Below are 72089 nucleotides of genomic sequence, written 5' to 3'. Positions count from 1 at the left end.
TAACGACCAATAAGCGCGTTAATATGATCAATTAAGGTGTAAAAGACATGGGGAATCATAAAATCGACTTTGAATTGAAGTTTTCACGGCTGAAACTTGGCTGGGCCGAAGAAAAACGAGCAGGGGGGTCCAGGTCCGACGGCTGCAAATAGGTTTAGGGTTTGAGTTTTCTTTTGTTTTATGATATAAAATAGTTACATCCAAGTCCTTCCAAATTGAAGTATGTAGCAACTTGGGTGGAAAGTTAAGTGAGAACGTTTACGAGGTTTGCAAGGAGCTCCCGAGAGAATGCCAGGTCAAGCCCGAAAGGTGTACATAACACTACAAGATTAAACCTTTAGTCGGAAATTAACGGACGTTACAATTTTCTAGTACTAAATCTTTGTAAATGACTAACCGAACAAAGAAATCTTAATTTGAGTTTTTAACTAACTAAACTAGCATACAATGAAAACAAAGCCAGTAAAAATACAAGAAACAATCAATTCAACAAAACTACCTAGACACGTATCCACTCTACTAATGTGATAAAATAGCAATGATATGGTAAACATCATAAATCTAAACATAAATACTAGATTACAATCAAGCAACCTAATACTAACAAATAATCATCATGATGGGCTTCCAATCAAGAATTAAACATAAACTAACTTGTTTGTCAAAACAACAAAGTCTCATAATCACAGGAAAGCTAGCATGAACAACATTCTAACCACCTAAGATTACACTAAATTAGCTAAACTCATGAATTAAACATCAACTTATGAAACTTTAACTAACAAGTCATCACCAAGTCAAGAATCATAACAACACTTATTAATTTTCCAATATCAAGTGTAGGGTTTCATGCTCATCAATAATATTATAACCAAACTAATCTTTACTAGTCATTCCTAACTTAGCAATGTAAACAAAGAAAACATGAACATTCAAAGTTTACAAACAAACATCTAGAACATAGTTTTCTAACATGAATGCCTAAACATTTGTAAGACTAACAAGGTATGTAATTCTAACAAGAATGAACACCATCAATATCAACTCACAACTTCAACATTTCCTTGAAAGAAAAACCAAATTACCATAACCATACATAGATAAAAATCACAATAGTAAAAGCTTCAACAATGTCTAGATAGTAAAGGTCTTAGCCCATAAGGCTTAATACAGCTACAATCAATCTAAAAATAAGCTTACAAAACATGCTCTTAAACATAGAAATGCAAACCAAAATCAAGCAAGGATTGAAGGATGGAATGATGAATCTTATGTTGGTGGAAGCCTCCAAGAATCCCCTAAAAATGTTGCACTTGGTTGAGAGAAAATCCCCAAGACTCCACACCACAAAATGAGAATAATGGGGGTGTATTTAAGCTTTCTGGACATCGTGCACGGGCATGCACGGTCGTGCACCAATTTGTAAAGTCAACTCCTTGCTTTAATCTGACCAAAAATTCAGATTTCTCTGTTTGGGCACGGGCTGGCACGGGCGTGCACGGTCGTGCACTAGCAAGTGCACTGGCTGGCATGGACGTGCAGGTCTGGCACTGGCTGGTAGAATGCTGATTTTTGTCCACGAAACACCCTCTTTTCATGTTTTCTTTGTTGGGCGGGCGCCCGGACCTGCAAATTTACAAATAACTCAAATAAGTACCTAAAACATCGAATTTGCATAGAGTTCGGCATAGATATGAGGATAATTCAATGCAATAAAATGTACACTTTGTGTTACTTCAGTAGTCCAAGTCAATTGTCTCCTGTTCTAGTCTCTTAGGTACATTGGGTTACGGGTTACTCTGAATAGTCAGACTTTATTCGTTAGTCGTTAAGAAAATTTAAATAACCTTTTAGTTTTTTTTAATCGTATGGTATAGTCAAAATACATTAAACAAATTGCACCTAGACAACACTTAAATGTTTCGCTTATAATTCTAATGCTTAATGTAATTATCAAAATTATCATTTGATGGGTGGTAAGATGGTTTTGATATAAAATTGGAGGTCAAGCATTTAATCCCTATAATGTATAACTAGACGGGTATCCGCGCCATGCAGCGGGAAACGCAGACCTTGGTAATTATGTAATAAGTTTATGTGTGTTCATTGTTAGGTTTGAAACTGTTCAAATCGGTCATCGGTTTGATTTCACGGTTGATTTTTTTCTTTAATTTTTGGCAAGTCGTTTTCAATTTTCAAAGGTTTTGTCTTGGTTTTCGACGACAAAAAACCGTTGCTAACGGTTTGGCTCATGGTTTAGTTTAAAATCAATTTTTAATTGAAAAAAAACAATAACGATATCAAACTCAAATTAAAAATAAAAATATGCTTGTTTTTATGGTGTAATTTTTTAAAAAAAATATTAAAGTACAAAAAAGTTATTTACATTTAAAAATCAAGAAGGGGAATTGGGTTAAAAGTGAAAATTAAAATAAGATATAGATAAAAGATTATTGATTATAATTGTAATTATTCTTGAAATTTAATTATAGTTGAGTTGTTAATATTGTAACTATATTAAATAAACGTGAGTTTTAATGTGAGAAAGACTATTTTGCCATCATTCAAGGTTGTACCATTTGCAATAGTGCTTGTAAATCGCTTAATGTAATGCTTCTTAATTTTCTCATCTTTGATGTATTATATGTAGTATAGTATAGATAATTAGCTGTTTAAAAAAATAAAAATAATTCTAATACTTAATGCATAGAAACTAGTGCTATATTATATAGTAAGCAATAGGTTGAAATATAAAGTAAACAAAAAATGAAAAATGTGAGAAGTAATATAGTTCATTGATTTTAAAATTAAATGGTTGTGATTAATTTGAGAATAATAAAATGATAGAAAGAGCATATATGAAATTGTCCATAATTCTACATTTTCTCTCTCCACATGAAATGCACATGTCAATTCCCCCATCATTTTAAAGTGTTTACAATTTTTTTATACGACGTTTTTTTAAATTGTAACATTCATTACTTTTCAAACCCGAAAACCCGATCCGTTTCAAATTTTTGAATTTTCAGTTTTTGTATACACACACACACATACATATATTAATCTCAAGTTTTCGTTTCATGTGGAATTCGGTAATGATTACTGGAATTGGGGATTTTGCACTTATTCGTTAAACCGACCAGTTTTGTCGTTTCTTTTTACTCATGTTCAACATTCACCGTTAAAATAATATTCACAAAAATTTACGTTTATCATTCGCTTTCTTTTATTAAACAGTTAACAAATCTCCAATATTTAACGATTATTTTGGGTTAAACAACTTCTAAACCAATCGGGTATAACACTAAAGACATAAAAGTTTACATGTTTATTTATATACATTCCAAAAGTATAGGGTTCCCTTGGTAATTCATATTTAATTTCAGTTTTTAATAAAATTGAAACTTCAAGGGCCTGAACTGAAAATATAATTCAAAATAATAATAATAATAATATATTATAACTCAACCCCACCTAGCCGTCCACCCCCTCCTTCCCCTGTTTTTCCAACCGGCGGCACCGGAGGTCCCAAACACCCCTTAAATCTCGATCTTTGACCCGTAAAATTTGTTTAACGCGTTATGTCGGCCATTAACATTGATTACTAATATTTTAATTATGCAATAACAACCAATAACGACCTAATCAATCTCGTATTGGAATCCAGAATTTTAGGAAATCAATTAACCAAATTAACGCGTATACGCTCCAAATTGTTAGTATAAATACCACCCTCTCCTCAATCTAAACTCGCTCACACCTTTCTTTATCTCTAATTTCCTCTAACTTGGCCGTAATCAAGCCCAAAGACATCAACTCCGGCGAGCCCTTGTTCTCCGTCAATTCAACACGTATTAAGATATTTGTTATATGCATTTGATTAGTTTTGATCCAATAAACAAAAACCCTAAACTAATTTAAACACACATGGAACAGAAACTGAGATTTAATTCTTATGGTTTTGAGATGATGAAGATGAAATAACAAGTTTTTATATATAACTTTTCTTATGTCCAAACTGAATTGTTCTCATGGTTCAATTGGTTAAGCTTGTTATGTCATACCATGAGACCCAGGTTCGAAACCCGGGTCATGCGCGTTTTGTTTTTGTATGAACCGGTTTATTGTTATTATTATTATTATTAATAAAATCCATATGAAACTATTATTATATTTAAATATTAAGAACCAAGACATAAACGAATTCAAAGCCTAGATCAACTGGTTAGCACACGAGGTTTACAACTTAAGGACCCAGGTTCGAAACCCGGGTCAGACACATTTTTTTATATTATTTATTTAATACCATTTTATTAATAATTAATTAATCATTTTAATCAATTAAAAATCAAAATAAATTTATAAAAACCTTTTTAAATTAAATAAAAATTATATAAATTAACTATAAAATATATCTTACCTTTTACACTTAAAAACCAAAATTTCCGTTTTCGTAACCGTAATTAAAAATCATTTGTTAATGATAAAAGTAAACTTTAATTCTTTAAAAATCATTTTGCTTAAACAATAAGTTTAATACCAACTTATAATCCTTAGTTCAAGTAATTCGAACATGCAAACCTCGTACCTTGGTCGTTTAAACATATATACCATAATATTAATCAAGTGCCGTTAAAACATAAATAATAATATTATAATTGAAAGATATAAAATATTAACAAAATTCCCAATATAAGTTTACACCGTAAATAACCCGTAATATTAGCGAATAAGTATCGTATTTCTTTATCATAGTTAGTGCGGATCGCTCATCTAGGAGTTCGTGACGCGTTCGGTTCTTTTGTCGTTATTAACCTTATCAACGCTTTCGGACACCCTTTTTTACCTCATTGATAAGGTGAGTTTTGCACCACACCTTTTTAATGTTTTATTGTTTTGGGGTAGCATATGTATCCGTATTAAAAATTCAAGTGTTGTTACTTCTATTACAAAACTACAATTTGTATATGGACTTGTGTGTTACTTGTATACTTGCACGAATATTACTTGCACGTTGGGAAGCCTCATTAAGTATGATCATACGCTCCCCTTTGCACTTCGGTCCATTTGTACTGAGTGGAAAAGGGTCTCATTATCCAAGTACGTTGGTGGTTACAAATTGAAAATGACCTTACTTGCGCGAATACCCAAGTATAGGCCTGTAAATGAACCGAACGTTCGGTGAACTATCGTGAACCGTTCAGCGGCGAGTTTGTTTATGTTCGTTTATTTAATAAACGAACGAACATGAAGAAAAAATGTTTGTTCGTTTAATAAACGAACGAACATGAACACATGTTCAGTTCGTTCATTTATGTTCATAAACGTTCATTTATTTATGTTCGTTTATGTATTAATAGAAAATAACTAAATATTATCTAGACAGTTCATCTGCTTAAAGGTTTTATATTTGTTAATTTGTGTTTATTTAAGTGTTTTCATTTAAGTTCGTTTATGTTTGTTTGTGTTCATTTACATTTATTCATGTGTGTTCGTTTATCTTTGTTCAGTTATGTTCGTTTAGATTTTAAACAAACGAACATATGTCCCTTTTTAAATAAACGAACATAAATGTCCCTTTTTAAATAAACGAACATGAACATAAATATTTGTTTGATTAAGTGTCCGTGTTCTTTTAAAGTTAAATGAACGAACACGAACATGCCTTTGATTGTGTTCATTCGATTCGTTTACAAGCTTTCATTATTCACATTGATGAATACATTAGTCTCAATCTCTAGGCTTCACCGATTTTATTTGTTTTCGTGAACCGTTCATGAACACATTAATTTCCTTAATAAACGAACACGAACATAAAAATCTCGTTCGGTAAGTGTTCGTGAACCGTTCGTGAACACATTATTTTCTTAATGAACGAACATGAACAAGGCATTGTTCGTGTTCATTCGGTTCGTTTACAGCCCTACCCAAGTACGTTGGTTGATACCAACTGGAAAGGGCTTTACTTGCTCATTTATCACTTGTCTATGAATTGTACGATTTTTATGTATGTATATAAAACTGTGGGAACTCACCAGCTATATTCATAGCTGACTTTATTTTATACATATGTTACAGGTGTAAAGATATGAGGATGAAAGTTAAAAGACACATAGCATGCTTATAGGATATTCAAAGAACAACTTATCATTTATTTATTTATTGTTTCAACTTGTATTATTTGATAAACTTGTGTTACATGATGATTTAAATGAAATAATGTTATTATGGTCACCTAATAGTGTCACGTGTGTTTGAGCAATCTGTACGTCACACTCAGGCGTTTTCGCTTTAGCCGGGGTGTTACATAAATCACCATAATAAAAGCAGTTTTTATCTTTAATATGAGTACCATATTAATGCATAAAAAAACAATGGGCTTTTATACATTGTGTTATTGGTTTTTCATTGTGTTTTTTTTAATTGAGTTTTCTACATCGTGTTATAGGTTACGGTCATTGTGCTTTTCAATCGTTACACATAATAAAGATAAATTTTAAAACAAAACGTACGTTATTGTGTCTTTTGTTCGTCATTCTGTCTTTATGCTCATCATTTGGTCTCTTGTTCGTCATTGTGCATTTCTACTCATCATTTGTTTTTAGTCATTATGTACTATGCTCATTGTGTATTAAGTTCAGGTCATTGTGTATTATGTAATTACCATTATGTTTTACGTTTCAGATCATTGTCTAATATGTATTCACGATTTTGTTTTATCTTTTATGTTATTGTGTAATATGCATTAATCATTATGTTTTTTACTTTTATGTATTATATATAATTGTTATTTATAATCATATTTACATATTAAAATTACGCAATGGTGTTATTTCACTATTACAATTTTAAGATTTCATCACTTGAAAAAACACAATGACAAGAATAAAGGCACAATGATAAATACAGAGACACAATGATGAACATAAGATACAGTGACAAACAGTAAGATGCAATGACATATTTTTTTATTTTTATAAAACAAATTCATACTCATATTAAAGATAAAAAACACTTGTTATTATGGTGAACTTTTTTTAAAAGAAAAATGTTGAACGAAAATGTTATAAACGTTTTAAAATGATAGGTGAATTGACATGTGCCTTGCATGCGACTAGAAAAAGTTATATGTTTTTCTTTTTATGTCTTTCCTCATTTGGTCCCCACTTGACAGATGATAATATATTATGGCTTCTCATCCTTCTTATTTTTGTCACCTCTTTGTAGTATAACTCAACCCTATATAATAAAAATAATAATAATAATTAGTTATAAGGCATTTAATAATAATAATAATAATTTATGAGACATTTTAGTTGGTTTTGCTTTAAAAATGTTTATAGATAGTGAAAAGAATGCTTGTCAAAAAAAGGAAAGATAAAAGAGTGGCAAGGAGAGGACGAAAATGATAATGAGTTGGTTATTTGTTTGTCCAGCTAAATATAGTTAAAAGAAGCCGCCTCATGTAGCCCCCTTTTGCCTTTTGGGCTTTATTAATGTCAAATTACTCTTCTATCCTCATCGTGCCTATCGTCTTTCAAGTGCCATTACTTTTATAGTTGGAATGTTCAAAATATTAATAATATATTATAGGTATGTTGGTTTTTAATGATCCCAACTTTTATCTTTTGGTCACTGCTGATCCCAACTAATAAATTAGCTACTAATGGTCATAACTTTTAAAGTATTTGTTTCTAACGGTCCGCGACTAACAAAATCCTAACGTCGTTAGTTTTAGGTCGCCGGAAAAACGGTTTTGGCCGGAAAACTCAATTTTTTTTTCTGAAAACTCAACATTTTCGTCCCAAACATCTTGGTAACTTCGTATCGGACCTTTAGGAACCTTTTTCTAGTAAAAGCCCCAATTATTGAGGTCGCCGGAAACTTTAGAACCATCGTCGGAATCGGTTGATGGTGCTCAAGTGGTGGTAGTTGGTTAGCGGTGAGTTAATTGACGGTGGTTGTGGTGTTCAGGTGGTGCTTTCCGGCAACAAATTTGAATTTTCCGGCCAAAAACGTTAGACCTAAAACTAACGACGTTAGGATTCTTTTAGTCGCGGACCATTAGGAACAAATATTTTAAAAGTTGGAACCATCAATAGCCAATTCATTAGTAACAAAAGGTATTATTGTAAGTATTTTGGTAATTTAACCACCACTTAACATAATGAACTAGTAGATTTTATGAATCAAACCAAAATAACAAGAAAATAAAACCATAAGCACGAAAATGCTAAAAAACACATATTGGTTGAAAATGATAAAATTGAGCAAATCATAAAGACAAAATTGATAATTTACTTCAAATTTTATAATCTTTCTTTATGTTCCCGCCAAGAAAATGTTAAAAAAAAATATGTTAATTTTTCCATAATATCCATTATGATACATTACCAGAGGTAGAAACGAGATATCAAATCAGTGCGTACATAAGTTTTTGGTTAGAAAATTTTTCGATGAAAGCCAAAAACTAAATTCAACTTCAGTTTTATTTTTAGTTTGACGGAATAGCACTTATTTATCACTGAATTGATTTGGATTAAATTAATTTGAGCTAAATTGATTTCACTTAAATAACAAAACTTAGTTTAAAAAAAACACGTTAGATGTATAATTTAATGCATTATTATTATAGATCTATATGACGCAATAAGTGGAAAAAAAACATTTTAGTTTTTGAACTGTATTATTCTATCAATTTATCTGGATATTTGTTCAAAAGAGTCCAATTTAGAGGAGCAAAAAGGTCAAAAACGAAAGTACGGAGAAATACGCATACAAACAAGACATAATGGGCATATCACGACTTTAATTTTTGGGTGTGCTCTTTTGGTAGCGATACTGTGATGAAGTAAACCAGTAACAACCAAATGTCTGGCCAGAGCACGAGGAAATCCAATTAGATACTGTTATTTTATTAAGAGGGTCCATATTTGTTTAAAGATTTTCAAGATCAGATGGTTCGTAAGTGTGCGCTAGGATGAGGCGAGGAAGATCTTACGACACCAAGCGGACTTCCAGAAATACCTCGAACGGTGTCATAACCTGTTAATTAAAATTAAACCAAAAACATACTAATTACTTGTGACTCAAATTATCAAAACATATAAGCAATACTTCTTACAAATAACCCTTAATTTAAAATCATTAAGAGGTATCCTCTTAATAACTAGTTAGAAGCTATCAAATAACCCTTAATCATGCGCTCCGATATGTTGCCACATATGTATTGAATACTTAATTTTGATTTTATTTTATAATTAAGAGTGTATTATTATATATTTTTTATTTATAAGGTAATAATACACATGTGACTTAGAATTGAAATGTTTTCTACTTATAATATTGATAAAAAAAAAAACTTATGCCACTCTTAAAAAAGAAATATGTTCTGGGATATCTTATCTTATCTTATTTTAATATACTAATAAAAGAAAATGTAGGTTGTCACATGTCAGTCTCATCAATGGCGAAGCTTAGCTAAGGCGGAGCCCCCCCCCCCCCCCCCCCCCCTTCGCCGGTTTTTTCGCGTAGTAGTGTAAATTTATCCATTTTCGTCCGAAATTTTTTATGCGCAGTGTAAATTTAGGCGTTTTCGGCCGAAAATTTGAGTCCGGCCCCCCATCGTTTGTGAATTTTTTTATACATTTTGAGTCTTCCCCCCCACGGTGTCTTAGGCCAAGCTTCGCCACTGAGTCCTATATTGATTCTTAATCATTTTTTCTTTTCTGAATTCTAATCTCCAATCTACTTAATTCTAGATATCTATAAGTTAAAATAATTTGTTATTTGTAAAATATATTTAAAATGGTTAATATTTTAATAGGTTATCAAATATAGGTTATTATTTTAGTAAGCGTTATCAAAAATAATTTTAAAAAGTAATGATATTAATGTTTGACAATTTAAGATTGTTATTTATTTAAAAAAAACTATTAAAATACAAAACCGAATATAAAGGGTTTTAAATTTTTACGTATCATACACCAATCGTATAAAACAAAATTGGGAATCACTACAAATAGTCAAACACAAAACTTTAATTAAATTAATAAAAACTCCATCTATTGTGTTTAATTATGCGTATATATAAGGTAATCAAAATAATTAACTGAGTAGAAATATTCATAAGCAAGAAAAAAGTTTATATTCTTTATTTTTTATATTTACATTCTGTTTACAAATATATAAAATACTCTATTATAGATAAATTTCTTATGTTTGCTAATGCTTGTTCTAAAATGACCTTAGAATTATATCGAAAGTAAGAGATTTTTGAAACCCACTAATTTCTTTCTCGTCAACAAATTTACATTTTCGTCTAAGTAAAACAAAAGAAATAAAGAAATTCATCTAAATAAAAAATACAACAAAATTTCCTATAATCATTAGGTAATTTCAATGTCATTTTGAACGAGAAAGAAGATTTGTAACTTAATAATGGAACTAATTTATTAAAAAAATCATCTTGATGATGAATTTGATTTGCTGTCGTTAAATAAGGTGGTGGCCGATTTTGTAAGCTTGCTTAAATTAAATTTGTAAATCAATAAAAAAAATTTATAAATCATGCTTAAAATTTGAGTTCATACCAAAATTATCCATCAATTAGTATTAGTTAACTTCAATCAATGATTTCATCACTGGTTCAATGCAAATTTTGGATCCGGATACATTACATCCATACATCTATTTAACACAATCCATATTCATTTGTTTATCTTCACAAATTAGTTAATACAAAAATTATATGTAAGAAATCTTCTTGAATTTGTAAATTTTATATTCTAAACTTTTTAGTTTTTGTAACATATATTAGATTTATCATTTACCTTTACTTAATTTTGTTTCTTTCTTTCAAATAACTCATCTTATTAATTTTAAAATTTGAGAAATCCCGTGTATTACTCGGGGTCTAAAGCTAACACATGTGTGTGTGTGTGTGTGGAACAGCGACTTTCTTTTTTGTGTTTTATGACACTGTACTCTTCAAATTTAGATAGCTTCGTTGGCTCACTCTCATAAGACTATGCTATCTTAATCGGTCCCATATTGGCTTCATAGTTTGGATTGGGCGTTCCCCCCAAAAACCATGCCGCCGGCTGCCATTTGACAGTCATTGTGCCGCCATAAGAACAAATCTCTCTAGCGTAGCACGCGGTAGGATAAAAACCCGAGTGGCCTCGAAATTCGAAATGACAACTTCACAAGAGTTTAGCTGAAATTCGTCATTGATATAATCCACAAAAAATGACACAAGTAAATATAAAACTTAAATCTTCACCGGAAAACCTAAACCTTTCTACCACTAGGCCACAAGTTGTAAATTGGTTGTCGAGGGGTAACAATGATGTGCTTATTTTTTCCTTAAAAAAAAACGAAAAACTAATTTGTGCACTTTATAGGAATGACATAACGACTTGTTTGGAATATTGAAGAAGCACATAATCGAATTGGATAGTCCGAATCTACGTTTCCCCAAGTGTGAGTCTACCGATTGTTGATGAGGTCAGATTCCAGCTAATTACCTGCAAAACCGAACACCGTGAGGCTCGTCACGGGAAGGACATGATGGGGGAGGGGGTCTTCCCGTAAGGCCGTAACCACCCTCCGACGTGAGAATAAGTACTGTACTGATCGGAAATAAGTACGAATACATGTAATTGCTCTGAACGTGTGGGAATGAATGAATACCTCATGGAGATGATTCGAGTATTTACAACCGAAGGTGGAGGGAAGGTGATTGGTGGAGTTGTCACTATCAAGATATTCCATATCTGCCTGAATGGACACGTGCCGAGCGCTTATAGGATGTGACAGCCTGGCCACGTTTGGGGACGGTTATCAGGTGCCCAGGTGTCATCTTTCCATTGGCTGATGTCGCTATCAGGGAATGTTGGGAAAATCTTCTAGAAGTAGTTTGTTACAACTGCTCTTCCATATTATGTGAAAACCTTGCACGCGTGGGGTCCTTTATTTGGCCCGCGGGTTCCTTTCGCGGATGCTCAATGGTGATCCGCGAGTTGTCTTACTACCCTACATCTATAAATATGTTTTTTTATTTCTTTCTTTTTTAATTTAAAACTTACTATTACACATTTATCATTTATGCCACTAACATGCACCAATAACGCTGGCTATTATTTATTTATTTGTTTCTGTTTCTTTATTTATTGTAACTTATAACTACTACCCTCTCATGTCCTCAAAAGTCATACCAATTGGGTAAAACAAACGTTGTCATTTTCTTTGTAATAATTGAAACTGCATTTATTATTATGAATTATCAAAGTTGTAATAATATTGCCTTGCTCGGGTTAACCGTCAAGAACTCAAGATAGTGGTTATAGTGTCGTTTTTTTTTATTGTTTACACAATATTCGTATACTTTTCAACAAAAAGGTTTCCAAAACTAAACTTACAACACAACACATATTTTCAGAATCAGGCAGGATTGTTTTATTGGGTCGCTGGTCGGACTAGACTTAAGAACTAGGTAACACCAATAATAATCATATAAAAATTAAATATTTATAGGCGCTGAATTTAAATTTTACTTCGTTTATGATTTACAATTTAACATGTGAAACAAAAATGCTGCTAGCCCCATTACAAGGTTTAGATGATTGGATCTCGCGGTCAAGTTTCAAAGAGATAGTAAGGTAACGTTTCTACAGAGAGAAAGAACGAAGTACTAGTTCAATTTTGACTGGTTACATTTTCTTTTGGAAAAAAAGTATCCAAAGGAAAATGGTTTGATCACTGTTTCAGATACCGTTCACTATTTGATACATTATTGTAGCAACCTGGAGTGCCTCGTTGAATGGCTTGCTGTGTCATAACGCATTTAAGGCATGTGATGATCATCAATTATGAAAGCTCTGGACATATTGTCATTCATATGTTGTTCTTCATGGAGATGAAGCATCATTGGTCTGGAAGACAACAATTTCACCATGTGAGCTCCTGATACCATGCTTTTCTAGGCTTGTTTGTTTTGGTTTCTTATTAATGAAGACTAAGATCGGTATGGATGATTATTACAACACCAAGTTTTCCTTGTCTAGCATGTCTCTTTTTAGGTACAAGTCTAATACCATACCTGTTTTGTCGGCGACCAGACTGAAGGGTACCAAAAACAAAAACATTAAAAAGAAATACCGGTAATAACGATGATGTTTTGGTTGGTACCGGTTTGGCACAGCACCCGACCGGTATTGGTTTCATACCCGCTGACAGTAAAAATAAAAAATAAATAAATAAAGATGTCCATCCCTATCACCTATCATCTAGCATATTATCGGTCAGTGGTATAAAATTCCTCCTCTCTTTGCATTATCGGTTAGAGACATACCGGAACATCATAAAAATTTATCTACGGACTAAACCGAAGAGAAAATTGGAGCAAGCGATCGTTTTAACATGTTGGTGCCTATGGAGTCATGTAGAGGTCGTAATAACAAAGTCTTATATAACAAAAACATCTCAGTTTCCCGGTTAATGGAGATAAAGACTGTTGGCTACTTGTGGTAAAAATGGACCAAAATCTCAATTGTTAAATGTCTCAATGATGTGATTTTAAATTTTGTTTCATTTCTAGTAGTTAATTAGTCTACACCACAAGAAAAGCCTGTAATATAAAAGTCACAATGATTTTCACCATTTCATTAACTACTTTAATGATGGTGTTCAAATTGTATATTTGATATTCCATTAATATTTGACCAAACTCAAAACTGTTGACAAGTATAAGGTTGCTCTAAGTCTCTTTACATATCAACTTTTCTATCAAATCAACCACTCATAATTATATTATGATGGTGCTTCAAGCTACTCAAAAACCTATCAAGATACCAATAAGCCACTTCATTATTATGTTATGATGCGCTTCAACTACTCAAAAGACCTACCAACGATGCAAAAACTCGCATATTCCCGACAACAAACTGTCACACACAAACTGAAGTCAGTAATCAGTAATTAACAGATGACGCTAACACGACACAATTCATACTTCAATTACACAACGATCACCTAACCAACACCAAAAAACGGAAAACAAAATAAGTTATTTTAACCATCTTTTTATTTTCTAATCGGAACCTTATTGATTAAGATCTGCAGACATCTCCTTACGCTTCAACTCCAACGCCATTTGATCATTCTCCATCTTCATCCTCTCATTTTCCATTCTCATCATCTCCAACTCGTTATCTTTCTTCCTTTGAAACCGTTGCCACTTAAACCGCTCTTTCTCTAACTCCAACATTTGAGCTTGAATCTGTATCTTCTGTTCTTCTAACTGTATCAACCGATTGTTCACCCATTGATCCTGCAACATACTCGATATCCCACCTTCTTGATTCACATCCGGCTGCACGTTTTTCACCTGAAAATCATCACTTTGTTTCACCCTCTTTGAAGATCCGTCACCATGGTGATGATGATGATCATAATATTCATCATGGTCATCCAAGTACAGATCTTGATCATCTTCATCATCTTCAAGATTCTCGTGATCATCTCGAGCTCTAAGAGCTAACCTTAACGAGTGTTGTAGTTCAGGATCCGGAGGAAGATGTAACCGATTCCCGTTATGATACGAACACATTTCTTCATAATGCAAATGCTTAGAGCTTAATATCTTTCTAACTTCTTCTTTCAACTTATCGGGAACATGATCCATTACTTCAAGAAGTGCAGGGTTTTCAACAACCTCACAAGACGTACCCCTTCCTAGAATCTCGTTCAACCGCTTGTACCGTTTATTCAAATCGTTAAACTTGTCTTCACACTGCTGAGGCGACACAAAGTGACCCCGTTCGGCCATAACTTTAGAAATCGATTTCCACTTACCCTTTTTCTGTAAATTCGAATACTTCCTTCGCGACCCGCCACCAAACTCAACCGAAGCCTCTTCACCTATATAAGAAACCGCAGTTATCAAAAGCCGAACCATCGGATCGTTCCACTTGACCCGGTGCCACTGTGAGTTATTCACATTCACATTTATATTCACGTTCTTGGCTCGGGTTTCGCCATCATGCTCATGATCATCCTCATCACTCACAACACCCGTTCTCCTTTCGCCTTTATTAAACTCCGCTAACGAAATCGTTTGATTATGGCGATTACAGTCTTGGATCGTCTGTATTCGACGAGGGAAAGCCTCGTGACCCGAAGAAAGCATCATGGATTGTTCTCTAGTTAACTGAAGGTTCGGGTTCGGGTTCGGGTTCGGGTTAGGGCTCTGATTATGATGATGAAGATTCAAAGGGTCGTTTTGTAATTGATGATGAACTCTCATGGAGCTTTGTAAATCGAAAGCTCCCGCGGAACCCGAAATCATATTACCGGATGATAAATTACCCTCCATTAACAGATCAATCCAAATTTATAAAAAAAAAAACCCTAATTTTGTTCTTCAAACATGCAATCAAATTCAAACCCAAAACCTAAAATTGAAGTTAACATCGATGAATCGATCAAAATCCATGAAAACCCACAAATTAATTGAACAGCTGATCGAGCTTATTGAACGAATTAAGCAAAATCAAAGGCTAATTGAAGACAATAGAGCAATTGGAGTAATTGGGTACACAGGAATCATATACATGTAGAAGGACTTCCGATTATTAATTAAATGATGATGATGAAGATTGTGATGGAGAGAACAAGAGATCTGTGAATGATGATGATGAATATGAAATTGGGGTTTTGATTTTGAAGGTTCAATGAATTAGGGGTGGGTGGTGGGACCAGAAATATAGCTCCAAGAAAGAAGCGTAAAAGGGTGAACAAAGCCAAAAAGGAGTATTGAGTATATGACAAATGAGAATAGCAACAATTTCATGTGACCCGGGATCCGAAGCCGAAACCGAAACCAAATTATTTGGAATACTGGTTTACTGGTTGGAACTTTGAGTAGAATAAGATGACGTTATGATTGTTTTAAATAGTATGTTTGCGTAACTGGATGTAATTCATTACATTTGTTGTCCATTCCGTACGATGAGGATGTTTATGACGATCGAAAAAGACGGTGTATGTGGTTTTATTAACATCATGTTGGTGGAAATGCGTTCAAAATAGAAAAGTCTTAAAGGGGTGATCCGATTATCGTGGAGGTTCATTGTAAATGGGTACATTGATTAGCCATTGTTGTTTCCATTTGTGTTTTCGTTTTTTGTTTTACGCTATAGCAATTTGTTAAGAGTCGATTTAGTGCATCAATTTTTCTAAAAGAAATAAAATCTCACATGTAGTAAAATTATTGTTAGGGTATATAGAAGATAGGGTATAAACAAATTATATATTTATCCCAAATGATGAAGATGCTTCTTATAAGACCCTCGACTTCAGAATCATACCTAAAGATTAAAAATGTTTCTTTGTGGAATCTAAATAGAAGGAAACAAAAGTAATTAAAATGGAGAATAAAACATAAAGAACCGGTAGCAGCTCCTCCGTAATTATGTGAGAAGAATCTTTAAATTTTTTGAGAGAGTTGTAAATGGTTGTAAGTGAAAAAGAGAAAATTTTAAAGATGTGAGTAAATTTAGAGGACTATTCATTCTTTATTTATTTTTTAATATATTTGAAAGTGGTTGTGAATTGAGAAGAGAGAAAATATTATGATAAAGATGTAAAAAATTATTATTTAATTGTATATGAAAGAGAAAATGTAGTATGTTTTAGTGTAATTATAGAGATAGAGAAGCTGTCGGGAATGATCTAAGCTACTAATATTAATAAAGATTGTCAAATAATATAATAATAACAAATAAACTTTATAGAGAAACGTAAATAAGGGGAAAAAAGGCATGCGAAGGTCACCTTATGGGAAAAGTGCTTATATTTAAAAGATCATAAAAACATTGTTTTTCACAAGTAGGAAAAGAAAATTAGTAAAGAGATTTCTTGAGAGAATTGTATAGAGTGAATTATGTTTTCGTGTATGTGATTTGGTTAAATTTTCAATTTAATTTATTATTTTTCTTTTTGAGCAAACGTTGCTTTGTTTTTTGTCATTTTGGTCTACATTTCTAACATCATGTACAACTTAATTTTCAACTCAAGTTAGGCCTCTCATCAGCAGAACAGAGTCGCTGATAAGTGTTTTAGTGGGTTGAAGATTAAGGAAATACTAAAAAAAAAGAACAAATTGACACAAAGGATATCAAATATGGGAAGACAGTTTCTTAGGCAAGGAATCCTATTGATGACTCGACTATTCCCGGGATTAACCAATCAACTGGCACCAAACCTAAAGATACAACTAACTCGGGAAACACTCAGATTGCTAGATCTCCTCCGGACTCACTAACCCACCTACACAAGCCTAAGGGTCGTGTAAAGTACACCGGGATAATGGAGTGGATCACCTTTCGGTCTCAGCAGTCATAAAATGTTAAGGTACCATAATGTTGTATCACCTCTTAGTCTCAACAACACATGTTTCTCAAAGAACTGGTACTAGCAATTCCCGGGATTAAGGGATCATTGCTTCTAACCAATGTTGTAAAAGTCGTTAGGCGGTCCTAGGTGGTCGACTGGGGAGTTGCGAGTACTCGGGAGTAGTCGGGGATTACTCGGAAAATACCTAAGGAGTACTCGGCCGAGGTAGGGAGTACTCGATCTAGGCGGGGAGTAATCAGGGAGTACTCGGCCGCCTACTCGGGAGTTTTACAACATTGCTTCTAACACAATCTAATACACAAAATCACTATAATTAAGGATGAATATGTAAAGCTCACTCGTGTGCAACCCTATCCTAATCAAACAATGAGCATGATGAAATTGACAATCTATCACCTCCCTGTCTCAAGATTGGTAGCACACTGAATTAGACCAATTGACAAGTTGTTTCCTATGGCTTCTTATTCCTAGCTCAACTATATTTAGATTAAAGTCACAAAGTAGATTATCTAAACTAACAATTCTACTCGATAAACTCTAAATTAATCAAATAGAATAATAAGAACAAACATATAACTTTATCACATAAACAAAATTTATATACACCAATGATCATGATTAAACAGAAACTCTTAATAATAACATTCAAGCCTAAAGATTAATAAAACCGTATAGTCAAAGTCATTCAATAATCATCCAAACCTAGGTAATTTAATAAGTTTAGCAACTCACACTCAAGAACGAAACAAAAACACAAACAAAGTTACGATTCGTCGAAAAAGAAACAAAAATAGTTTAGCTACAAGCGTACTAGCTTAAATTGATTGACGAGCTAGTCTGCTTGCTTCTTTATTTTCGAACCGTTGATTTACTAAGGCGTGTGCTTGGATGCTTGAGGTGCTAGGCTACTTGCTTGATTCTCCTTTTGTTCTAAGCAGCGAAAGCCGTCGCCCAAATTTCACAAAGCACCAACCTTTTCTTTCTTTTTTAATTTTAGGTTAAAAAATCATAATTAACTTGACAGCCGTCAAACTCACGTGTTTTCCTTGTGGGCCTTTGCTGTTTTCATTTTTAACTTATTAAATCCTTTTTGATCTCCATTATTTCCTGTGACAAAACCATTGAAAATCATTCGGTTGTAATGGGTCCATCCTAGTTTTAAAGAGTTAATTTTATGTCCTACTTTATCAACTTAGAAACTGATGTTTCGAGACTGAAATCATCCATCTCTTTTAATCGCTTGCTTTAATTCACTTAGAAAAGGTTGAGAATAATAACGATGTATAAGACCACCTTCAATAGTTTTTGGAACAAATCAGACGCATCACGCATCACTGCCACATCAGTTTTCTTAAAAACCATATTTTTTACATCAACAATACACCTTCTCAAACTATGTTTACGTTTCCAAATCATCACTTACTTTTACATTTACTTTGAAATAATAATTTCACAATGCTATAAAATATTTAATTTTTATAATTTTTTTTAAATAAATAGCAATATAATAAAAATTTAGTAAAAAATAGATTAACTAAAATATAACAAATAGATAAAAAAAATAAATTATATAATTTAAAATGACAATTATTCTAACAAAATGAAATATAGGTAATTTAAAACTTTTGCCTAATAATAAAACCTATGAATTATTATTATTCTTAACCGTCCACAAATGTTTCATTAAATCATTCCGAAGTACATGATGAACTTCATTGTTATGTAAATCCCTGAACCGTTCCATGTATGCTTGGAAATCAGATGCCGGTCCATGAAATGGCGGTTTTAGGTGGTTCATCTTCATCAAACAAAAAAAAAATACATAATTTTTGAAATAAATATAAAAAATATGTGTATATGTATAATATTTTTAATATATTTTATAAAGATAAATATGGGTATATATGTGGGTCCTACTAGGGACACCCCCCCCCAATAATACGCCGCGTATAGGGCTATACGTGGCGTATTAGGGACGATTATTGAATTTATTAAAATATTATTATTATTATTAAAATAATACTACTCTAAACATATAATTATGTTATTATTTTAATATTATGATTATTATTAAAATATTAATTTTTATATTATTATTAGTATTAAAAATATTATTATTATTAGGTACCTGATGTACGCCAGAGATTCAGATGCGGGTGTCAGGCGCCGACACAACACGTTCGAAGGTATGTTCTTAAAGTGTATTGTATAATATAATATAATATAATATAATAATATAATAATAACATAATATAATAATATTATGTTATTATTATATTATTATATTATATTATATTATATTATATCATATCAAACGGATGCTGGTTATGTTAGTGAATATTATGTTATTATTATATTATTATATTATATTATATTATATTATATCATATCAAACGGATGCTGGTTATGTTAGTGAGTTTTTCTAGAAAAACCCACAAGTTTTGTCTTATTATGTTTTTTTCTTTTTTTTCTTTCTTTTATTTTCTTTTGTTATTATTATTGTTATTTATGATGATGATTATTATTATTATTATTATTATTATTATTATTTATCAATAATATATTATTATTCGGAATTCGACAAATGGCGTTCGGTTGCATGGCTAATTTGGGAAAATTGACAGTGCGAAACGAACTTTCAATTTATTGGCTGGTTTCATTATGGGCATCTTGAATCAGTTACAGGGACTTACTTGGGAAAACTTGCATTTCCAAACGAACTTTCAATTTCTTGGCCGCTTTCATTATCGACATCTCAAATCTGGTTCTTTGATTTCTTCAAACTCCAACTGTCTTGACCGTCGGCCACCACCACCAACCGTAGTTGTCTTCACTTCAACACATATCCGTCGTCACTAAGTTTAAAAAGCTTAAGCTTATTATTATTTTTATGTTTAGTTAGGGGTATTGTAAGTTGATCATCTTGTTTATATTAAAGAATTATCGGATTATATATATAATACACACACACATATATACATATACAAAGTAGATGTGCAGTATAAGAATTCATTGCCCAACATAACCAGCACCAGATCGAGATATTAGTTTGATGAGTTTGAATCTCTCGGATCCGAGGTATCCGCTAACGGTAGCGATACTGGAGTCCGTAATTAGAACAGTGAAATGGAAATTTGGTCATTGCTCCAACATAACAAGCACCAAATTGAGATATTAGTTAGGACTTACCTAAACCGGTTGACACGTTTCCTGACGCGGATTTAGGTTCGGTGTTGACGCTGATATTAACACGTTTGCTTACAGCTTTCATTATCACCGTATAATACACAAAGAAAGCATAAACTCAAACAACAATCCATACAATGGCAATTCTCTTCGTTCCTTTTCTCTTCTTCATGTTTAATACTCTCTTGAGTGAAAGAAGAGAAAAAGAATGAAGAGAATCGCTATTGTATGGATTGTTGTTTGAGTTTGTCCTTTCATTGTGTATTATGCCGGTGATAATGAAAGCTGTAAGCAAACATGTTAATATCAGCGTCAAAACCGAACCTAAATCCACGACAGTATACGTGTCAAACGGTTCAGGTAAGTCCGGATATCTGAATCTGGTGCTCGTTATGTTGGAGCAATGACCGAATTTCCATTTATCTGTTCAAATTATGGACTCTCGTTATCGCTGCCATTAGCAGATACCGCGGATTCGAGAGATTCAAACTCATCAAACTAATATCTCGATCTGGTGCTGGTTATGTTGGAGCAATGAATTCTTATACCGCACATCTACTATGTGTGTGTGTGTGTGTGTATGTATATATAAGCCGATAATTCTTTATTATACACAAGATGATCAACTTACAATACCCCCATCTAAACATAAAAATAATAATAAGCTTAAGCTTAAGCTTAAGTTTAGTGACGACGGATATGTGTTGACGTGAAGACAACTACGGTTCGTGGTGGTGGCCGACGGTCAGGACAGTTGGAGTTTGAAGAAATCGAAGAGCCAGATTTGAGATGCCGATACCGAAAGCATCAAAGAAAGGGTTCGTTAGGCACCGTCAGTTTTTCCCAAGGTAATCACTGTACGTAATTGATTCAAGTTGTCAATAACGACAGTAGCCAATAAATTGAAAGGTCGTTTCGCAATGTCAATTTTCCTATATAAGCCCTGCTACTGAACGCCCTTTGCCGAATTCGGAATAATAATATATTATTCATAAATAAAATAATATTAATAATAATTATTATAAACTATAAATAACAAAAACAAAGAAAAAAAAACAAAAAAACATAATAAGACAAATTGGTGGGTTTTTTCTAAAAATCCAACTAATACGCCGTGTATAACTCTATACGCGGCGTATTAGTCGGTTTTTTAGCAATTTAAAGGGTGGCTGTAGAAAATCCGATATATGTGTGTGTGTGGTGAAGGATTTGATGTTTGGGGCCCATAATGGGTGGTTTTTGATGGTTTGAAAAATCAAACCTCAAACATTGGTTTTTGGTTAAAACCAAGCACCCCAATAATTTAATTGGTTTTTGGGTTAGTTTGAACCAAGCAAAAACCACCTATGGAGATGGTCTAATAGCATGATGAAGTTAGTTCGGTCTATCGATCTCAACTTCTTAATTCATACCAATAAAATTTTTCTTTTTAACTCGTTGTCTTTTGAAACATTTAAACTTCAAATACGAGCCAATTTAAAATAGTATTAAATAAAAAATAATTAAAAATGTATGAAATATTTATAAATTATATAAATATTAATTTGAAAGTTCATTGTCACTCTCATTTTGATACTGTTCTACTGCTACCAGTTTTCATGCCTGTTGTACAATTGCTTACTGCGTGCTGATGTTGCCACCTGTTGTGCCGCGTGGCCTTCCTCCGTCGTTTATTCATGCTATAGCAGGCCAACTTCACATGTGTCTTCTTCTGTGTTATACATGCAACTCAGGTCTCGGGCTTCGTTGACGTGTCAATCGGTTAGTACAGAGCCCCATCTTGGTTACTTGATCCTTCTTTAATTTAGGGCTTCTTCATGGCCGATTGAATATGATTTCCTCTGTCTGGCCGCCGGTCATATAGCCGCTGTGCAGTTTCCTGTGGTGACATGAGAGTTGTTGCCGGGAACTACCGTTTACGGTGGCAGTTTCTCGTGGTGACATGAGAGTTGTTACCGGGAACTACCGTTTACGGTGTCGAGGAGATTTTCAATTGGGGATGAGTGTTTTAACACTGACTATTAAACTAGGGTTTGAAATTGACGATTCTGGACATTTATATTGAATCGGGTGATCTGGTAGATGCTCGCAAGGTGTTTAATGAAATGCCTGAAAGAAATTAACTTTCTGCGTTGGTTTGGGGGTTATCAAATTCATTCACTCTCATTTTGGTATTGTCCTACTCTAACCAGTTCTTATGCGTGTCTTATAATCGATGATGATGAGTGTACATTCATCTAAGATCTGTGATTGGTTGCAATAGATTCCCTTTTTTAACTTCATTGTGTAAAACTATAAACTGATTTGGGGTTAACTTGAGGTCTAATAGTCCGACGATGATGATGGTATTCTTGGCATGTCAACTAATGTGGCTTGAAAAAAGCAACCAGATGCAGCCATGACTTTGAGTCGTTTGGTATGTTATTATATAACATCCCTTGCAAACTCATAACCCGAATTCAATTTTTATGTTGGTTCAATGATGATGAGAATATAGTCATCTGAGATCTATTCCACTTTGATATTGATTTGTTGACATTGTGTCTGGTTTTTATATCGGTTCGATGACGATGATGAGTTTACACTCATTTGAGATATGCTTTGTTGCAATAGATGATGCCCTAAATCGATGATGGGATCGGCTGCCCCATCACCCGATTGAACCGATAAATCCATAATGACAAAAAGACCATGGAAGCTTCTGCTCAGACTGATCTTTCCGGGAATGCATCTAAAGACCTGCTATTGATGTGTAGGGTAATAAATTTACTTCATTATTATACGTCTTTTTGTAATTTATCCTTTTAATTATTATTTGTGATTTGTGGTTCAAGAATACTTCTCATTGCTGTATTTGAAGATGATCCACATAATTGTATATTGATTTCAGTAGGTATGGATATTGCTACTTTAATATCATTGTTTTTTATATTTCAAGATGTTAGTGATTAATTCATGTTTTGATTTGTAAGATCAAAAAAATAAAATGGGTGTAAAACATGTACTAGAAACTATTGTCAACCATGTACATAGGTTGTGCACGAATATGTATTGTTATAATACTACAACAGCAATGTAGATGGCCATGTACAATAGCAATGTATAAAATAAAAATTGTATTTTGATGTTTTAACATGAATCCTTGGTGTGAATGATTTGAGGTTTAATTTATATATTTGTATAAACTCACTCAAGCAATGCCAATGGTGTTTAAATGCTACTTTCAAGTAATTCACTCAACAGCTTTCCAAATCAAGAGTCATGGTATGACATTTGGGATGGGACGTTACTATTGTATCATAATAAACGTGGTTATTTAGTATGTAATAGGGCATTTAGGATGGGACATAACTTCAAACCCGCCGTTATTGTATCATAATAAATGGGGTTATTTAGTATGTAATAACTCTTTTAACTTATTATAAGGTTTCGTAAACTTCGGCCGTTTTGAATTTGTTATCGGTTTGTAATACTGTAAAAGAAACTACAAATGTGCATTGATTCAACCCAGTCGTGTTTTCGTCGCAACGCGCGTGGTAAAAGACCTAGTTTATATATAATTTAGATCATATCAATTCGGGTTTCATTGGCATTATTATTAAAGATATAAGAAGGCTTTGGGGTTTATGGTAGTGGTGGTGATTGGTGTGGAAAAGAAAATTCTGAAAAGGGATGGAGTTTATTTTTAGTAATTTATTTGTCAAAGTTTCTTGGTTAACCAGTTTTGTCTACGTACGTATGTATGAGAAAGTAAGAGTTAATATTTATTATATAGTAACATTATTTCATCAATTTATAAAAAAAATTAAGAGAGAGAGAGAGAGAGGAGGTGACAAAAAAACGTAATTTAAACGAATATTTAGTTTAGCTACCCATAAGAACATTTGTAATGGGCCATTATAAGACGGATAAAGCCCCTACACTACCCCAGTAAGTATAGGGACGTGAAAGGGCACACACATTTCTATAATAACGTCATATGCGGCTTGAATTGGTAATGTTAAGTGTAACCATTACACATATTTTTTTTATTAAAAAGAGTAATGATGTAGCGAAAAATACCCCTTAAAAACATTAATCATTACGTATGATCTAATTTATTATGGCATCATTTTTTTAGGGGGGGCTTTAAATATACCAAAAGTTTTTATTTGGTATACCAAGTCAACCCTATTAATCTACTACTAATCATTCAATCAACTACTAATCATATCAATCATCATTTTTATTCTATTTTATTTAAATATAACTACTAATCATTACATAATAATTATTTAAACTACTAATATCTATTTTTTAATTAGGTTTTTTTAAAGACTATTGTAATTAGTTTTTTGCAATACTAGTATTAATAATAGTATATTAAATATTTTATTATACAATTATGAATATTACTAGTCTTCTAAAAAGTACTCAAATATATAAATACGAAAATACAAGTTCATTATGAATGTAAAAACACTAAAATAATTAATCACTTAAATCCACAAACCCACTTTTAGGACGATAAAGTTGGCTGTACAGTTCTAGACGCGACTTATACATTGTTTCCCACCTAACTGCAAACCGGCTAATATTGTTAAGATTCCAATAAGGCGTGATAACAGGCATTGGGGATTCTCCTTGTAACTCTACCATGACATAATGGGTCTCACCAAATACTAAAGCAATTATAAGAGCTCTGTGATGTTGACTTTCTTCTGGACCACTCCAAAATGGGAAAATAGTGGTACTGCCTGACATGCTTAAAGAATGGATGATAACACCAAACCTATTGGCAATCAGAACACCTGCCTCAGGCATTTTCATCCAGTGTTCTTCTGGACAAGGTGACCCAAAAAAACACAAGTCATGATACAATGAATTTACATCACTGAAAAACATATCTTTATAAATATCGTATCGATTTTGTAACTCTTCTCTCATTTGCTGTCGAATGTACTCATAAGATTTTTCTTCATCAAGTCCGAGGCAAACAGCTATTGCTCGAAATCCACAGTTTCCATCGCCTTTAACATTCTGTATATCTGTTATATATGGATGAAATACTTTTGAAATATCGCTCATTATATTGGAATCATTCAACTGTGGCATTACATTTAAGTCTATCATGTATGAACGCTCAAAACATTCACGTGGGACTTCATTCAAGTCTATCAACGGTTCACTGTTCAGGTCAAATTCGAATGAACTATGTCTGGCTGGCTCCTTAATCGGATCAACAAAATTGGGCACATTTGAGCAACTATATCTAGCTGAACAAAATTCAGCACGCCTTTTCTGTTGTGATTTTTTCAAGCTTGGCCGTCCACGAGTATTTTTCTGAACTCGAGGTTCCTGAATATCAGTTGTACCTTGACCGACACGTCTTTTTTGTTGTGATTTCTTCAAATTTGGTCTTCCACGAGTATTTTTCTGAATTTGAGGTTCTTGAATATCTGTTGTACCGAGACCTATTATGTCCTTCAGCTTTCTTAACCAACTTTTTTTCCCAGCTTTGGATTGCTTGTTGAAGTTTTCTTTAAAATGTTTTAGTTCATTCTCGCGACTAACATCGTCATCTTGGACAGTTGTTGAAGGTACAAAATCTAGCTTCCTCCAAAAGATATCAATCGAATCCAAGGAAATACATTGACCTATGTTAAAATATAAATAAGTAATATATTAACAATTTTATAGAATCATTATTAAAAAAATCTGAACTAATATTAAAATAATCAATCAGATTATACTTACCTGAACTAATATACATTGAAAGTTCGCAAGCACATGGTAACCCACAGCTGTTGCGAAGTCGACAACCACAATTTGAAGAGTCTACTTGAAGATTCTTCCAGCTTTCATGGTCCGCAAGAATTATATCGAGAGCTTCATTTGAAACAAAACCGCGCAATAGTTTAAAACATCGTATATTGTGTTGATGTGTGCGAACAACTCTGCTTTTCTCAAAACTTTCTTTGATTGATGTATGTTGCGACTGCACGAGACGATTAATACAACCCACAAATTTATCCAAACAACATTTTGAAGATTTCAAATATTTTTTCAATACCGCATGCTGGCTTTCTACTCTATTGGTTGTGTTATTTCCAAAATTGAGATGTTGATCAATCCAGACAGACACAAACATCTCCTTGTATTTGTTCAACCAATTTTCATTTACATATTTTAAAACACCTGAAAAAGTAATTAAACTTATAAGAGATATATAAAAAGAAAAAAATATATCGGGGCGTAGAAAACATACGTGGATATTTTATCAAGAATGACTGAAGTTGCTTGTAATTGTCTGTGTAAGAAACCAAAGTTGTAGAATCTTCTAGTAACTCCCATAATTTTAGAAAGTTGTCCCAATCACGCGCTGACCTGATAGATTGCCTACAGTTCTTGAATATGTTGCGACTAATGTGCCATCTACAAAGTAATTGAGTAGCATTCGGGAAACTTCTTTGCATGCATTCACTAAAGCCAACTCCCTGTCTGTAAGTATAACACGTGGGTGCATACACTTGTCTAATGTTAACTTTAGACAGTTTAAGACCCATGTATAGCTTTCTATCTTTTCATTTTGCATGAAGGCAAAAGCTATGGAAAATGTCTTGTTGGTCGAAGTTACACCAACAATCTGAACAAAAGGCATATTATAGCTGTTTGTTTTGTACGTGGCATCTATAATCAACACGTGTGGGAATGCACGCCAAATATCGAATGATATTGGATGAACGAAAAATAAATTTTCTAACTCGTTTGAACCAGTTGTAGTAAATTCATAAACATAACCATTAGAATGTAAAATAGACATGAGAACCTGCATCGGAGAATTGCCTGCTTGCTCACTCATGCGAATTTTAGTGCGTGCATTGTAAATCGTACTGATTGTAGATGCATTACTTATGTTCCTCTCCTTCAGTATCGATAGAATATCATGTGGTGCCACATTCATCCTTGTCAATTCTGCAACCAAACTAAATTCATCATCAGTTAACCGCTTAGCATATGGATGGCCTTCCATATGCTGTACAGGCGGATGGTTATGTTCATCACATATCATCGTTAACGTCCAGGAATTATATTCTATTGAATATTTCCCTTCTAATTCGAATGGGCAGTCAGTTTTTTTGTGCCAGAAACTTTACTTGAATCCTTAACTTTATATTTTCCGCCACGATCACACATGATTACAACTTTATACACGAACCCATTAGGATATTTGTTCGATCTTTTAGTGACGACGACAACACCAAGAGAGCGTGCCAAGTTTTGTACCCAATTCATCAATTCTTCGTGGGACCCGAACACCTAAAAATTAATAAAAAGTTAATAAAAAGAATAGACAATACACTTAATAATAAAAAGTTAATAAAAAATGTGTATATATAAGTTAATAAAAAAGAATAAATGATACACCTAATAATAAAAAAGTTAATAAAAACATGTATATATAATTTAATAATAAAAAGTTAATAAAAACATGTGTACATAAGTTAATAATAATAAGAATAAATTATGCACCTAATAATAAAAAGTTAATAAAAAACTTAATAATAAAAAGTTAATAATATATTAGTTAATAAAAAAATAAATAATACACTTAATAATTAAAAGTTAATAATGTATATATAAATTAATAATAAAAATAAATAATACACTTAATAATAAAAATTTAATTATATACATATATATATATATATATGTAAAAGTTAATAAAAGATGTAACAAATGAAAGTTAATAAAAAACATTTTTATATATAAGTTAATAAAAGAGGTAAAAAAACTAGTAAAAATAAGTATAAGTTATGAAAGTTGGATTCTTTATTTATTAAACTAGAAATAGTTAAAGGATTGTAATGTTAATAAAACCCCTTCGCCGCCGTCGCCGCCGTCTCCACCGTCGCCACCATCTCCGCACCGCAGGATACCCGCGCCATCGTCTCCTTTCTTCGCCGTCTCTGTATTTCGCTACCACCACCGAGCTCTCCGTCGTCTCTTCTTCTCCACCACCATGGGTTTTGGTCACGGCGTCGTTTCTGTTTGCGACCGTCTCCGTCGTCTCCGTCTTCACCGCCACCACACCTAGCCCTATCTTCGTCGTCGTTCTTTGCTATCGGACGCCTAACCCTTCCCCGTCATGGCCGCCGCCGTCGCCGCCGTCTCCACCGTCGCCGCCATCTCCACACCTAGCCTTTCTTCTTCAAAACCTCTTCTCTGTCGTCTCCTTTTCTCCACCACCGTGGGTTTTGGTCACACCACCACACCTAGCCCTATCTTCGTCGCCGTCTCCGTTCTTCGCTACCACCGCCGGCGATATCGAAACCCTAACCACCGTCTACCACCACGATTTTGAAAGAAAACCTAACCCAACACTGATTATACCTGATGAGTGAAAAATTGTGGTGTAGTCATGACAAATTCGTTATCTGCCATGGTAAGAAATCGGAATATTAGTTTAGTTTAATCCTAAGAATTTTGTTATTGTTATTGTTATTGTTAAATAATATTGAATCTGTTCATAAATTTTCAACTGTGTTTTTTGTTTTGTTATGGTATAAATTTTCAACTGTATTTTGGGTTATGTAAAGATTTAAATTTTCATTGCTTTCTAGGTTTACAAAAAAATGCTGACAACTGTTGGTTTTCAGTCTGACAGAAAGTAAATTTTCTTAAAAGTCTTTGACTTTGGTATATTTTTGGTATATTTAACAGAACCCTTTTTTTAGTTAGTTTATGCATTGATAGTAACAATTGTGAATTATAACATTTTTATTTTAATTTACTTAGCATCATTATAAATCATCTCGGTTACTTTGATTTGTGTGCTTCTTTAATTTAATAATGATTTTATCGCGCCGAAATTGATGAAGATTTTCTCATTGAAAACCATCCACATTTATGGTTACATATGTCATGACTTTGTGTTATGAGCATTGATGTGATATTTACTTTCGGCTTATTGGAAGTCGATATGCGTTTATAGTTGAGAGAAACATGTTTTCGTCATCTTTTTTTTTTCGGAGAAGGGAAAATAAAGTCATATGGTGGTGGATATGGTGGAGAAAGCCAGAAGACTTCAAACAGATGTGAGGATCGAGAACCACCATGTCACCTTTGACGCAATTGAGTGCTAAAGTCGGAGTATCGAACCACCACCGAATGACCAACAACGTCGGCAGAGAGCAGCAATGCTAGTTCAGACCTAGATGTGAGCGAGCAGCAATGTCCGATGAGGCTAGAGCAAGGAAGCGACGCTAGTTTTTGAAGGAACTAGGGTTCCGAACCTTCCCTATGTGTTATATATGTTTGAATATAAAAAAAATAAAAAGAGATAAAACTTAACAGTTCGAATAGTTCGAATATCCGAGCCATCCGAAAATTTTCAAAATCATTATCCGAACCCGAAAATTCAGATATTCGGGATCCGAATATCCGAAATTTCAGATATTCGAAGTTTCGGATAGTTCGGATTCGGATTTCGGATATTTCAGATGCGGATTCAGATTTTTTGGAACACCCCTAGCAGAGAGAGAGAGAGAGAGAGAGATCAGGGAGGGAGTAGAGTAAACAAGACAAGTGTAGAAAACGTAGAGAGGATTTCAAACATGGTTTCAAGTTTGAAAAGACACAATGACCCTTTCACATATATGGCACATGATAGCACGTTTTCGCTAAAACTAACTATAACTTATTGGAAACTAAAGGTGTAATTATTTCATGAGTATTTGGACCAAATTTCAAATTTTAAAATATGAGAATCAATATTGAAAAATGATCAGAGACCCAAACCACATGGATCATTTCTGAATTTTTCTCTAAAAATAAAAAACTAATAAAAAAATAAATTTTTTTTGAACTGCCAGCAAACATAGAATGCCTAGGTACTTCGTATGGGATGACCCATAACATTAAATATGAACTTTAAAAATTAAATAACATTAATAACAAATATAACACGAAAGTATTTTGATCTTTTTACGCAGTTAATAAATCCCCCCCCCCCCCCCCTCTCCCCCTTTCTTTCTCCCTCTATTTTTTTTATAGTATATGTAAATTCTATTGTTTAACTATTAACACATCCTCTAATCACTTCTAAATTTATATCTTTATCCACCAAGGGACTAGAACACGCTCAACCACATGGGAAGAGATGGTTGTTATTCTATTTATTTTATTTTCGTAGAACGATAAACACAAACCTCTGAGTTTTTACCTAAATCTACATCAATGTCTACTATCAACCTCGTGAAAAGATACATCGTTTTACACACGAAGATACCACTAGAGTGTAAGGGGCAACGTTTTTGCAGCTTTGATACCCAGATAGGCCGCATGCCCTTTGGTATCTATTTAAGTGATTGTTTTCGGCTATGCAATTATTGGATTTCGGCGTAGAAATTACATTGACTTGGGAACAGATTTTTAGATGCGATGTAACTATCATAAGCAATTAAGTTATTCTACCAAAAATAATCTATCATTTAAGTATTAAACATATTTTATACTCCTATGTAAGTCTATTTGTAAATTTATTTAAGTTATTGTATTATATATAAATATTTACTATATTACTAAATATTTAATTATGTAATGTCTTTGTATTTATGTAATCAGAATACTACATTTTAACCTATTTTCATGTACAAAACTTTTAATTGTTATTATTTTTATAAAAAGCACATTCCAACAAAATAAATCATAATAGTGCTTTTAAAAATACTTTCATACACAAATATATATATATATATATATATTTAATTATTATCCTTAGAAAAAACACATACCAACATAACATATGAATTAAAACATAAACTTAGTTTATTTTCTCATCACTTTATTAAAAGATGATACTAGTATGGAAAGATAAATTCCATTATATTCTTTTACTTATTTCTAAGTAAAACAGATCACAAACTCAAAAAGTCTCTTGGCCCTTCAATTGTAGATAGATCTGGCACATACTCATCATCGGATGAAGAAGATCCACTTACCTCATCAAAATCATGTTGCAAGCTTTTGTTCATATGCTCCAGTTTGTCTTTCAGTTGCATAAGCTGGCCTATCCTCGCGTTTCTTTTATACTCCTCATAAGTTTCCCCACCAAGGAACCCTTTCACAACTTCTTCAAGGCTTTGTCCAAGTTTCTTATCGGACGTAGACTTCTCATTGAATTCGTTGAATGCATGGTTGGCTTCCTCAATTTCCTGTTTGCGCATAGAGTCGAGAAACGCTTGGTTGGCAAAAACTTCATTGTTGCTGAGAAATTTGCTTGTAACATCGGGTATACGGGGGCTTCCAAAAGCAAGTGGCTTTCCACTAATAGTGAACACTATTATAACAATCTGCGGACCGCATAAAGTAGCCAACTCGCTGGCTTTCTTGAATAAGCCACTGCGACGTTTGGACAACGTAACCGCACGATCCCTTATATTTTCGATTAGCCTTAACTCTATCCGTTGGCGACCCCTTGATGTTGCCATACTTTTGCTCAAGAAATATGATAGATGAAAGAAAATATGTGAGAATTGCTGTGAAGACTTAGATATATGAATGGTATTTTATAAGCATATTTACGAGGCATTAATTTAAGACTATATGCAATTTCCTTATATTACAGTTGATCCCTCTTAATTTTTTATGTATATAATTTAATTAATATTTAATAAGTTTGACCAAATTTATTTTTGGGTTTTTCAGGATTAATACATTGGTGATGAGATAATTATCTTTAATGAAAAGAATGCACATGTCACGCTTGCAAATTAAAATATAATGAGAAGAAACTAAATTGAAATTTAAAGTTAAAAAAATAAAAAAATTAAAAAAATTAAAAAAAATAAAAAAAATTAAAAAAAAGTTAAAACACAAATTTACTAGTGAGTCAAAATTATCTGTTTACGACATCAACTCGCACACTTGCATAATCTACTTATAATTCTACTCTACAATGCACAACACTATTCGAATTCTAGATCGAAGGATGCAATATATAACACGAAGATACTACTAGCTAAATGTCCTTTAGCTATTACTGAGATTTAATAGTTTATTTTAACTCATACACACAAATATCCTATTTTTAGAACAACATTTTTGTAATTTCTCTTTCCAATATCTAATTTTGTAAAATAATGTTTTTATATTCTCTTCCTAATATTTAATTTTGTAAAACCGTGTTCTAATAAATTCTCTGTCTAATACCTGGTTTTGTAAGACCATGGTTTTATATATCCTCTTTCTAATATTGAATTTTGTAAAAACTGTTCTTTTATATTTCTTCTATTTCTAATATTTAGCGCTTTAAATGATAATAATAAATGCCCATGTTTACCTATAATATAAATATTAATGCTAAAATATAACTATAAATGAGGCCGCCTTAAAAAAAGAAAATGAAACGGGATAAATTAATGTAAATGTAATAGTGATTATTACTTTAGGGTGTATAAAAACTGATTTCACATAAAAAAAATGTTTAGGTAAAAATTGAAGATTGATATAGAGTTCGACACCTTGTAGTGTTTGGATACATTAATTTGAATGCAATAGTGATTATTACTTTAGGTTGTATAAAAATTGATTTCACGTAAAGAAAATGTTAAGGTAAAAAATGAAGTTTGATATAGAGTTTGACACCTTAGGTAGTGTTTGGTATGTAAGAATGACAGTCGGAATGAAATGGACTGCTTCTTGTCTCGTTATCTCTCAGCATGCCTTAAGCACGGGCGTGCTTCTACTTGCACGACCCATGTATTTTGTTTTTTTCACCTTGATTTGTCCTTTTGTGATATCTGTTCACGACTATGCTTAAGCATGTGCAAGGCCGTGCATAAGTCTTCAACAACTTGTTTGTCCCTTTATAAGGTGGGGAAGTGCGCAACCGTGTAGGTTGACAGATTTCTTCTGTTTCTTGTTGTCTTTCACTTCTTTATGTTTAGACAGTCCAAAAGCCTGCAATTACATTAAAAAGTGAATTATTAGTATTTCCTCATCATAATGCTTTAAAAGTATTCAAGGGTGGGGAATGACTGTGCATATGAAATATGTATAAATGATGGTACATCAATTGGTAACCGTCTAGTATGGGTGGTTATGTATATAGAATATGTATATTTGGTAGTGCAAGATCTACTCGTTTGAGGTTAGGTTTCACTTAAGGGTCCAACCTTTACATGTGTTTATGAGTTTATAACGTAGATCTAGCCTTGTGGGAGATAAACAAATGATTTAACTATAAAAAGTTACGATTTTGGGTTGAAAACGAACCTGTTCGTTTGGCGTTGTTGTGTTCGTATTGCGACACTTCCTTATCCATATTGCAACACCTCCGAGTTTATATTGCGGCATTTTCGAAATCATATTGCGACACTTCCTAATATTGAGATCACTAAGATAGGAGACACGTGTACCTAATGAAAGTTAGGCGACACTATCATGGAAATTCGTGCCATGTCCAGATGTTGTTCTGCTACTCGACATATCATTTCCCTAACGCCTGACGTGCTATTCAAGTAGAAGTGATGCTCAAATCCGTAGAGTCATAATCCCGTTTAACTATTGTAAAGGTATAGGCAACGCTTAAGTGATTACTGTTACAGCTTAGACCCTAGTAGAGGGTATAGTTAAACCTTAGAAAGTTTTGATAGATGAATAAGATTATCATACAAAAATGTTTTAAATAAACAAACGTTTCTTCTTGATGAAGTAACATAGATTTTGAAATGATGATCGTTTCTTCTTGATGAAGAAACGTAAATGTATAAAATATAGATTTTATTAAACAGACATTTCTTCATAATGAAGAAACGCCTATAATTGAAAAGACAAGTTTTACAGAAAGACAAAAGGTCTAACTGTTATAACGTTTTAAACATAAAACAATACAACTGTTTTATCACAGTGTTTGAAACTATAGTGCGAGACTGAAGGTGTCTGAAGCTAGATTCTACGATAATCTAGATAATTGTCAAATTTATTACTTCGAACTATAGGCCCTAGAAAGAAAGATAAAACACGGTTGATTTTCTAAGTACCCTAATGATTTATTACTTAGTCCGTATCAAAATCACAACTTCCTCTAAGGCTCTTAATCCTAACAAACTTAGGAAATAAGGGGTATTTCAATATTAAAGATTAAATAACTCGGCTTACAAATTAACCTAATCAACGGCTAGAAAACCGATCGAGGTCTCGCAACGGCTACTAAATCGACTAGACCAAAGAGATAAATCGACTCCTAATGTATTGGTCTGACTAAAAGGAGATGAACTACTTAGATAAAGAACCTTAACCAATCAAACCCTATGACGACGTCTACCACAAACAACCGAAAACACCAAGTAATCAGTCTAACATGTAATCCTAAACCAAACACAAAACTAATTCATGTAAAGATAAAATCACACGGGATTTAATTAATATAATATTGAACAAACTCAGCGATATTCATAGAATAAATTCACAATGATATGAACTTGACAATAGAAAATCAATCATATATACGTTTTTTAACCCGAAGCAATTGCTAAAACATCATCAATCAACCAAACTTAGGTAGTTCTAACAAGTTTAGCAACTCATACTCAATGAAGAACAATGAAAATCAATAGCAAAATTTATCATATCAATATCTAAAAATAAACGAAACAACATTTCTAATAAAAACTGAACGATAAGCGAACTAAAAGTGCTTCCAATCTTCAGTCTTGTGTCTGCCTTTTCTTGCGACTAAAGGCAGTTTCTCCCTTGTGGCTATTGCGTGGTGAATATATATTTCTTTGCATTGACCGACCTCACTTATAATCTTAATTGCCAACCTAAATTATTATTACAGCTCTTTTCTCTATTCCCTTTGCTCGGTCCAATAATTAGCCCACTAACTTCATCGTTGGACCCATCCAACACATTTAGGGGCTGTTTGGTAAATGCTGAACCATTAAGTGCTGAACCAGTAAAAGGTCTGAATGATTAAGAGACTCTGAATCAATAAGTGCTGAACCAGTAAGTATTGTTTGGTTGGACATCTAAATAAGTGTATAAAATGGCTATTTTACCCCTCTGAACTATTTCGTGCTGAATTAAATGTATATGTTTAGCCAGAGCTACTAATAATTGTACCGAATGACCAAACTTTCATTATAACCAACCAAAATATATCTTAAAACAAATTTTCATTATAACCAACCAAATCCAAATTACACCAAAATCAAACAAAAAACAAACTTACAACCTATAAACCTAACCACCCATAACTTTTAGCAACAAGCTCAATCCACACAAGTACAACCAAGACTAAACATCCCATCCTAACAAAATCTAAAACATGTCCAAATATCAAAGCAAAAACTAAAGGACGAACAAACAAATAGCAGATCTCCAAGGTCTTCAATCGTGTGCACCAATATAGCACATCCCTGCCACAAACCTGACGAAGCTTGTTTAGACTTGTCTAAAATCACAAACCTAATGAAGCTCGATATATGAAGCACGGGTCTTGAGCTCGTTCAACATATATAGACCCCTCCATGTTCAAGAACCCTACATATAAAAGAACAGATGCTATGATTATTATGATTTGCAATAACTGAATAACATATAGAATATAGTATTCGTTTATTCTTGTTAATAGAAACTAGTAGGAGAGCCCGCGCGTTGCGGCGGGTAATCTCAATTTTGAATAGAACGCATATCATAATATAGAATATAGATAGCATAACCACGTGACACAACATTGAATTTTTTATTTTTTTTAGAATTTTAAAAAGAAGACAATGGTGATCCGAAAACAATTTGGAATACAGATTGGCCACGGAAGCTTTGGAACGGATGTCGAAGGGGTCAAATAAATCTTTTGTAGTCTGAAGTGTAAAAGGTGTCCAATCTGGAGTGCAAACTACTCAAATGGCACTGCTTTAAACAACCTTCATTTGATGTTTAGAGCTGAGTAGTTTTTATCAAAACAAAAGGTGGTTTTTTTCTTAAAGAAACTATCTTCAGCAGCTAATAGATTATGAAAATCAACTATTCATCAAGTATTATTCTAGAAGCATTTCCAAAATTAGTATTAAAAACAAGAAAATAAAATATCAATACCTTAATCTCCTTTCAACCAGTTGCTGTCAAATCACTAATTTGCCTACCTTTCTTACTTGTGAAAGCTAAGCATGTGCTTCTAATAATCCCAAATTCCCAATGCATTAACATGAGGCAAATTAGAAAATAACAGAGAAAACAATATATAAATTATAAAAACAACATATATATTGATGTGCACATCAGACGACATCACCTCGGTGTTATGGAATTGCAATGCTACCCTTCAAATTGCAATCAACTGTAAAAAATGAACATTGAATGCAACGCAAGTTCGTATAAAGATTAAACATGCATACATTTTAAATAAAGACAATCCCAAGCTTTTGAAATAAAGGTCAACACGATCCAAGCTCAAGCTCAAGTTAGTTAAATGAGCCAAGCTTGGGCTTGGATCATTTACAGCCATGTCTTTGAGGGGCTAATGGTCAATTCAATTCCAACCGAAACTTAGAATGACAACTTATTGTGACGGAATTAGCGGAGCATACACCATGCTCGGCTTGATTTTTTTGCTCGAGAATCATACCACTACCCATACCGTTCCCAACAAGACAATGAGAAAACGCACCCGGTGCCACCCCTTGTGATGAGTGTTGTGAAATGGTCGATAACCCCTGCTGATAAAACCCAAATATCCCATCAACCGCTTTATCAGATTTAGTCAAATCTCCACTTTGACTCATTTTACATCTGTTCCACAAGTCAATTGCGTTTTCACAACAAATTATAAAACAAGTTAATGAATTCTAAGAATTATTATTTTATTAACTAAATCACAGTTAAGACATTAGGTTAGATAAATATTACAGTTTGTAGGAACTGGCTGAAGTGTATAGTATTACTAATTCTATAAATATTAAATAAAGCAAGTAAATGTACCGTATTGATATCTATGAGAAAGTTGTTACGACTCTAAACTCAAAAAACAAGAAACCAAACCAGCATCTAAGGGGACGAAACTTAAAAAATTATCAAATTAGTATAAATGAGAAAGTTGGCGCCGCAAAGGGGTTTTGCTGAGATTTGTATATGCTATTATAGTTTTGTGTGAGTAATGACTTTCTTCTTAGCTGGATGACTGTGTTGTTACGTGTAAACTTGCTTACAGGTTTGGAACGGAAGTTCGAGTCTTTAACGGCCCCGACACTGCGGTTTTTTCAGGTGTCAATATATAAGTGGGCTAACAGTATCCTTTTTTTTTTTGCCAAAGCTTCTGGTTATTGAGTTGGTATTTGTTGCCATTTGAACATGTTGACTATTGAGATTGCATATGTTATATATCATATATGCTTGATGGAGTATTTAAAACAAACAGATTCATATACCAAAAATAATAGGCATCATATTTAAGTGGTCTAAGCTTAACAATCTACATTTTGAACAAAGAGTATATAAATGAACACGAACACTTAATCGAGCAAATATTTATGTTCATTAAAAAAAATTGCAGCAGGCCTGTTTAAAAACAGCAGCAAAAAACGCGTTTATACCCAAAAATAGGAGATTGTGTGGAAAAAAAATGAAACAAGGAGTTAAGTAAAGTAAAATGGTAAACTTTTAGTATAAACCGTAAACCAAACCGCCCGCCATGGTTTGAAAACTTTGAAACCTACCGGCGGAAAACTTCTATAAAAACCGATTGCAAAACCAAACCTAGCCCATAATATAAACACGAACACAATATATATGACCAATCCCACTTTATTTAACACTTTTGAAGAAAAACAAAATTGAAGTCCTAATTAATCTCTTACAATTACGAATGCTATCAATCTGATTAAAATTCATATTACAAAATATAAACACACAAACAGAATACATGCGTAGCAGATGGAAGAACAAAGCAAATTCGACTGGACCTTTTTTGTGTTACTGTAGAAAACGAAAATAAAATGAAATTGACAACCCAATTGAAACCAATGTATGAACCCTAAACCCCAAAAATACGAACCTTAATAATAGATTCTGAACCATAAATCAAAACTGAAAGACATAGAAATTGAACCACATAAACGAAATTACAATAAAATCACCGGGTCTTCAATTGACGAACGAGGAACTCTTGGTGAGCATTTGTGGTCGATGGTATCTGAAGACTGAGGGAAGAGGAAGGGTAATTAGGTCTGAATGTCATTCAGACTCAATTCCTAGATTACCGAATCAGAGGTTCCAAAAATCATTCAGATGTTTCTTCAATTGTCTAATTATTCATTAATTGTTAAATAAATCATAACCATAAAAATAAACAAACTATTAAACCATTATATTTCATTGTTTCTTCAAACCTTTAAAATCATAATATGAACCAAATGCTAGTATTATTAAATAAAACTAGCTCAAAAAGTATTAAAAATGTAGAAAATAATTATATATATAATTTAGACGATATCAAATATCACCATACTTAAACATTTTCCGTCCTTGAAAAGAAAACCTGCACATGTTCAGAACCAAACAAAGATTATAACTCTTAGATTATTTATTGTTATTATTATTATTATTATTATTATTATTACTTTAAAAGTAACAGGACAAATAATTATGAAGCCAGGCATTTCTGTCCACTTATCAGCTTTCACCTAGTAAGCCAAATCAAGTCGATTGTCAGTATTGCGATCCACTTAAAACCAAGCCCTTAATACTTACCGAGAAAGATAAGGTGTGACAAATATATTAGTTTGTATGACAAAGTGGGACCCACACTTAAAAGCCCCATTGTCAGTTCACCACGCTTTATTATGGTTTTACCGAGTCCTATCACCCCAACTTGACTTAAACTTATTGTCACATGATCAAAATTTTTTTTTTTGACTCAATACAACCTATGAACTCTTGACTGATAGTAGTTTCTTTCATGGTGGTTTCATTTGACTTTTTTTTCTTCTTTTTTTCTCTTTTCTTTGTTTTTCATTGCACATTTTTACCCTTAAATTTGACAATTGAGACTACTTGACCTTTTAAATTCCACCATGTTGTACAATATTATAGACTGCATCTAGGCTCAGGTCTGCGCCACCGCACAACAGAGTACGGAGCTTCGCAAGAATATATACGTATACAAATATATATAAGTACATGTACAACAATTAGGTTTTTATATATTTTGTGACCATGTGAACGAGTCTTGAGTATGACTCGATTTTCATTCCAATCCTGTTACGGGCTTAGTTAAACATATAAAACCCTAGGATGTTTCTCACTAGAATCAAGCAATTTAAAATGGTTCGATTAAGTCAACAACTAAACCGCCGTTTCATTCTCAAAGGCTGAGCCAACCGACACATCAAACACTGAGTCTAAACTGTTCAGCTACAGTACCTTACTTGTGGGCCTGCCGACAATTCTCTGATATATATATATATATTCAGAAAGCACAAAGAGATTGTCAAAAACACTTGGTAAAAAATTTCAAAAACATGGGATATTTCAAAACTTTTTTTTTATTTTTAATTTTTTAAATTTCAAAATTTTGATTTTATTTTATTTTTATCCTATAACTAAGTAAAATAAAGTCTCATATCCACACTTGAACGAAAATATCGTCCTCAATGAGAACAAGAAAAGGAAATAAAAATGGAAACTATTCAAGAAATTAAATATATGAAAGAAAAGAACTAATACTCCCCTGGTAAACAGCTGTGTGTTCTAATTTTGTGATCCTCGGGAGCAATTTCCATGACGTCATTAGAGCTAACATGCAAATAAATACCATTTTTACTAAACCACACACGCTCGTATATAGCGGCGTACAAAACAAAAATAACTTGTAAGAAATAAACATATTTTTGTATTTTTTGCATTTTTTAAAAAATTTTATAGAATACCCCTAAAATCGTCCGACTCGAATGGATATTGAATACAAGCGGTCGTTAATAGAGATATATCCTTAACAGAAAATAAAATAAAAGAAATAAGGACAAAACCCTACAACTCAGGCTGCCTCCTGAGAGCGCTTAGTTTAGCGGGTCCTCAGCCTGACCCCTCCATTATGCTTATGCGTCACATGTTCCTTCCCTCGTCTCCTCCTTCTCGCCGATATAATGTTTGAGACGGTGACCATTAACCTTGAAGCTCTCGCTTTTATCTTTACTCTCAACTGCTCTATACGGGAAGACTTCCTTGACCGTGTACGGTCCATACCATCGGGACATAAGCTATCCTGGGAATAACTTCAAACGGGAATTAATAAGAAGTACGGTTTCCCCACACTTGAACTGTTTATTACTTCTTAGCTTTCGATCATGCAACTTCTTAGTTTTCTGCTTATAATTATATAAATGCGCATGTGCATGGTCCTGAAGCTCTTCCAACTCATGTAGCTGATGAAAACTTGAACTCTGGCAGTCGAAAGATCGAGATTAATCGTCTGAAGTGCCCACAGAGCATGATGCTTTACGTCGAGATTAATCACCTATTATATATCTGGTTGTTCTATCTCCTCACCCTTCTCTATGTTCCTTACCTTCCACCTGTAATCTCGAGCACGTCCCTCTTATCTTATCTTGGAGAAATTGAATAAGAATGTGATGTTCGAAAAGACTGATTAAGTAGAGTTAATCTGAGGATTGGATCCGGGGGAACATAGATTTCATATCGGTCTTGACCTTCTCGGAGACTTGCCAAGATAGGGATATGCTCTTATATTATAGATATTGTAGACGAGAAAAGGAACCCCTCTCTCTTTCCTTTCTGCGCGCTCTCTCTTTTGTCATGTGCTTAAATAATTGAAAGTAAAAAAGGCATGATCAACTTTCTCGATCCGCTTCAGACACATGACACATCACTCTAATGTCTCGTCCAGTTTGGGGGTGAATTGGGCCCTCTGAATGAATGGTGAACCAGTCCTACGAGTGGGTTGACCCGTCGCGATTATTGTTATATATATATAGGATTAGGTTCATTTCAGAAGTGTTTCTTATTGCGAGAAGTGCGAGAAATAAAACCAACCAATCACAAATTTTCATTATTTATATGATTTATTTTAATCATAGGGGTATTTTAGTATAAATGGTTTTTCTTATTTTTAGTAATTAATTATTTTATGGAGAACGTTATTAATTATTTTATTATATTTTTTTCTTACAATAAATTATATTTTTTACCCTAATCCAGTTTATTATAATTATGAATTATAACCATTTTTTTATTTTTGTCTTATTATAACAAACATACATACATTTTATTTAATTATGAATATAACCATTTTTTATTATAATATGTACATAATTCAAATTCTCATAATCGATATCTTCCTATTTATATTTTACCAGCAAACAAATCTACATCACTTTTATATTTTATTTTTAATTTCAATATTTTTGTATATATTATACATTTTCACTTCAAAATACCACCTACACAATGCAAAAATGAAACTACACACGATATAAATTACATGTATACAATTCGAAATATTACCTACGCAGTACATATATGAACTTATACATTACTTAAATGAACCTATGCGTGATAAAAGTTACACATACATAATTCAAAATATCACCTACACGGTACATATATGAACCTGCGCATAAATTAAACGACACACGATAAAAGGTACACATACACAATTCGAAATACCACAAACACAATACATATATGAACCTACATAGTACATAAATGAACCTACACACGAAAAAATACATATACACAATTCTAAATACCATCTACATAGTACAAAATAAACTTTTTTTATTGCATTAAACCACATATAATATATAACAGATAATGCTAATAACCTATACTTGTAAAATTTTCACATACACCTTCGTGATACCATCTACACAGTACATACATGAAACTACATCGTTAAAAATAATCTTTACATAATAAAATATAATGAACCCAGACAATACACTACTATACAAACATTTATCCCCCCATACATACAAATTTGAATTCAATAGGTAACTGCACTTTCACAAAACTTCTACACATAACTGTATGTTTCTAATTTTGCTACATAGTTACTATATGAAAAAAAATCCATAATATACAATTTACACAACCATAAATATAAAAAATATATGTATAATTTATTTGCAAAAGTTTAACGAGGAAAATTAAATTGTATTAATAATCTTATTAGCATTGATTGAGCATAAAAAAGTAACCGTTGACTACATTAATGCATGATTTAATGAGGCATACACCACAAAAGACTTGCCTACCTTTTTTAATTAAAAATATGTCATAAATATGCGTTTTTATTTACGATAATACCATTTATATTGTAGACCCTTGATTAAACATAATCAATTGTTCAGATTTATTTCTCGCATTTCTCACTGTAATATCATTTCTCGCATGATCCATCCCCTATATATATATATAGTCCTGACCCGGAAAGGTACTAGGTGCAACACCCCTGCTTAGGTGGAAACGCCTGAGTGTGACGTACAGATTGTTCAAAAAGACGTGACACTATTATCATTAATTTAAAACATCAAGTACACAAGTTCGTAAACAAGAGATACATTGCATTATAAGAAAATTAAGCAACTTGTTCATTTATTAATATAACCTAAGTACTAGTGTCTTCTCCATGTCCCATCCTCTAATGACTGTACCTGTAGCATATATATAAAATACAAGTCAACTAACTGAATAGTTGGTGAGTTCACACAAGTTTTGTTTATATCCATTAAAATCATACAATTCCATGTGACATGTGTACTAATCGCACAAGTAGGGTCATTTCCAGTTCATAACAACCAACGCACTCGTATAATGAGGCCATTTTTCACTCATAATAAAATGGCCCTGAGTGCAAAGGGGGACGTATAATCATACTTATTGAGGCTATCATGTGCAAGTAAAATATAAGCAAGTAATCAAGTAACACACAAGTCTATGGTATGAATTGTAGTTTGAATATATGAATACTTAAGCAATTGTTTTGGTATGACATATATGTTACACTCAAAGTGTGTAAGAGCGTTAAAAAGATGGTGTGAGGAACTCATCTTTGAAATTGAAGATGAAATATAAACAAATGCCGAAAGCGCGTTAAAGAAATCGAAGTGATCGAACCTCACGAACTATTATTAAAAATACAAAATTAAAACTAACTAACAGAATTATACAAGTTAAATAATTTAGTTTTAGAATTTATGCATTATTTTAATATATTTTTTATTATTTTATGGGCATTTTATACTATAATATTATTTTATGTCTTAACGAATTTTAACGATTTATTATTATTTTAATATTATTTAATTAGTAGTTTATTACTAATATGAGAATTTTATCATTTACGAAGCATTGATTTTGACGGTATAATTTTATTCCCGAATACATTTGTTTGTGTATTAAGATATTAACAATATGTTAAATAATAAAATAATATAATATTAGCGGGGTTTTTTTTTCGCAAAAACTTAACTGATATGAAGAGTAGGTTTCTATAAAAAATGGTAAAATTTAGTTTATATTTAATTTTATTTAATTTAGTTTATACAAAACAGATTGTGAGCTGGCGTATTTTTCCCCACATTTTAGAGAAACTGTAAAGAATATAACTGACAGACAAGACGGATTAGAAGATTATAGACATTGTCATTAGAGGTGATCTGATGGCTCAGATATTTTTATTCAGAATATTATAAAGAACTATATTTTCAAAAGACAGTATTTAAATTATCAAAAGGGTATTCAAATCCCAAGTTTTCAATATAATAATATTTTATTAAAACGGCTTCCGCTCATATTTTGTCAAACTTGATTTATGATATTAAATGATTATTTGAACCCATTATTTTATTAAAAGAATATTACTTTAAAGACTTCCACTAAAACAAACTCGCAACTCTGATATATTTTCAAAACATATACCAACTAACGGGCGTCACACCCAGACCCTGGACCAGGGTGTGACATAAAGTTCGAGGAAACTAAGTATAAAATGTCAAAGGCCAAGGCCCAAGTTTTGAAGTAATAATGCTATAAAACACCAATCTAGTACATAAGTCGAAGATCCGCCACTTCGATAAATGCTAGCGAATACATCATTACCTTAGTGCTACAAGCCTGGTTGGCCGCACAAAATAAATAAAAAGGTATGATGAAGTCCCACACGAGTGGACAAGTTCAAAAGCTGGGGCCAAAAAGGATTTATGCTTATGATCGCTGACTTTTTGATCTAAGGATAGATTCAAAAGAAAGCTAGGCTAAAAATAAAATGTGATGATAAAACATCTAAGCGAATCAAAAGTTAGGGGCCAGAAAAGGATCTACGCTTATGATCACTAGCTTCATGATCTAAGGATATATTCAAAAGAAAGCCAGACTAAAAGAAAAAAAGCAATGGTAAAACATCTAAGCGATGCCTCACTAAAAGATGACAAATCAAAGGGCTACCAAGCAAATCATAAAAGAAAGCATAGTAAGTCATAACTTACATAACCATGGTAGTACCAAATTGTTGTATGGTAACAGGGATTGTACGCAAAGGGTACAACAATCCCCAAGAAAACAAAGCGAAAACGACATTCGTATAAGGATTGGAAGAGACCCCACCACCATCTTCAATTAAAGGCATTTCGGGAGGGACTCCATCCTGATTAGATTTCAGAGGAGAACTCGTTAAAGTAACACAAATGGTAAAAAAATGAAAAGGGTGACTTCGACAACAATGCTCAAATAACAATGCTCGTACACCGCAAGACTGCCAGAAGTTTGCTTCAATTTTTCAACCTCCTTGATTGCAAATTAAGACATGATACCGCAAGAGAAATCACGAAACCCGCTTTGGATTGCTGCTCACATATGCATGGAATTTCAAATAAAAGAAGTGTAGAAGGCCTAGTTCTTCCTCTGCATATCTTGTCCATTTAATTATATAAACTCCATTAATAAAGACAAGCATCAGATGCTAATGACTAGTCTCAGAAGTGGCACGATGGCCATAAAGCATTACATTGCCTTCCCAGAGCAAAGACAGTGATCAGGACCTATAACACCGCCTTCCACCTCGTTCCAATCTCCAACCATACTAAACACACAAATTCCACCAACCGATCCATTATAAACAACCATGAAATCCTTATATCTAACAAGATCACATGAGGCCGATTCACTCCTTTGAAAATCTAAGTTCGTTAGGATTGTCTAAGCGAAGCTACCGGGTAAAACGAAAGCGAATGTGTCAAGCATGACGAACAAATATGATGAAGCAATGGGAAGGATGGTTGATGCCCGTTCGGTATTTCATGTTCACCTAAAAATTAACATGAACGACACGAAAGTGGTTCGATAAACAAAAACAAAGGGGACTTGTAGGAGTGCTACCCATACGCTAGAGAAGCGATTATGCTCTAAATGCTAAAGAAGCAACTGCATATATATGCTAAAGAATCAGCTATGCTACACACACGCGCGCGCGCTAAAGAAGCGATCATATTCTAAATGCTAAAGAAGCAACTAAATACGTATGCTAAAGAAGCAGCTATGTTCCACATACGCTAAAGAAGCGATTATATTCTAAATACTAAAGAAGCAACTACATACGTATGCTAAAGAAGCAATTGTGTTACACATGCGCTAAAAAAGCAATCATACCATGCATGTTAAAGAAACCACACCACACAGCTTGAAAAGCAAAAATGCTAAGAACTTTAGCGAAAGGCACACAAGTTTAGAAGACTCACAAAAAGTATTCAGTAAGAACTTCAGCGGAAGATTACATGGAAGTTATAGAAATAGAGGATAAAATAAAATGTTAGCCTTCTGCTGCGAAGTAGAAAATGACAAGTTAGTAAGAAAGCTACACGAAGACCTCCTAGTAACAATGGAAGTCCTCATGGAAAAAACAAGAAGATAAAGTAAGAACGTCAACGCGCTTAGGAAAGCATTGGTTTCGTCCAACCAAATCAAAGCGATGCTATCATAGGAACATGAAAGAAAAGATGTTTGAAGCGATCACGATATATAACGTCAAAGCAATGTCGAAATGGCTAAACTACATGGACAAAATGCATTAAAAATATGATGCGGTGACACTCCGATGAAAAGAACTACAAGCTTGAAGCAACCATGCTAAAAACAAAAATAAAAGTATGTTCAAACATTGCATTACAAGCAAATGCGAAAAGGGCAGGAAAACTTACACCGCAACACAATCATAACGATACTAAAAACAAGCAAGCCTTTTGATAAAACTAAAGAAGCACTAACGAAGAAGAAGTGTTAGTATCATGCATAACAAAGTCTACCAATACAAGGAAAGAATGGTCCATCGCCTGATAAGGTAAGGTGATCATTCCGCTAATACTTTAACATCACACTTGTCAAAGAGAGTTCAGCAAAGGAAACACGAGAAGCATTATTAGGTGACAAATACTCACCAGACAACCAAGCAAGTGTGAACACATGGAGTAAACAAGAGATCTCACTTCTACTGATTCTTCACCAAGGAAGAAGATCCTGCATATACCTTAAGCGTTGGTTCCCAAAGCTCCAACGAAGAAATCGAATATCGAGCCGTAGTAGTCGAATTCATGGTACCCGAAAGAGTGGGAATGACAATATTAGTGGCACATGTAGATGCTCCGCCGGTAGGCAGTCCAACTGTAACACGCATGTAAGTGTCTCATCAACACCAAAGGGAGAATGATTAGAAGAATCCATATACCCAAAGGCATAAATAAGGCCAGTACATTTAGCAAAATCGCATCGATATTATTTAATCCCTCAACAAAGAAAATATGAATAGAAGTTTTAAAAGAATCAGTTCAGCCAAGGAAAGTAATGTCAAAGGTCGATGCTAAATGATCACAAAGCCAAAGAGCATCACCGTATATTTTATTCTGACAACAATGCCATAAAGATGACATATCCTAAAGAATTCACAATGGGCTCAACCAAACTAGGCCCAAACTAAAGCAAGTCGCTTGCTTGTTCGGTCATTAGTATGAAAGAAAACGAGCTCACAAGAAAATCACCCAAGGGTTAAGTAGAAGGAGTAATTTAGGAAGAAACACGCAAAATGTAGCCACTGTTGGGCCAGCATTAAGCACAATCTTAGTAGAAGCGATCAACAGAGTATATCCGCTCGTTGCATGAAGAAAGGTGCACACCCTGCATAACTTTTGACCAAGTTTTTGAAACCGCATTCTTTGTTTAATCAAGAAGGGAGTAATAATATCATCACTAAGGCAAGTATAGCCCATCTTCCAAGTCTTAAACCTCAAAACAGAGTAAAGACCTGATGGGTGGATTGTAGAGCCACCCTTAATTGTAGTAATTCTAAACAAAACATGAGCGTTTACGTGTTATTTCAAGGATTTAGGTTACTACCATATATGGTGCGTGTTTGCAGGTATAGGTGCTAAAAATGGCGATTCAAGTGAACTATGATGGAGAGGAGCAAAGAACTCGAGAGTTGGTGATGGCAGTCAACAAGTCAAAGAAGAACAAAGAACTTGGAGCTGAGGCTACCGTAGCTTACGGTAGCCACCGTAAGCTACGGTAGGGTCCCAACGTAGCAGCCTAGCGTAAACAGATAGAACATGGCGTAGTGATTTTCAAAGCCACCGTAAGCTACGGTGGCCACCGTAGCTTACGGTGGACCCTGACGACCGGTGGCGGTTACAACTCGTTTTTTATGTTATAATTGGCTTTTGAGCTCCATTCTTCATTATTCCGTTTTGAGACAATTGTTGGGGTGTTTTTGGGGCTTGAGAATAAGTTTTTGAGAGTTTTGAATCAAGGATTAACATCATAATCTTAGATTGCTTCGGATTAAACTTGGTATGATGATTTCAATTATGTGTGGCTAAAACTTTTAGTATTTCTCTTGGTTGTAAAGTTATTGCAATAATCTTTTTGTTTATTGTTCGTGCACTTGGATTGATTATCGAATCGTTTAGATTAATATAATCACGTTGTTTGTTTGATTGTTTGTAATTTGTCCATATCGTTTAACCTAATTTCGTTCCATACGTTCTTGGTGTTGTTGACAATCGAGATTTAGTATAAGAAATTAGGGTTAAGATTGTATTGATTGATTAACCAAGTAAAGACCTCGCGTTCTAGGAATCCGAGTACTTTTGATTAATCACAAACAATTACATTTACACGAAATCAAGATATTATGATTTATCCATTGAACTTAAACAAAAGAGTTGCGTAATAACCGAGCTCCAAGAGGAATGCTCATTTAATCAATTGTTTGCAACCTTCGTTTAGTTTATTTATTTTATAAAATCAAATCAAACCAACCTGAATTTTACTTTTTTGTCATTTACATTTATATTAGTTTAATTGTAAACTACTCAGTAACACATATTCCACAAACTCTTCGTGTTTGACACCCATTTGCCACTATCTAATTAGTTGTAATTGGTTTATTTTTGCGCGAGTCTTCGACCTCGTGCCAAATTTTTTCCACAAGCAACAAAGAAACCAAAAAGTTAAAAACATTTATCAGGGGAAAAGTAAAGGCTTCAAGGTGAATAATGGTAATCCATAAAGAAGCATTCTTATCAATGTCCTTACCAATGTTTCAGATGCTTCCAAAAAGTATATCGATAAACGACATGAGTGAGTCGATGGAAGATGCGAAAATGGTTAACACAAGTAACTCCGCCTGAGTTAACAAAGCAAAGAAAATCTACACGTTACCAGAGAAGAATAAGAAAGATCACAGTATAAACAAAGCTTTATCTTCCAACATACAATAAGAATAAGAAAGGGCATGAGTCAAACAAACGGCATCGTTACATCCACATCCATAGGGAGACACGATATGTTCAAAGTAGATAACGCGACCGAGAACTAAGAAAAATGGATCTACGTAAAATTCAAATAAGATAAAGCATCAACAAAGACATTGTGACGAGTTATACTAAAGAAGTTAATCAACAAAGCAGGTATAAACAAATTGTAATAGTGTAAACAAGTTGTACAAATCCAAGAATAGCATTGTTGATATCGCACATGTAATGACAACACTCCAATACAAATAATCGACTAAGAAGGGGCTACTCACCTCGCATAGGGCAAGCTAAAGAAGCCATATAGCCAAAATGAAAAAGCCCTCAAATTGAGCCATAAAAGCTATCAGATCGACCAATTCAAAGGGTACGAATCCAAAAGATCACACTTATTAATTTACAAGTCAGACGACACAAATCCAAAGAGTCGCATCGACAGACTAGGGGACTTGTAGCGGTAATATCCCAAATAACATAACAAAGCCAGCAGCGTTGCATTAACATGATTAAGCCAAGGGCATCGCATCGATGTAACAGAGCTACCCTCCATGCGGATCTATAAGACAACTGGAGATTTTAGAGACGCCATTGTAGAGGTAATGCAGCTTGTATATAAGCAAACAGCCCATTGTAAATCACCATTCAGAAAATGACAAAAATCGAAGGCCCGGCAAAACTAATAATGAGAATCCTTGCAATAATTAGTTAGATGACCTAAGACCAAAGCTTCGCATCAACTGACTAGGAGGACTTGTAGGGGAAACCCCAGAAATGGCATCTGCACCCATGGTGAAGTATTGTTACAGAAGAAGCTAAAGAAGCATCTACCTGATAAAGACAAGAAAGAACATAAGGAATACATCTGGAAACCTACTGTGCTTGGACGTGGTCGGCCATCAGGAATAATAGTACGATTGTAGATGCTGTATAGTACAATTGCAGATACTGTATTATGCTTATAAGTAGCATGTATGCTTGTAACAATGCCCATCATCATTATTCATATCAGTAAACAAACACTCTTAACTATGTGTTTTGCTATTCTTCTCATATTACTCTCAAATATCACTTGTATCTCCATCCATTAAAATCGATCTTAACCCATAATTAATCTGCTAGGATTTGCTTTAACACACAAACTCTTAGCATATCCTCCAACGATTGGATAGCCCATTCACTTATTCATCAAGTTAGGGATGATATGATTGTATCACCTTCTTAGTGAGAAACTTCTTTAAGTAATTAACACCTTGATCAATAAAACATGTTTTATGTGTTTCAACATACATATAAACTCATCATTTCAAAGAACCGAAATGTAATTTACAAGAAATAATAACAACAACAACGACGCTCACACCTAGATAGAATCTATAATATATATAAACGAAAACCCTAAAATCCTATGTGTCGCGATGTGGTTGCTTCCTCTTTTTATGGAAGCCACCAGATTTCTTGATTTTTAAATGGAGACTTCTCATTGATTTAACCTAAATTCATGGGTATGCGTATTACCAAAACCAAATAGCTCTTAAATGGGTTATAACATCTCATTAAATTAAAAATTAATCTTACCAATTATTTGATATGAAAATCCTATAAAATAGGGATATACTAAAATTTAATATACAATTTAAAACGAAAAATATATTATTTATAATTAATAAACCATTTTATAGTAAAAACATAAGCGGGTCATGGGTCACCAAATCCAGATAGCTTTTAAACAAATTCATGGGTAAAGGTCTCACCAAACCCAGATAGCTCTTAAACAGGTTATAACATCTCATTATATTAAAAAATAATCTCATCAAATATTTGATATGAACATCCTACAAAATAGGAATATACTAAAAATTAATATCATATTTTATTATAAAAAAAGATATTATTTATAATTAAGAAACAATTTTATAATAAAGAAAATAAACAGGTAATGGGTATCACCAAACCCAGATATCTTTTAAACCGGATTATAACATATCATTTATTTGTGAAACCATTTCATCATCAAACCTCAAGTATATTAATCAGTGTTGTAAAAGTCGGATTCCAAGGCCGACTAGTCGGTCCTCGGACCCCTACCTTGGAGACTTTTTCCAAGTCGGCTGGATTAGTCGGAGGCAGTCAAAGTTGGTCAAAAGTCGGATTAGTCGGGCTAGGCGGTCAAAAGTCGGCCTAGTCGGGCTAGGAATTTCTAAAAGTCGATAAAAAGTCGGACAAAAGGTCGGGCTAGGCGGTCAAAAGTCGGGATAGGCGGGCTAGGGTTCTCTAAAAGTCAGTTAAAAGTCATTAAAAAGTTGTCGAGTCAGCTAGAGTACTATTTTGACGTGAATTATGCTTATTTTGACAAATATATATATTCCAAAAATTAATTTTCATTATAATTACCATGTCCGACTACTCTTCGAGTACTCCCCGAGTACTCCGACTACTCCCAACTCCCCAGTCGGCCGCCTAGGGTCCACCTAGCGACTTTTGCAACATTGATATTAATTATTAACTTTCTTACAATAAATAAAATTAAAATCCAAATATACATATATAAATATTAAAAACGAATAATGTAAAAGAACCCCTGTAATACAGGGGATAAAATCTAGTAATATATATAAATGAAAACCCTAAAATCCTACGTGTCACGATGTGGTCGCTCCCCCCTTTTATGAAAGTCACCAGATTGCTTGATTTTTAAATGGAGACCTCTCATTGATTTAACCCAAATTCATGGATATTGGTCTTACTAAAACTTGATAGCTCTTAAACGGGTTATAATATCTCATTAAATTAAAAATTAACATTATCAATTATTTGATATGAAAATCCTATAAACTAGGGATATACTAAAATTTAATATCCAATTTAAAAAGAAAAATATATTATTTATAATTAATAAACAATTTTATAGTAAAAAACATAAGCGGGTCATGGGTCACCAAATCCAGATAGCTTTTAAACGGGTTATAGCATATCATTTATTTATGAAACCCTTTCATCATCAAACCCTAAGTATATTATTAACTTTCTTACAATAAATAAAATTAAAATCCAAAAAATAAATATTAAAAAAACGAAAAATGTAAAACAACCATTCTCTCAAGCCATCAGATTGTTTTATTTGTCAATGAAGGCTTCTCACGCATTTGACCAGGTAAAGGTCTCACCAAACTCAGATAGCTCTTAAACGGGTTATAACATCTCATTATAACAATTTTATAATGGGTATCACCAAACCCAGATATCTTTTAAACCGGATTATAATATATCATTTATTTGTGAAACAATTTCATCATCAAACCTCATGCATATTAATTATTAACTTTCTTACAATAAATAAAATTAAAATCCATATATATATATATATATATATTAAAAACGAATAATATAAAACACCCTCAATAATACAGGGTATAAAATATAGTTATTAATAATTTATTAACATAGCATAGCATATACGAAGAAATGTATACATTTTGTAGCAAACAACAAACATAGCCGCACCCAACCATTCATTGTAACCCTAATACACACAAACACACTCCTTACATCTGACGCACTCTCACGTTTAATCCATCCCGTCTTTCTTCTTCTTCTTCTTCGTCTATCGTATTATTATTCATATCAATCAGCTTCCAACTGATCTCCGTTAATTCACAGTTTCCGTAACCGTTACTCATCATCACACACACTCATCGCATCGCCAAGTAAGCTAGTTATCTGTATTCAACCACCGCTTGTTTGTTTACTGTATATGCTATTCGATTTTGCACCGATTAATTAGTACTTTTGTTGCTGATTGGATGGATTCAGTTTCTGATTTTGATTATTGAATTGATTGTGGATATGTGTGTTGTATAGCTTGATTTTGAGATTTTAGGGTTTATGGCTGGATTGGAGAATCGGCAAGTAAGCTAATGATTTGTATGCAACTGCTTGTTATGTTGCTGTATGTTTGATTTATTCTGCACGGATTAATTACTTGCTAATTGTATGTTTAGTGCTTTTAGGTTTCTAGTGTTGAATTGATTGTGGATGTGTGTGTTGTATAGCTTGATTTTGAGTTTTTATGTTGTTTTAGGGTTTAGGGTTGGATAATATGGAATGGAGTTTCTGCAAGTAATAATCTATATGCAGCCGCTTGTTCTTTTGCTGTATAATTTAAATCGATTTTCTCGGATAAATCAGTAGTTCTGTTGCTAATTGTATTGTGCATTTAGGTTTCGGTTTGGATTTGGATTCAGTTTTTGGTTTTGGTTGTTGAGATGCTCGTGTATACGCGTAAATTTTGAGTTTTTATGTTGTTATTGGGTTCTAGGGTTAGATTGGAGTATAGGAAAGTAAGCTAACGATCTATATGCAACCGCTTATTCTGTTTCTGTATAAATGATTTGATTTTTCACAGATTAATCAGTAATTTGGTGTTAAATTGGATGTTTAGTGCTTTTAGGTGTCGATTTCGATTCGGATTCTGTTTTGAATTGGTTATTGAGATGCTCGTGAGCATGTGTATTACATAGCCTAAATTTGAGTTTTTGTGTTTTTGAAGGGTTCTAGTGTTAGATTGGAGTATCGGCAAGTAAGCTAATGATCTATATGCAACCGTTTGTTACTTTGCTGTATATTTGATTCGATTTCGCAGGGAATAATCACTTACTAATTGTATATTTAATGCTTTTAGGTTTTGATTGCGATTCGGATTCAGTTTTTGATTTTTAATTTTGAGATGCCCGTGTGTATATGTGTTACGTAGGCTGATTTTGAGTTATTGTGTTGTTTTAGGGTTCTAGGTGAGATTGGAGTAATCTATTTGTCGAATCAGCATTGTACGGATGGGGAAAAAGAAGTCGGCGGCACGTGAGGAGGATAACGGTGGGGCTGTAGGTAAGTCTAGGAAGAAAGCTATGGTAATTGATGATGATGAGTATTCGATTGGAACTGAGTTATCTGAGGAGAAGTCAGTTCAGGGAGAGGAGCAAGTGGCGACTATTGGTGGTAATAAGAAAAAGGGAAAGAAAGGTAATCAGAAGAGCATGAAAGTGAATGATGATGCTGAAGATGTTGATGATGGTGATGATAGTTTAGAGATTCAGTTTGCTGGTAAGAAGAAATCTAAATCTAAGGGGAAAAAGGGTGGAAATTCGTTTGGTGCTTCGGCTTTTGCATTGCTTGGTGATGAAGATGGGGATGAAGATGCGGTTAAGGATGAAGAAGATGATGTTAGTGAGGAAGAAGAAGCTAGTGTTGTGTTTAGTGGGAAAAAGAAGTCGTCAAAGGCGAAAAAGGGTGGTAGCGTGTTTACTGGTTCAGCATTTGATGCAATTGGGGATGATGATGACAATGATGATGGGGACATAGTAGATGATAATGAAGATGATGAGCCGGTTATTTCCTTTACAGGGAAGAAGAAGCCATCTAAAGCAAATAAGAAGCCAAGTGGTAGTGTTTTTTCAATGCTTGATGATGAAGATAATCAGAATGAAAGTGAAGATGATGCGCCCATTACCTTCACAGGAAAGAAGTCTTCCAAGTCATCAAAGAAGAAAACCATTCCGTCTGATGATGAAGATGTTTCAGTCTCGGGATTAAGTGTTGATGATCATGATGAAGAGGATGCTTCTACAATAAAGTTTTCTGGTAAAAAGAAGCCATCTAAGAAGAAAAACAGTAACACGGTTAATGAACCTGAGCCTGAACAAGAACAGGAGCAACCTAGTACCAGCATAACTATCAAAGATACTAACGTTCCAGAACCTTCCAAGAATAAAAAGAAGAAAAAGAAAGGTGGGCGAACAGCTCAAGAAGAGGATGATCTGGACAAGATTCTTGCAGAGCTAGGTGAAGCTCCTGCTCCAGCTCCAGTTCCAGCCCCACCTTCTACCGCTGTAGAGCCTCCACAAGAGGAGAAGGTTCAACCACAGGCTGAACAACCAGTCACAATAGCAGATGAAGATGGTGAAAAAGATGGAAATGAGGAGGTTGTAGAGTCTGCAGCAGCCAAAAAGAAGAAAAAAAAGAAGGAAAAAGAAAAGGAAAAGAAGGCTGCTGCTGGAGGCAAGACAACTGCAGCCCCTGCAGCAGAAGAAAAACCAGTGGAGTCAAAGGGTAAAGTACCTGATAAGAAGGTTCCAAAGCACGTTAGAGAGATGCAAGAGCGACTCGCAAAACTTAAAGAAGCAGAAGAGAGAAAGAAACGGGAAGAAGAAGAGAGGTTAAGGAAAGAAGAGGAGGATCGGCTAAAGAAAGAAGAAGATGAAAGACAAGCAGAAGAAAGAAAACGGTTGAGAAAAGAAAGAGAGAAAGAAAAAATGTTGAAAAAGAAACAAGAAGGAAAGCTTTTAACAGCAAAACAGAAAGCAGAAGCCCATCGATTGGAGTTAATGAGAAATCAGTTTCTTGCTAAAACAGGTGGTTTGCCCCAATCAAATGCAGAGGCCACTACTAGTGCACCCACGAAACGACCCAAGTATGTAACCAAGAAATCAAAACCAAATCAGCAGGCAAACTGGAAATCCTCAACTTCTGCTCAGGATGACAATGTTTCTGAGTTGGGTTCTGTAGATGCTGACAAGGCCGATGACGTGGACATGGAAAATGTGGAGGAGAAACCAGAGATTCCTGCAGTTGAACAAGAAAGTGGAACCAAAGAAGATGAAGAGTCAGATGATGATGAATGGGATGCAAAGAGTTGGGACGATGCTGATCTAAAATTGCCAGGTTTCAGCGCGTTTGCTGACGAGGAGGAAGCTATAGAACCTGAACCCATACCAGAACCTGAGCCCGCACCTGTACCTGGAGTTAAGAAAGAGATTAAAACCAAAGAAGTGGCTCAAAACCAACATGCAGCAGTTGCTGCAAGCAAAGGTAAACAAAAAGCGGTTAATGGCAAAAAGGAAGATACGGAAGAAAAATCAGAAGGTGAAAAGACACTTCGGTCCCCAATTTGCTGCATTATGGGTCATGTTGATACAGGAAAAACAAAGCTGCTTGATTGCATTAGAAGAACTAATGTTCAAGAAGGTGAGGCAGGTGGAATCACACAACAAATTGGTGCTACTTATATTCCTGCTGAAAACATTCGTGAGAGAACAAAAGAGTTAAAAGCTGATGCAAAACTTAATGTCCCCGGTTTATTAGTTATCGATACACCTGGTCACGAGTCTTTCAAGAACTTAAGGTCTCGTGGTTCTGGATTATGTGATATCGCTATTTTGGTTGTTGACATTATGCACGGGTTAGAACCGCAAACCATTGAATCACTAAATCTGTTGAGAATGAGGAACACTGAGTTTATTGTGGCTCTGAATAAGGTATTAAGTTGGTACTTTTAACTATAAGTTAATTGTGTTTGAAGTTGTTAAGTCTATTTTCTGATTTACATTTTACATACATTCTGTTGTGGGATTTGTAGGTTGACAGATTATATGGGTGGAAAACTTGCAAAAACGCACCAATTGGGAAGGCAATGAAGCTGCAATCTAGGGATGTTCAACTTGAATTTGAGCATAGGTTCACTCAGGTCAACATCTTATTTTGTAGAAAACATTTTCAGTTTCTGTTTATTACTGGGTTTCTCATGATCTGTGCTTTATAATTTCAGATAGTAACAGAATTTAAGGAGCAAGGGGTGAATACTGAATTGTACAGCAAGAACAAAGAAAGGGGGGAAACTTATAGTATTGTACCAACAAGTGCTATCAGGTAATTTTTTTCCTCTGATCTAATGCACTAGGGGTGTGCATTGATAACCGATATGTTGTGGTTAAGTCGGTTTTTACAAGCTGATTTGGTTTGTTTATGTGTCAGTTAACCGTGAACTTGAATTGGTCGTTTTGCCTTGACTAAGTTAGCCCAAAACAATGTTGGGTGCACATTTATCTAAAAAACTTGATAAATTGCTATGAGACATTTGAGTTTTACCATTTGACATTTATAAAACTAAAAACTGTTACTAAATCTTTGGTTATGGATCAGTTAAAGGTAGCGGGTCAGGTCAGTTAACCGGGGTTTACTAAATTGTGGGTCGGTTTGGTTTTGCGGTTGACTAACTTGGTCTTTTTTTGTCAATAGCGGTGAAGGCATACCCGAAATGTTATTACTTCTTGTCCAGTGGGCTCAGAAAACAATGATTGATAAACTAACATACAGCGATGAAATTCAGGTATTACCATTATCTTCTTTTTTGCATCTTGTGTATCCTTTAACATGCTACTAGTTTTTGATTTTTTTTATTTGGAATCTCTTTAGTGTACGGTATTGGAGGTTAAAGTCATAGAAGGACTTGGAACAACCATTGATGTGGTATTGGTTAATGGCGTGCTTCATGAAGGAGATGAGATTGTTGTTTGTGGTTTTCAGGTAATTCCCGATACTTTATTTGTGCATTTCAGTTATTATTATCATTATTGTTATTATTTTGATTATTATTTTGCTCTCGTTTAACAAATAATATCTGTTACAGGGACCAATTCATACTACAATTCGCTCACTATTGACTCCTCATCCCATGAAAGAACTTCGTGTAAAGGTATGAAATAAATCAACAAATGAAAATCTGTATTACATTATTGGACTAGTGGGATAACGTGTAGTTTTTACAAGTTTTAATGTGTTGGTTTGTTGTTTTATTCAGGGAGCATATATTCATCACAAAGAAATTAAAGCTGCACAAGGGATTAAAATTACTGCACAGGTGATATTAATTTACAAAAAAAATTAGCCGGTTCGTTCATTCGTTAAGCATTCAACGGAGGAGCAAACGGTTCCTGAAAACATAATTGGATGGAACTTATTGTTTGTGTCTGTTTGTTTAGGAAATACTTTTGGTAGTTTGCGTTTGTTCGTTAATTTCTAAAACGAACATAAATAGTTATAAACAAACACAAGTGACCAAACAAACACATACAAACAAAAACGGACATATATAACTTTGTAAAACAAAAATCAACACCTTTAAGTTCAAGCGTTAATACTCACCCAAAATAAACTATTAGATATGTACTCGACATAATTATCTGAAAATGGCTGACATAATAAACTAAACATTAAAAATTAAAACAATATAAAAACCGTTAATTACCAAATATGAATTGACGAACATGAACTGGTGAACATTAACAAACATAAATGAACAATCATTAACGAACGTAAACGGACACATTACCAAATACCGAACGTTCACGAACTCAATTAAACGAACAAGACATCTATTCATGTTTGTACATGTAATTAATCGAGCGACCATAAACGGACTTTCTGCCAAACGGTTCACAAACGTTTGGTTTGCCTATACCTTCAAAAAGAGTAAATATTTACCTCTAAAAATGAGTGAATGCTTACTCTCTTTGTTTACTCTCCAGAATCTCGAGCTCGCAGTGGCTGGGACAGCCCTATATGTTGTGGGGCCGGATGATGATGTGGAGGAGATCAAAGAATCCGTAATGGACGACATGAGGAACGTGATGAGTAGAATTGACAAAAGTGGTGAAGGAGTGTATGTTCAGGCATCCACTCTTGGGTCACTGGAGGCACTACTCGAGTTTCTAAAAACGCCAGTTGTCAACATACCCGTCAGTGGTATAGGCATAGGTCCCGTACACAAAAAAGATGTTATGAAGGCCAGTGTGATGCTTGAAAAGAAGAAAGAGTTTGCAACAATATTAGCTTTTGATGTGAAAGTGACCCCCGAGGCCCGAGAGCTTGCAGATGATATTGGTGTCAAGATTATGGTAGCTGATATTATTTATCACTTGTTTGATCAATTCAAGAGGTATATTGATGATCTTAAGGAAGAAAAGAAAAGAGAAGCTGCTGATGAAGCTGTGTTTCCGTGCGTTCTTAAAATTATGCCGAATTGTGTGTTTAACAAGAAGGATCCAATTATTCTTGGTGTCGAAGTTATTGAGGGCATTCTTAAGGTATAAATTTTTTAACATTTCATTATTCACATTTTTACCATATAATACTGATTGAACGAGTAATTATTGTTTGGATTTTGCATTTTCATGTTAAGTTTAATCATTATGAACAATTACTGTCGTAAATTTGTGTGTGAATCATTGTTATATGTTCAAGCGTGGATCCTTGAATAGGCCTGCAAACGAAGCAAACATTCACTGAACTGTTCGTGAACCATTTAACAAACAGTTCATCTGTGTTCGTTTATTTAATGAATGGACACGGACAACGATTTTGTTTATTTAATGATCGAACATGAACATATGTCTTGTTTGTTCATTTATGTTTGTTAATGTTTGTTCATCTAAATTCTTTTATATGTTTATTTAAGTTCCCTAGTTCCATTACAATTTAGTCTCTTTAGTAACCTTTTAGGCCCAGCAGATTGATGTTCACATTTATGTTTAATTTGTTTTCACTCAGTTATGTTGGTTTATGTTTCTTCATCTGTATTCAGTTATGTTAGTTTGCAATCGTGAAGTGTTCGTTTATACTGTTACTGAATGGACATTAGCGAAGACAAGCTTATTCATTTTCTTAAAGAAGTAACACAAACAAGAAAACCATGTCTGTTTAATTGTTAGTTTGACTGTTTGTTCTGTTAAAGTTAAACGAATAAACATGAACATGGCCTGTTTGTGTTTGTTCGGTTCGTTTACAGGCCTATCCGTGCATTATCTATGACAAATTTATTTTGTAGTCGTATGTTTCTAAGTATAACTTTTGTTTGTTATTTCTGTCTACTTTTTTAATATAAAAATAAGTTGCTTTTTCTGTCACATTAGATAATTTTACCAATAATATATTTTTACTTTGTGCAGATTGGAACTCCAATTTGCATTCCTCAGAGGGATTATATAGATATCGGGCGGATTTCTTCCATTGAGAATAACCACAAGCCTGTTGACTTTGCCAAGAAAGGTCAAAGGGTGGCTATTAAGGTATGAAGCTTCACATAAAATCATGCAACCTAAACATGAACCCTTTAACCTATTTATTTAAGCATTGATGAGCCGGTTTGTAGTAACCAAGTTGTAAACATGTGAGTTGAGTTGGTGAGTTGTAAACAAATGGGCTGAATGGGTAATAAGCGATCGGCATGCTTAACTAAACGGGTCAAACAGGTCAATCTGAACTTTACGGGTTAAGCCGGTTAAATGGGTCATCAGTAGGTTTGTGGTGTGTAGTTTTAGCCTCCGTTTCTTATAAATGATAATGCTATATATGCTTACATAAACTTTATCTTCACCAAAATAATCTTACGTTTTCTGAACATGTTTATATAAACTAAATTTTTTTCCAATTTTTTTTTATTTTATTTTTATCATTATCGTTTTACAAAATTAGGTGCAATTTGCGGTGGGATATATTTACAGGTGGGAATTTGATGTTTTGTTTGTTTTATTTGACGGGTTCAATGGGTAAAGTCAAAATTTAGTTAAAAAGTAAACGAGTGGGTTAAATCGGTTGAAGGTTTTTATGTGTATTTAAAATGCAACCACCTAAATCGCTACTTCAAAGTTTAGATTAGTTTTTTAAAAGTACAGTTTTTAATTTCGTTTATCATACACTATTTTACATTGGTAGATAACGGGAACCAATGCTGAGGAGCAGCAAAAAATGTTTGGGAGACATTTCGAGATGGAAGACGAGCTAGTCAGCCACATTTCTCGAAACTCAATCGATGTACTAAAGGCCAATTATCGGGTAATTAAAAATTTCAATCTAAATCAATTATTATTTCGCATATGTTTGTTTGATTATAGCTTATAGTTCATTATTCTCCGCATGTATATAGGATGAGTTGACCAATGAAGAATGGAAGTTGGTTGTCAAACTGAAACATCTGTTCAAGATACAGTGAGTGCACTGGTCTATGCTTTTTCATACCTTACCTTCTCTGGCGGCGGCCGTAGTGGCGGTATACAAAGAGTTCAATTTAAAACACTAAAACGTGACGGGCACGTCAATATTGTCAATTTTCAGAATCAGGTTTGCAAGATTTGGTCTCTCGATTGCTCGAGTTGATTTGATCCATAAGAATTGTCTGACTTGATCTGAATGATTTCTCCTTTTTTGCTTTGGAACTGTTTTTGAACTTCTATATGTTTTGTGAAATTTTTGCTTTGTGCTGCATAGTGCATAGCATCAAAAGAAAAGTTCATGTTTATTGACATTTAGGCCTGGCAAGATGGCGGGTCTAGTTGGGCGGGGGTAACTAGTTAGAACGGGCTCGGGTTTGGGTTGGGTTCTATGCCGCTTACTATTTAGGAGTAGAAGCGTCCGTAAGCATATAGATTACTAATTCGTATCAGATTTTTCTAAATGAGCAGCGCTTTACACATGTTAATCAAAACTTCTAAAGGTTGTTAACCAGCAATCAAAATCTCAAAATCTAATTCCAATCTAAAAGACGTAATTACATATAACCATTAAGACGGTTATAAGAAGCCATTGCAGTATCTGAATCTGTTCTAATTTGCATGATGAGAGCTTTCTTTTAGAACGCTCAGGCATGACCAGATGTGAGGCAATACTTGTGACAGTACATGTAGAAAAGGCTGTAGGTGGAGGCGTGCTATTATACATGGTAGATCGTGCATCAGGTGTGTAAGAGTAGCAGCAGCATCCATTTTGACCAAATCTTGACATTGTTCATGGAACAAAAGATGCATAGTGAAATTTTGTTTTCCTTCTGCAACTAAATCTTTGTAAATACAAATGAAGGGGGGGGGGGGGGGGGAGGGGGAGGGGCTTCCTTAAAGGAAAAATACTTGAAATCTTGAAAATGCAAGAAGCACAGTTAAAAGAGTATGTACTAAAAGCTTATGTGTGGATCAAAACAACCTTTATACGTAGTATCCTTGTTTTGAAATGTACCGCTGTATCCTAATTCCTAAACTCATGAGCGTTTGATGAAATAATATTTCAGTGCGATCTCTCCCTCACTCACTCACTCTCTCTCTCTAAACGGAAAACGATCAAACATGAACTAAACGAACGTGTTTTCTTGTTCGTATTTGTATGTTAAGAAAGTAAACGTTGATGTTTGTTCGTTAATAGTATAAATGAACAATCATAGCTAAACATAAATGGGCGAATATAAACAAACATAACAGAACAAAGTACAAACACTAATTAAAAGGAAACGTGAACATCAATCAGTTGGTCTTAGAAATTGATAAAATTGGACTATATTGTGATAGGTAATATTTTGTTTTTGTAAAACTAGACTTAGTTGCAATGAACCTAAAAAAATTAAATGAATATATCTAATGAACGTAAAGAAACAAAAATAAGCGAATTTGAATGAGAGAATGCAAATGTTCACAAACACAAACGAACAAATAAGACGTGTTCATGTTCGTTCATTTAGCTAAATGAATAGAAAAATTGTTTATGTTTGTCCATTTATTAAATAAAAAAAACATAATGAACGTCACATCGAATGCTTCATGAAGCCTACTTACTCAAGATTTTATCAATAACCCTAGTCGTTTGAAGTATGATTTATTATTATTATTATTATTATTATTATTATTATTATTATTATTATTATTATTATTATTATTATTATCATGTTTTGTAAATTTAAATAATATGAAATTTGTTAACAATAACACGTATCATTATCTATTTTTGGAGCGATACTCACCCTGGTACCAATAGTTTGTTCGTTTAGATTGACTGGATTAACCATACTGATCTAAGTCGATTGGATTTCAAAGATAAAATATGTACTTCCAAAAACCTCATCGCATTATTTGCACTTTCTGGAACCTTTGTTGGTGCCTCTTCTACACATGCTTTTAGGTGCTCACTCTTTCCTTTTTTTCCTTATCATTTTCTTTTATAAAGCATATCTTTGTTGCATCATATAGGAGATGATAACTTTAAGTATTACAAGTTATCGTTTATTTTTGGCCTTTTTGCAACCATAATCTTACACTTTCGGTTTTCTATTTCACAGTAATAATCGTTTTCTATTACACTTTCTTTTGCAACCATAATATTACACTTTCTTACCGATAAAGTCACGAGACTTCGTCAATACGTGGCACACTGCTAACCAGTGTAGCTGTTAAATTATAGCTTGCGCTAGACAAATGTCCTATTGAGAAGTTGTGGTAGTAATTAGGAGTGTTCTTCGGGTTAGTTTTTTGTGTCACGTTCTTCGGGTTTCAAAGTTTTAAATCCAGACCCGAAACCAAACCCAAATCTCTCACGATTTCTTTGGGCTCGGTTTTTTTTGGGTTGGGTTAATCGGGTTTCGAGTATCCTAGGAAAAAAAATTGCATTGCTAAATTTAAATGTAACATATTCTTCTTTACCCGTAACGTAAATAAATCAATAGCAAAACAAAAATAAACCAATAAAACATTCTTAAAGAGTAAAATTTAACAAATTTCTACCATAATAATAAACAAGACCGGCATAATCGTCTTCACTATACCACAAATAGGGTGTTGGATTATAGTTGTTTTTAGTCATAAATTGAAATATTAAACAATAAACAATCAATTCATAATAAATAGAATGAGAATAGTCGATTTGGATTAAATTCTGATAACGACAGCGGCTAAATCTTAGTCTATAATACCTAAAAATATATATGGTTTTAAAACTAAAAGTTTATTCGAGTTTTTCGGGCTGACCCGAAACCTAGAATTCGGACCCAAGAACCAACCCGAATTACTTCGGTTCGGGTTTGGGTTAGCCTTTTCTCAAATTCGGGTTTCTCGGGCCGGGTTAGTTCGGGTTTGGGTACAGGTTTTCTCAGATTGGGTTCGGGTTTGGGTAAAAGTGATAGCCCTGATAGTATGGGTGGCAAAACAAACCCAAATGGGTTGTTTTGGGTCAATTTGGATAATTTTTAAAATTAAGATGAGTCAGGATGGATCAAAAGAATTTTGCAAGAAGGTCAGGATGGGTTGGATAGATGCTAGTGACTTTTGATTATAGGTTAGAATGGATTTGTTTATGGGTTAGAATGAACTAAAACAAGCTTTATTCAATTTTATTTCAAACAAAGCCCACGCAACCAAATAGAAACCGAGAAATCAAAACTAAAACCATTAAAACTGAACATATACAGAAACTGACCGAAATGAAAAAAAGCAAAACCGAAGCGAAAAAAGAAACCGAAAAAAACCGAACCTGAGCCGAGACGAAACCGAGTTTTTTTTATTTTTATTTTATTTTTATGAACGAGGACGACGGGGGGGGGGGGGGGAGACATTTAGTTATTTTAGTTTTGCGTTTTTAATTTATATTTTGAGTTATTAATTTTTCATTAAATTTTTTGAATATTTTTTTGAGAGGTTTTTAAAACCCATTGCATTTCAACATTTACTTGGGTCAAGATGGAATAACTTTACCCATCTTGACCCATACTCTTCCTAACCCTCTATTTTAAAAATCCATCATGACCCATACACATCCTAACCCAAACCCATTCTAACCCATCACCCAAATCCAATCCAACCCACTCATATTGCCACCTCTACATGATAGTAATACAATAGAATAAAAATTTGAATTAAGATCTCTCGAAATCAGATGCTTATTACTGCATCACCCCTCGAATATACATGATTATCCAAACGCAAAAAGACCCTACATGGAATGGAATGTACGTCTTGAATACGAAACTCCAGTCAATAGGTCAATCAAAACCATTCTGATCGGTTATTTGTTAAGTTAAAGTTTTAAAAAAGATGCACCTTTTAAGAAAAGTTGAAATAAAAAGGAAATTAAAGAAAAAGTAGGTGATGTAGTCACATAAGGTGATGACCCCTCACGAAAATGAATGAAGATGGTCATTGTGTTTTGTTTAAACAAAGTGTTGATGATGTAATATTAAATTATTAAAGCGAGATATTCACTTTTAATATATAGAAAAATAGTTAAGAGTATATAATTTGTTTTACTCTATTTTCAATAATTAAGTTTCTTTTACGTGGGTTAAACACTAATAAGCTATAATAGCTACAATTCATAGTCAGAATAGTTGAAGGCACTAGCTAAATGCATCTTTTATTAATGTAACTTGATTTGAATATTTGACATGTATACGGATGTACAGAGTGCCGTATGGGTGTATAGATGGTAGTAACATAAGTATACAAAATTACAAACATGTAAAGGGAGGTTCGTGGGCGCATAGAGAGGAATGAGATGCTTGAAAGCTCGTGAAAACTATTTTTATTTCTTTTTTGTTACAATTCATTGTCAAAATAATTAAAGGCACTAATTAAATGTATCTCTTATTAATGTAACTTGATTTGGTATGTATACGGATGTACAGAGTCATATGGGCGTATAGATGGTAGTAACACATGTATACAGAGTTACGAACACGTAAAGGGTGGTTTACGGGCGCATAGAAAGGAATAAGATACTTGAAAACTCGTGAAAACCAATTTTATTTCTTTTTGGTTTGACAAAGATTAATAGCATGAAAAGAATAAATAAGAAAAAAAATTTTACAAACTAATATTTAAAATTCGTTTTCACAAGTTTCAAGTTAAATGTGATTTTCGTTGAAACTCTCCCATATGTATGTATGTATGTATGTATATATGACAATGTATAGAATAAAAACTCAATTGAGTTGAGAAAAAACTCGTAAAACCCTATGTAATATAGTTTGTTTTTTACACATATAATATATGTTGTTACATTTAATACGAAAATCGAAACACACACACATATATATATATTCATATTTTTTTTAAAGTATTAATACTAACTTTTTAAATCCAATATCATTTGTATTTACTTCTACATTTACTACATTATTATTTGCTAATGATTAATCCTACTTTATGGCTATTTTTGTTTTCGTATATATCTTGTGAAATATATATTTTATGAATCACCCCATACAAAAATACAATGCCTACACTATACTCCTATCTTTTACATTCCCCGCACAATATAATCATTGTGCACAATAAACAAACCTATTGTTATAGGTTAAAAATAGTTGATATTTTATTTATGTGTACTATTATGTTTTATAGTAACATATATAAGTGGTGCTGGTTAATCTATTTATGTTGTGTATGAAACTTATGGGTTGTATATGGTATGTTTATGTTGTGTAAGGAACTTGATTATTGTGTATGGCATGTCTATGTATTGTGTAGGAAACATTGTATGATTTGTTTATTGCGTATGATATGTTTATATTGTGTAGGGAACTTGATTATTGCGTATGGTATGTTTATGTTGTGTAGGAAACTTATTTATTGTGTATGATATGTTTATGTTGGGTAGGGAACTTGATTATTGTGTATGGATGTAGACACCTCTGTACCTTGTGTGAATTTCATGTTGTGTATGATATGTATCATATTTCTTATGTGTGTATGCATTTTTTGTTATGTTTACGGGCATTGTGTTTTACTTTGTGTGGAATTTCATGCTTATGCTAGGCTGTAAATTTGTAATATCATGTTTGTTATGTAGGATTTGATTTTTATTATATATGTAGTTATCGTGTATGTTGTGTGGAATTTGATTTTTATGTAAACTGTTAATTTTTATGTTTATCTTTGTTGTTTGGTTTTTCCTTTAAATAGAATGAAAGTCACGCTTTGCTTAAAAATTTTATAGACAAAAAAGATTTGGCTTTGGTGAAAGAAAATATTAAGCGCATAATAAATAACAATGAGACTCAAATGGTATTACAAAAATTTGATATGTGTTGTGATTATACCTATAAGGTATGGGTCACAATATTATTTAAAAAATATTAAGATAAAATAAGTATAACGATACTCTCGTTATACAAGAGAAATAGCGTAGTATAATACCGTGTACAAAACCAAAAAGGATCATTATATTAATATAAAGATTCATGTCGATGTCTTTGATGTCTTTAGTGAGAAATTTTAACGGAAACTTCTTGACTCGAGTCTTCCACCCATTGAGTATCTTCACATTCATCATAGTTTTCTTTGGTGTGCTAACTCTATTGACTGCAACAAAACATGAACAAAACAATGCATATATATTGAGCGTGGTTGAGGCACGTATTCAATACGCTTCCCTTAAAACAGATTTCGGGTCTCTACTAAAGAGTCCGTCTGTCTCCCAGGGTACAACAACCGGAACATTGTGTGTATTGCCAGAGATGTCCACATGCCCGAGGTTTTACATCGGGTAAATTGTAGTGTTAGAACTAGAGGAAAAATAGAATGGAAAGGTAGAGGAATCCAGTAGAGAAACCCATGTCTATGGGTTCTCAACATATGAGTCTTCAAAACTTTCTTCTTCACCAATAACTCTTCATGCATGCATGTATTTTTCTTTGAATTTCCTAGCTAGTATTTTTTTTTTCATCTCTATCAAATGAGGCACATAGCCTCCTATATATACAAGAGTTAAGGGTGACTGAAGAGCTTCACTTAATTAGAGACTTAATTCTCTAATAAAATCCATTAAGTGCTGACGAGTGAACCGTATGGGAGCAACTAAGTGATTCAAAAGATATAAAAAGATATAAATATGCTTACGGGATTAAGTTAATTCCGTGGAATTAGTTGACTACGGTTGCTCGTGTGTTTGCAGGTTTGAGGAGCTAGAGAGCGACGTTACGAGAACACGGGCGAAAACGGTGAATAAAACGGAGCTGGAACGAGAGAGATACGAAGAAAACAAGAAGTGGGAGTGAGCTACACCGTGGCCCACGGTCTAGACTGTGGACCACGGTCCACCTGAAGCAAATGTTCCAGAGCCCACCGTACCGTGGAGAAGAAGTGACACCGTGGGGAGGACCGTGGCCCACGGTCCACACCGTGGCCCACAGTCGGGCTTGGATGACTATCTGACTTTAGTCAATCGTGGACCACGGTTCACACCGTGGCCCACAGTCCGGGGCGGAGATCCATTTGCATGTCTTTTTATAGGCCGATTGGGAGTGCCTTTTCGACTACTCTTTCATTTTGGACGGCCTAGAGGCGATTTTGGAAGACAAAAACAATATTTTGGGTGTTTGTATCATTTGGTTTATGTTTGGAATTGCTAGTAACAAGATACTTGATTCAAGAATGACCTCTCGAGCCATGAGTGGCTAGTTCCTTCGGTATTTCTCTCGGGATGTAAGGTTATTTGCAAAACACTTTTGTTTATTGTTCTTGAACTTGGATTGATTATCTAAATGTCAATGTTAGTATAATCATGTGTTTGTGTGATTGTTTGTAGCTTGTCCATATTGTTTATATCTAGTTTTGAGCCATATGTTCTTGGTGTCGTTGACAATCGAGATTTAGTGGAAAGGACTAGGAATAATAGTATTGATTGATTGTTAAGTAATAACCTCGCATTCTAGGAATCCGAGTACTTAGTTCTTGATTAATCACAAACAATTGCATGTACATAAAACCGAGATATTACGGTTTATCCATTGAATGTTAACATGAGTGTTGAGCAATAACCCGAACCCCGAGAGGAATGCTTGTTTAATTAATCGTTTACAACTTTCGTTTAGTTTAATTTAGTTTATAAAATCAAATCAAAACCAACTTGGAAATTACTTTTTCGTCATTTACATTTATTCTAGTTAATCGTTGAGCTACTTATTGACACACTTTCCACAAACTCCTCGTGTTCGATACACATTTACCGCTATCTATTTAGTAGTATTTGGTTTATATTTGAGTGAGCCTTCGACCTCACGTCAAATGCTATAAAGAAAACTCTACTCAAGAGTTTCAATATATGAAGAGTTATAGTATTTATAACCTAATAAATTAATTTCCATTCATTGCTTATAATTTTTCCAACAATGCCTTCATAGAATCAGGTTGTATTTCATTTATAATAGGACAACCCGAAAATATAGAAAATTTGCTTTAAAAGAATAGATTAGCCGGCAAAAAAAAACATGGATGTATAGGCTTTATTTGTTTATTAATATATAATTATAATAACAAAATTGAATTTGGCTTCTTAATTTCAATTTATTTAAATATATTGATAGGATGAACAAAATTAAGCTCTGGAAATTGAGAAAAAAGATTTAGGTAGATGAACTAAAACAAGCAATTAACTATAAAAAACAAAATTAAAGTAACAAATAATGATTTGTAACTCCTAGCATAATTATTAGTTATCATTTAAAAAAATTGAATAGTTTACTAATGTACCCTCGTATTTAAATAAACTACAAATTAAAAGAAAATCGGTGATTGGTTAAAATCTTTTCTCACACTTATTGTATTAAGAACTACTTCTGAAATGAACCTAATCATATATATAGGGTTTGAATCAAATACAAATGAAATTAACATACTAATTGTGAGAATCAGGTAGGCTAATTATATATACAAGTAGAGTAATTATGTAATACATAATTACTCGACTTGATTCTCATAATTAGAACGTTAATTTCATTTATACGTTAACTTTCCTCTATATGTGTGTATGTATGCGTGTGTGTGAGTACTAATATTACTTCAAGAAGTGTGAGAAACTGACTAAACCATTGATCATGTCTAATAAATGGTAGAAATAAAGAATGAGATATTTATAAATATAATTACTAATTACTATCACATTAAAATAAACTCTTCTTAAGTAAAAAACGTAGAAATGTCAATGGGCAGCACAATTAAATCGAAATTAATTCTCATCATCAGTTTCCACTTTTCAAACCTGAATTAAAATTGATGCACAGTTAAATCAAAATCGAGAGAATAAAATTAATACAGAGTTAAATAAAAAATGCCATGACATTAAATTAATGCACAATTAAATCTCTTTTTAATGGCCAACAAATATAGAATGTCTAGGTACTTGGTACTGGGTGAGCCAATGGTAAAAGGCCACCGCCAGTTGGCCTAACCCAGCCGTCCGTAATCCTTAGACGTCTCTAAGTTATCTCCAGTTTCGGGGAAAACTCACCCACCTGAAGGCTCACTAGTGGTAAAACTCGGATGTCCTCAGAATCGAACTGGAGATCATAAAGATCCCGATATTTGTAACATCCTACTTTTGTTAATAATAAATAAAGGAATTTTGTTGATTTAATGGTGTGTTATTGTTTAATTATGTTGGATAATAAGTTGGGTATGGACTTGAAAATGGGTTAGGAAATGGTTATGTCCATAGGTTTGGAGTATATAATCTTCATAAATCTCTTCAAAGACCAAACACCCTCATTTCCATCACCTTATCTCCATACACACTCAAGAATACACACAAACGCTCTCCTTCAAACCCGGATCCAAATCCGAGCCAGAGGAAGGACAGATTTCATGTTCAAACATCATCAAACAACAAGAAACATGTCTAGATCCCATAAACTAGGGTTACCAAGCAACGAAACATTGTTTCAATTTGGGTGTTTGAATTTCCAATTAACAAAAATCAAGTCATTTGAATCACCATTTCGAAATAAGTTTTACATTAGTCTAATCGTATCGTTCTTTCGACCAAAAGCTTTAAAACATCGGTTTGAAACTCGGGAAAAAACATAACGACGCTAATTGTTTTTTAAAAGAGTCCATTGAGACAAAAATAGTCGAAACTTGGGACCGCTGATAGTGATTTTTAAAGTTGAGATTATTATCGACCAATATACAAAAGTTGGGATTATTTATTTCCAATTTACCTTAAATCTAAATTCGCAAAATTAATGTGTGTAGGCTATTTTCAGTATTTTGTGTAGAATTAATGTTTTGTTAGGAATTATGAAAATCATGTTATTTTCCATCAACTCTGTATGTTTGGAACCTACACATATGTTTTGTTGAGTGTAGCAATTAACAATTGTGTAGTTTTTTTCACTCATGAATTATATAACCTAGAAATGAATTCTGTTTTGGACAGTATATATGTTCACATAAACATTCAATCTTGCACACTGTATATTCATACCAACATTCAATCCTGCACAATATATTTGTGTACATTGAATGTTTTGTGAATGCATAACGTATAAGTATATTGTGTAAATATATAGTGTATAAATATGCTGTTTTGTATGTGCATGATGTATATATATTGTGTAGAGTTGAATGATGTGTAAATATATAGTGTGTAAATTATGTTGTGTAGGATGTAAATACATGATTTAATAATTTTCTGACATTTAAACTGATATAGAATTTTCTCTGATAAAAAAATAAATATTTTCTTATTTTAAATCACTTCAATAATTGGAGTTTAAATTTAAAAAGATAATTAAAAACGTAATCATACAGCCTTCAAATTGACACCAATAGTAACCATAAATAAAGAAAACAATTGTTACTAAATTACCCTTATTATTAAAATAAATCACAAAGGAAAAGAAAATTTTGTGATTGGTCTAATTAATTTCTCGCATTTCTAACACTAAAATCAATTTTTGCACGAATTTAATCTCTGACACACACGTTCAACTTATTAGAATGACATCAAACTTTTTTTTTAATGCGATTCACTATTTCAATGAATTTTAGCACTCAACATCTTACTTTATAAGTATTTTATTGAATATTGTAATAAGTTTTGATGTACATACCTGGTGTATCTAATCCAATCCAATCCAACATTTAATCAAATGTTGCGTATTTGAATGTCAAACACAAGAATGAACACCGATAAGGCTGGAAAAAATAACTCTATGCACCGATAAGACAATTTTCATACTATGAACTAATAAGGCTAGAAAACATTTTCATACTATGCACATAGATTAAAAAACACTTTATACTTAATAACAAATTGTAGAAATAT

At 33.4% G+C, this 72089-nt stretch overlaps 4 protein-coding genes across 4 annotated transcripts; 1 reads left to right on the top strand and 3 right to left on the bottom strand.

The window, feature by feature from the left end:
* Positions 1-13799: 13799 nt before the first annotated feature.
* LOC143587966 (uncharacterized) lies at positions 13800-15450 on the bottom strand. Its single transcript, XM_077069107.1, has 2 exons — positions 14035-15450; positions 13800-13993 (listed from the first exon to the last, which is right to left on the bottom strand). The coding sequence occupies exon 1, from the start codon at positions 15374-15376 to the stop codon at positions 14105-14107; it is 1272 nt and encodes a 423-aa protein (XP_076925222.1). The 5' UTR covers positions 15377-15450; the 3' UTR covers positions 13800-13993; positions 14035-14104.
* A 9624-nt stretch (positions 15451-25074) lies between these two features.
* On the bottom strand, positions 25075-27655 carry LOC143587957 (uncharacterized). The gene is made up of 3 exons (XM_077069102.1): positions 26971-27655; positions 26341-26472; positions 25075-26240 (listed from the first exon to the last, which is right to left on the bottom strand). The coding sequence occupies exons 1-3, from the start codon at positions 27653-27655 to the stop codon at positions 25075-25077; spliced, it is 1983 nt and encodes a 660-aa protein (XP_076925217.1).
* Positions 27656-31502: 3847 nt separating this feature from the next.
* LOC143587965 (agamous-like MADS-box protein AGL29) lies at positions 31503-32075 on the bottom strand. The gene has a single exon (XM_077069106.1). It carries the CDS (start codon positions 32073-32075, stop codon positions 31503-31505), a length of 573 nt encoding a protein of 190 aa, XP_076925221.1.
* Positions 32076-54205: 22130 nt separating this feature from the next.
* LOC143587962 (uncharacterized) lies at positions 54206-61462 on the top strand. The gene is made up of 11 exons (XM_077069105.1): positions 54206-56713; positions 56815-56922; positions 57004-57104; positions 57474-57564; positions 57651-57761; positions 57865-57930; positions 58036-58095; positions 58763-59320; positions 60182-60301; positions 60948-61067; positions 61159-61462. Exons 1-11 carry the CDS (start codon positions 54236-54238, stop codon positions 61222-61224), a joined length of 3879 nt encoding a protein of 1292 aa, XP_076925220.1. The 5' UTR covers positions 54206-54235; the 3' UTR covers positions 61225-61462.
* Positions 61463-72089: the final 10627 nt, after the last annotated feature.

Source organism: Bidens hawaiensis, unplaced genomic scaffold (assembly GCF_021521415.1).
Source record: "Bidens hawaiensis isolate Kalapana, Puna unplaced genomic scaffold, B.hawaiensis_p1.1 tig00035932_1, whole genome shotgun sequence".
In the NCBI taxonomy this organism is placed as follows: Eukaryota; Viridiplantae; Streptophyta; class Magnoliopsida; order Asterales; family Asteraceae; genus Bidens; species Bidens hawaiensis.
The sequence above is the reverse complement of the archived record's forward strand: the minus strand, read 5'-3'. Positions and strand labels throughout refer to the sequence as shown.

Coding starts and splice junctions, on each gene's coding strand:
- LOC143587966 (XM_077069107.1), bottom strand. CDS start 15,376: ATGGAGGGTAATTTATCATCCGGTAATATGATTTCGGGTTCCGCGGGA.
- LOC143587957 (XM_077069102.1), bottom strand. CDS start 27,655: ATGATATGTGATGAACATAACCATCCGCCTGTACAGCATATGGAAGGC. Junction 26,473..26,970: donor AACTGTAGGCAATCTATCAG/GTCAGCGCGTGA, acceptor TTTCAAATGAAG/CTCTCGATATAATTCTTGCG. Junction 26,241..26,340: donor TTCAATGTATATTAGTTCAG/GTAAGTATAATC, acceptor ATTTTAACATAG/GTCAATGTATTTCCTTGGAT.
- LOC143587965 (XM_077069106.1), bottom strand. CDS start 32,075: ATGGCAACATCAAGGGGTCGCCAACGGATAGAGTTAAGGCTAATCGAA.
- LOC143587962 (XM_077069105.1), top strand. CDS start 54,236: ATGGGGAAAAAGAAGTCGGCGGCACGTGAGGAGGATAACGGTGGGGCT. Junction 57,931..58,035: donor TGAAAGAACTTCGTGTAAAG/GTATGAAATAAA, acceptor TGTTTTATTCAG/GGAGCATATATTCATCACAA. Junction 61,068..61,158: donor TACTAAAGGCCAATTATCGG/GTAATTAAAAAT, acceptor GCATGTATATAG/GATGAGTTGACCAATGAAGA.